Source organism: Somniosus microcephalus, unplaced genomic scaffold, assembly GCF_052327205.1.
Source record: "Somniosus microcephalus isolate GS21.2 unplaced genomic scaffold, FLI_Smic_1.0 unresolved_chr6, whole genome shotgun sequence".
NCBI lineage: Eukaryota > Metazoa > Chordata > Chondrichthyes > Squaliformes > Somniosidae > Somniosus > Somniosus microcephalus.
In genome coordinates, this window is record NW_028225184.1 from 26,735,430 (window position 1) to 26,807,518 (window position 72,089).

Consider the following 72,089-nt stretch of genomic DNA (forward strand, 5'->3'; position numbering starts at 1 on the left):
AGTCCATTGCAATGTCATATTGCATTGCTAATGACTATTATACTGCAAACTGATATTCCATTGCAGTGTGCTATTGCATTGCAAATGACGATTATATTGTAAAATGATGTTCCATTGCAATATTCTACTGCATTGCAAATGACGATCATATTCCAAAGTGATATTCCATTGCAATGTTCTATTGCATTGTTAATAACTATTATAATTCAAACCGATATTCCAGTGCAGTGTTCCATTGCATTGCAATGACTAGTATATTGCAAATTAATATTCCATTGCAATGTTCCATTGCATTGCAATGTCTATTATATTGCAATACTTCATTCCAAACTTCTATTGCATTGCAAATGACGAATATATTGCAGTGAGACTCCAGTGCAATGTTCTATTGCATTGCAAATATCAATTCTATTGCAAAGTGATATTCCATTGCAATGTGCCATTGCATTGCAAATTACTGTTACCTTGCAAATTGATATTCCACTGCAATGTTCTATTGCATTGCAAATGACGATCATATTGCAGTGATATTCCATTGCAATGTGCAATTGCATTGGAAATGACTGCTACAATGCAAAGTGAGGTTCATTTGCAAAGTCCTATTGCATTGCAAATGACGATCAGAATTCAAAGCGGTATTAAATTGTAATTTTCTCTTAAATTGCAAATGAGTATTATATTGCAAACTGATATTGCATTGCAATGACAATTACATTGCAAATTTATATTCCATTGCTATGTTTGATTGCATCGCAAATGACGTTTATATTGCAAAGTGATCTTCCATTGCAATGGTCTATTGCAGTGCAAATGACAATGATAGTGCCGTGATAATCCATTAAAATGTTCTGTTGCATTGCAAATGTCTACTATGTTGCAAAGTGATATTTCATTGCAACGTCCTATTGCATTGCCAATTAATATAATATTGCAAGTTAAAATTACATTGCAATGCTCTACTGCATTTCAAATGACAATTATATTGAATAGTGATATTCCATTGCAATGTGCTATTGCATTGCAGATAACTATTATTTTGCAAAGCGCTAATCCATTGTAATGTTCTACGGCATTGCAATTGACAATCATATTGCAAACTGATATTATATTATAATGTGATATTGTTTTGCAAATGACTATTATGTTGCAAGTTAATAATCCATTGCAATGTCATACTTCATTACAAATGACTATTATACTGCTAAGTGATATTCCATTGCAATATGCTATTGCATTGCAAATGACGATTATATTGCAAAGTGATATTCCACTGCAATGTTCTATTGCATTGCAAATGACGATTTATTAGAAAGCGATATTCCATTGCAATGTTCTATTGCATTGCAAATGACGATTATAATGCCAACTGATTTTCCAGTGCAATGTTCCATTGCATTGCAGTTACTAGTATATTACAAAGTAATATTCTGTTGCTATGTTCCATTGCTTTGCCATGACTATTATATTGCAAAGTGATATTTCATTCCAAAGTTCTTTTGAATTGCAAATTACGATTATATTGCAAAGTGATACTCCTTGCAATTTTCTATTGCATTGCAAATGTCAATTATATTGGAACGTGATATTCCATTGCATTGTTGCAAATGACGATCAATTTGCATTGCAAACGACTGTCATATTGCAAAGTGATATTCCATTGCAATGTTCTATTGTATTGCAAATTACTATTATTTTGCAAAGTGATATTCCATGTCAATGAGCATTTGCATTGCAAATGTCTGCTACAATGCAAAATGAGGTTCAATTGCCAAGTCCTATTGCACTGTAATGATGGTCAGGAGGCAAAGCGATATTCCATTTTATTTTTAAATTACATTGCAAATTGCTATTATATAGCAAAGTGATATTCCTTTGCAAAGTTCCACTGCATTGCAATGACTATTACATTGAAAAGTTATGTTCCATTGCAATGTTTGATTGCATTGCAAATGACTTTTATATTGCAAAGTGATATTCCATTGCCATGTTCTATTGCATTGCAAATGACGATCATACTACAAAGTGATATTCCCTTGCAAAGTCCTATTTCATTGCAAGTGACGGTTATATTGCAAAGTGATACTACATTGCAATGTGCTACTGGATTACAAATGTCAATTATACTGCAAATTGATATTCCATTGCAATGTGCTATTGCATTGCAGATTACGATTATGTTGCAGTGATATTCAATTCCAATGTGCAATTGAATTGCAAATGACAGCTACAATGTGAAGTGAGGTGCAATTGCAATGTCATATTGCATTGCAAATAATGATCAGAAGTGAAAGCGATAAACATAGAAACATAGAAGAAAGGAGCAGGAGTAGGCCATTCGGCCCCTCGAGCCTGCTCCGGCATTCAATGTGATCATGGTTGATCATCCAAATTCAGTACCCTGTCCCTGCTTTCTCCCCAATACCCTTGATCCCTTTAGCCTTAAGCAATATATCCAACTCCTTCTTGAATATATGTAAGAAGTCACACAACACCAGGTTATAGTCCAACAGTTTTATTTGAAATCACAAGCTTTCGGAGCGCTGATCCTTCATCAGGTGAAGTGGAGAGATGCATAAAGGCTCAGCTTATATAGTCAGAGAATAATGCTAGATGATTACAGGTAATCTTTCTAACTGCCATTTATCACACCTCGGCAGAGAGATAATCACAGCAATCAAAGGTGTGAATGGTGTCCAAACAGGTCAGTCAGGAAAACATTACATCAAAGAACAATGTGGTGGGGTCACAAGGGGTCAAATGTTGCAGATGCTGGGGTCTGTAAGGAAAACAAAAAACAGACAAATAAACATTGTTTTTTGCTAGAAATCACAGCAGGTCCAGCCGCACCTGTGTAGAGAGGACAAATCAATGGCGACTCGAGTCTGGATGACCCTATGTCAGGTGGAGTTACATGTAGCGTAAGATGAACCCAAGATCCCGGTTGAGGCCGTCCTCATGAGTGCAGAACTTGTCTATCAGTTTCTGCTCTAGGATTTTGCATTGTCATGTGTCTCGAAGGCCGCCTTGGAGAATGCTTACCCGAAGATCGGAGGCTGAATGTCCTTGACTGCTGAAGTGTTCCCCGACTGGTAGGAAACACTCCTGCCTGGTGATTGTTGCGTGGTGTCCATCCATCCGTTGTCGCAGTGTCTGCATGGTCTGGCCGATGTACCATGCACCGGGGCAACCTTTACTGCAACGTATGAGGTAGACAATGTTGGCCGAGTCACATGAGTATGTACCATGTACCTGGTGGGTGGTGTCCTCACGTGTGATGATGTTATCTGTGTTGATGCTCTGGCATGTCTTGCAGAGTTTGCTGTGGCAGTGTTGTGTGGTGTCTTGGTCGCTGTTCTCCTGAAAGCTGGGTAATTTGCTGCGAACGATGGTCTGTTTGAGTTTAGGTGGCTGTTTGAAGGTGAGTAGTGCAGGCGTGGGGATGGACTTAGCGAGGTGTTCATCGTCATCGATGACATGGTGAAGGCTGCAAAGTGCATGGCATAGTTTCTCCGCTCTGGGGAAGTACTGGACCACGAAGGGTACTCTGTTGGTTGTGTCCCATGTTTGTCTTCTGAGGAGTTCTGTGCTATTTTTTGCTGTGGCCTGTCGGAACTGTCAATCGACGAGTCGAGCGTCATATCCTGTTCTTACGAGGGCGTCTTTCAGCGTCTGTAGGTGTCCATCACGTTCCTCCTCGGCTGAGCAGATCCTGTGTATTTGCAGGGCTTGTCCATAGGTGATGGCTTCATTAATGTGGTTAGGGTTGAAGCTGGAGAACTGGAGCATCCTGAGGTTGTCCGTGGGCTTTCATTGTTTCTAAAGCGCTATGGGTCGTCCTGAGATGGAGAAAGGCGCTCAGGCAATGCAAGTCTGAGAAAAGCGTGCGAGCCTGAGGGGAAACAGTGCAAGAGGACAACAAATAAAATCGGGAGAACCGGTGCTAGCGAGTCAGTGAGAGCGGAGAAGGAGAGCCTGAGGGAAGAAAGAAAGAAACAACGGTAGAAAAAAGAAAGATAACCGTTTCAAACGAGAATATGTGAGAAATCAGCCAATTGTGGGAATAAAATTCAGAGCTTAGCCGACACATTTTGATCTTCCTTCTATCGCTCACTCATTTGAACTATTCCTGCCGCATTGAGCCTGACATTTACCATAATGATAAGAGGAGAGAACAATAGGGAAAGTTTTGCCCTCCTGATCACACGTTCTCAGACTAATGGAATGAAAATCACAAGTGACCCTCATCCTGAACACAGAGCCCAGCTCATCACCTGTATATACAGAATGGACCTTCTCTTATCCTTGCCTGAATGAAACTTTCACTGTCTGGATAGGTTGGAACGAAAAAAATATTCGTTTTATGTTATTCGGATTGGAGCACAGGAGCAGATGGGAGCTGCTGTTTCACCGCAAGTTTGGATGGGCGAACGGTGAAACGGCGGAGGGATGGTGGGTCGAAAATGGCAGCACAGGGGGTCACGGTCGATAGATTGTAAAAAATGTAAGAAACAAAAATGTAAAAGTGGTGGATATCTGAATAAGTGAGACGCAGCAGGTGTGGAGAAGAGTGAATGAACCGGCTGAATTCAGTTGGTTGGGTGACGGTGTTGGCAGCGCTCGGTGCTGGGTTCAGGACAATTATGGACCAGAGGAAATTCTGCAAATCTATCTTAATAACAACTGAAGGGAAAGGTTAATAGGGACCCATGAAGAAAATACAGAGCAAACCGCCTTGACTGCATGGTTTATTGTTGTTGATAAAGCGGCGAAATTGATGAAAGCCGCAATATTTGTCAACGTTGGGATTTAAACCGGCGGCTTTACAGAGGCTGGAAACATGAATCTAGCGGCTTAGACCGGACGGCCACGCTACCACATAACTATGCTGCGATTCTGAAACTAGTGAAAGATCCAGCTTGTTCCCAATGAATTCTGGGATACTTGAAGATGTTAACCCTCTCAAAGAACGGGATTGTAAGAAATAGCTTTTAGATTCAAGGATGGGTTTTAATTAATGCTGAGAACAGAGACTGACAACATGCTGCTGGGAACAGATAGCAGAAAGGCAAGCAAGGTCGAATTTCAAGCATCAAAGACAAATAGAAGTGATAAGAGAATCGTAAAATGCAAGGAAAACTGCACATTTGCAGACTGCGAGACGCCACTTCACGAATTAAACTTCGGAATGTGTGTTCACAGCCCTCAGTAGAACCATTGTCTAAGCACGGTCGGTCCTCGCAGGAAATAAGGGTACAAATTAACAACTAACATTGTACTAATCGCAGAATAGATGAATCACTGTGGGTTTGTATGCACCCTGCTTGTTCGACAGTTCAGGATAAGATATTTTTTCTCAAGCAATAAACTATGCCTGCAATGGGGAAGAGATAACAGCAGGAATAAGGTGAGTAGGATGAAACACTAACATCTGTGCCTTGCATGGGCACCCCTGATTTCAAGGGGTGGGCCCGAGAGTTGAGTGACCAACCACATAAACCAATTAAGAGTAATTGTTGTGATGCTGTTTGTACGTGTACGCCCCCATTCTGTTGTAGGTGGGCATTGCTTATAGTATTGTATAACTTGAATGAACCAATTAATTGGCCTTTGAGAGTGCACCACTCGCTTGAGGAAGCTGAGGCGCTCCCTTGTGCATAAGTCTTTTAATTGCTTTAATAAATGCTGAACTTGTCCTCAATTCTGTCTCCGTCTGTGGTTTCTCCAATTTCGAATCTAACAGTTGGTGTCAGAAGTGGGACACTGCAGGTAAGAACCATAAGAGTTAAAAGACACTGGAATTGACGGTTGAAGCGAGAACCGCGTCCTGTCCTAAGGAAAGACGTCAGAGTAAGGCTTCTAGGAGGAACACAGACTCGCTCGTCCGCCATCGGGGCTTAAAACCATGTTTGAGCCAGTCAGTATTAAATTACCCACATAGTAAATTATTCCTCCTTTGACCACGGACTGACGGATTTGATTAGACATAAATGTATAATTCTGATTTAGAGCATAAGGTGATACATTTGTGCCGATAAAGGATAAGATAGAATATAAGAATATAGGTAACAATTAATACGGGTCACATGGGTGAAGAGGGGAGACCTCTTTCACCGGGCGTTCTGGCTTTGGCCACCAGTGTCACTGTCATTCAACGGGTCCGAGAAGTTAATTTGAAATTTCAAAGTGAGATGATTGAAAAGGGGTGGAAAGGAACAAGCCCAGTAGTTGACCAAATAAAGTGGTGGGCGGAACAAAAGGATGTCAAACAATCTAATTATGACAAAGGGATCACCCGAAACGTTGACTGTATTTTCTCTCCACCGATGTTGCATGGCCTGCTGAGTTTTTCCAGCAGTTTCTGTTTTATTTCGGATATCCATCATCTGCAGTATTTTGCTATCAAGCTAATTATGGAGCGGTTTTGTGTGCTAATTGGATGGATCAGATGGGACCCATAATTGGGGACAAGGGGGGCAGACCGGCCTCATTACAAGGATTTTTTAGACATGGGCAGGAGGCTAAAGTCGAAGTCAGTACTCTCCTGAATATCAGGCCAGCAGAGACTGAGAATCTAGACGACTTAGGTAGCTGGGATGACATTGTCGAGGCTCTACAAAAAGAGACTCGAGATACGTCGAACTTAAATCTCGGCCCCGTTCGGGGACCATAGAGGTTCAACGAGTCGAGACCACCCAACCCACGTGCCCCCCCGAATACACTCGTATCTACGCCCCCCTTTACCGCTTCCGTCTGGTGCTGAAAAATCCAATCCCGTGGCCCCCGTCCGAGTTAACCAGGCAGTAGGGGCACAAAACCCAGAGATAGGTGGACAGGGTACGATGGGCGAGGCACAGGCTTTTACGCCCCAGGAGAGATCCAGCGTCATCCTTCTCATTCCCGAACTCAAATGACACAACCCTAACGTCGAAATATGGGCAAGAATACGAAGCGCTGCTCGGCACTTTAATTTGTCCATACAAGACATAAAATATAATATCGAGGTGAAATATCCCTCTTTGTTTTATCGGGCGTTGTGACAGCATGTCCTAAAATCCACAGCCATGGCGGTGGAGTTTAAGATCCAATTCGATGGTTTGAAAACTTGGGTTCAGACCGCACTGGGCAATGGCACCGCTACCTGGATGGGGCTCACCGCCCTGTGCCAGAGTCCTGCAGAAAACCCCGATGTACATTGTTCCATTAATTGAGCAGTATGTACACTGGGGCCAGACAAATGACATTCCTGCTAATCACGATGTGCCACGGATTATAGATAATCTATCCGGGGACTGGAAAGGCCCTACCAAACCGCCCTCCGAATGGAGGCCAACCCTCAGGTCACAGAAGCTGGAATCCGGGAGTGGGCTTGTCGAATTTTTGGGCTCCACCAGGCGGATCTTTATGCCACCCGTCAAGGTCCCACCCCAACTTCTCTGCCCTGGTCCACGAAAGCGACCATGGGCATTATAACAGAGCCTATAGCAGTCATACAAGAGGCTCAACTCTGCTACAGTTGTAACGCACCAGGCCACTTGGTTAAGGATTGCACCCAGCCGGGAGTGAAGTGCACCAATTGTGGGCGGACAGGGCATCAACAGGCCGACTGTAACCGGGGCTGATACCGACCGACCCGCTTCAGGCCCTCAAGGACCAACCAAGAGAGGCTTGTCAAACCAAGAGTTGGAGGCGCACCGAGCCCTCCTCGTCAGCTACCAGGACGAGCCGGTCTCCCTGGTCTTGGAGCCGGGGTCCACACGCCCGTGTCTAAATATACTGTTAGGAGGCCGGCAGCACTGTGTCCTTTTAGACACGGGAGCCTCGGTGTCGATAACCGACACAGGATTTCCCACCTTAGATCAAAGCATTCAGGTTAGTGGAGAAAGTGTGGTCCTCCATCGGAGTGTTCCACTTCCCCTGCAACTGTCGCCAGGAGATCATACCTGTTGGATTACCCTGTGGGTTGGTCCCAACAGTGAGGGACAGCTCTTAGGTATGGACACCCTCCATCAGATAGAGGCAAACTTTGTCCTAAGGGCTCATCTATTGGAAGTGGGGGGACCCAAGGGTGGAGATTTCCATTCCAGGAATATAAAGCCCGACAATGTAGAGTAAAAGCCCTCCGCCTGCTAAAGCACGTATCGGCGCAGGAAGGAACATGCGGGAGAGTTTGTGAGATTTGCTCTCTTACATGGGCGGAGGAAGGACCATGGGGGAGATTTTGTGAGACTTACCCTCTCACATGGGCGGAGGAAAGACCATGGGGGAGAGGTTGTGAGACTTACCCTCTCACATGGGCCGAGGAAGGACCATGGGTGAGTGTTTCTGAGACTTAACATCTCACATGGGCCACCCACAAATTAGACTGTGGTAGAGAGGATATGGACCCAATTAAGGTCCACGGTCCCTACCACGAGGACCACCAGCAATACCACCTCCGAGCAGAAGCCCAACAGGCCATCGAGTCCATAGTAGTAGACTTATTAGAAACCGGTTTGTGACAAAGACCTGTTCCCGTACCAACTCGCTGGTATGGCCAGTGCTGAAACGAGATGGATCCTGGAGAATGATCATTGATTATACGGCTCTGAATCGGGTCACTCTCAAGCTCCATGACTTAGGGGCGAATCCCGCCACTATTCTAAACTGCCTCCACCCAGCCCTGTCCATATTCACGGCACTGGACATCCAAAATGGATTTTGGACATGTCCTTTGAATCCCGGGTCCGAAGAGCGTTTCGCTTTCACTGTCGAGTCCACCCAGTGTATTTGGACCTGGTTGCCTCAGGGATTTCACAGTGCCCCTACTATTTTTCACGAGAGCCTGGAGAAGGCTCCCCATGCAGGCATTAGCACATACCCGAAAGCAAGATTCTGCCTGTATTCAATATATAGATGACATTCTCATTCGTAGCCCCTCGCCCTCAGCTCATCTGGACGCCCTGATGTGTCTCTGATATGGCTTTAGTTCTAGGGGGGTTCAAACTGAATCTGATCAAAGCTCAAATTGGGATTCCTCGGGTTCCTAACTTGGTCAGATCATCTCCCCTGAGGGTGGGACCGTGACCCCCGAAAGTTTTCCAGCAATCTTGCAGATGCCGCGACCCATCACCGTCTCTGTCCTGCGAAGCGTGATGGGATTGTTTAACTATTGACGTACCTACCTAGCCGACTTCACCTAATTGGCAAGCCCTGTAAACGACCTCCTAAAGGGAGGGCTCCAGGGAGAGGCAAGGCTGAATTGGACACCAGAGGCAATTGAAAGCTTTGAGATGGTCAAAATCAGTTTGGCCAACGCACCTGCCCTGGGTCTCCCGGACCCAGCTAAACCATTCCGTATAATGCGGTAGTGGGACAATCCCGGAACGAATGAATACGACCGATAGGATATTACTCCTGCCCGATACCATCCTCCATGATGGGACAGGCCTCATATCTGGCGGCCACTGATTGTGCAGCCTGGGCGGTAGAAGCAATAGAGTCTATGGTAGGTCCTGGGGAGGTAATCCTTCACAACCGCCAGAGCCTCATGACACTGCTTGCAGGTAGCCTGAATACTATTTCCAACCAGAAATGTGCGAGATGGGAGGCTAGTATATTAAGTAGGGAGGTTCGGATCGAGGTGCTAACCGAGCCTCGAGCGGACCCAGCATTTTTCCTAATCGACGAAGGGACCCCCCATGACTGCACCACTATCTTACATATCGATTGTCAGGGACCCATAGCCGAGACCTGCCTAGAGATATACGGGAATGGGTCCAGCTATTACCACGAAGGTCGACGGGTCACCGGATGTGCAGTAGTAGGTCCGTCAGGACAGACCCTCACCCAAGGGGCCCTGGGGATGGGAGGAGCCCAGCTGGCTGAAATCACCGCCCTCACTAGACCATTCAATTGGCAGAAGGAACAAACGCCAATATCTATAAAGGCAGCAAATATGCCTACTCGGTCATCCACGACTACCACCGCCTGTGGCAGCGGCGGAGATATTTGACTACTTTAGGCAACACTATTTAACATGCTTCCACGATCGTCGAACTCCTTCGGGCAGCGGACGGCCCCACGCTGGGGGCGGTAGTCAAGGTTCACGCCCAGCAGGCAGGGGAGACCCCAGAAATCCAGGGTAACCGAGCCACTGATTTGCGCGCCTGACGGGCCGTGTTGGCTCTCCCTGTGATGGCCCTTAGTCCCAAGGAAGTATTACGAACTAAAGAGGCTTCCCCGGCCGACGATTTAATGAATGATATGCTCCTAACCGGATACTTTTCCGAGTCCGCTGAGAATATACAGTGTTGGGTGCGTGAAGGAGCGGACAAAGACCCTAGTGTGTTTTGTCATCACACGACCGAGTACGTGGTTCCTACATCGATTCGACGTGCCCTGATACAATCTTACCACGAGCCTGCGCATTTGGGAGGGTATAAGTTATATTACATTATAGCTGCCACCTGGTGGTGGCCCAGCATGGCCAGAGAGATCGACGAGTATGGGCGACTATGTCTACCTTGCCTCCAAACAGGAATCGGGGGTAACATTCGAGTATATATGTGGCATGTCCGGCGGCTCAGGTGAAGCTGGACGCACTTACAAATGGATTTCGCAGGACCCCTACCCCCCAGCGGCGGGTATAACCATGTCTTAGTAATCATCGACCTTTTACCTTTTGGGTCGAGGCCTTCCCCACTAGGAAGAATACAGCCGAAGTAGCTGCAAAAATCCTAGCGATGGAAGTCATTCCCCGTTGTGGGGTGCCTTACCAGATAGATTCTGACCAGGGAACCCACTTCACCGGCAAGGCCATGAAACAGGATTTAGCACTCCTGGGGTTTCGACAACGGTTCCACATCCCTTACCATCCACAATTCTCAGGAATGGTGCAACGGATGAGCCGTACTGTAAAACAGTCTGTGACTAAGGCCATTTTGCAGACCGGAGAAGGGTGGCATGCAGTCCTCCCCACCATTCTTTGGGGCATACGAGCCACGCCAGCCACAGGCACTGGCTTAACCCCTTTCGAACTAATGCCTGGACGAGCTATGGTGTTACCCCAAGACGCACCCCCTCAGGGTACGGGTGACACATCCCAATTCCAGACAACTCTCCAGACATATCTATGCCTGATCAGTGAGGACAATCAGGCCAAACACTTTCAGGTTCAACACTTACAGGAGGCAGATGATGCCAAGAGACAAAGGGGAATTTGGGATGTGCCTCCTCGGGTAGGACAGTGACTGGTGGTTCAGCGACCGGTTCGAGGTACCTTTGAGCTACGGTGGGATGGGCCCTTCCAGATCCTCCTAAGTACAGGAACCTCGTTTGCCTACAGGAAAAATTGAATGAAATATGGAAACACTGGAGCCAGATCAAGCCAGTGATAGAGCCCGGGGAAGAGATTTCCCCATCTCTTGGGGACATTATGATTAAAAGGAAATAATAACGAGTATTGACTTGTCTTTTCTCCCCTATATTTGATCAGGACCGGATTTCGAAGGACTAATCGATTCTTCGGGTCGCTATTTTACCTATATCTTTCTTACAGATGTGCGGGTGTAACCTATTTACTGCCACCATTCCAGGGTACTCGACCTTTCGACGATCCAGTTTATCGACTTAACCGTGAACTCTCACTACTATACGACTCCAACCTTCCTCGGAACTCAACCCTTGACTCTAGAGTTCCGATTATCTCCCTTTTCTGGTAAGATTACTGGAGCCCTCGTTCTACATCCCAACAGAACTCAGAATCTTTTATTTACCCTACCACGCACAGAGGAGGTAGGCTGGTTGCGAGACACAGCTGCTCTTTGGGAACCGCTGGTTTCGGGATTGGAGGAGCTTCACGAGGGGATATCCAGTCCCTTTTATAGGCCCTCCTGCCTCTGAAGGAGGACAGTGCAAAATGACTTCAAACATTCCCGTCCGACAGCTGCTAACCATCACCGAATTTCGATAATCAGGTAAGTTACATTGAGCCACTGTCACAAGGCCACCACCTCCGCCTCAACCTCACGTATGATGTAGCTTTAACCCCGCTCCGACCCTTGTGCCCACGGCTAATAATAGGACAGACCGAAAGGGGGCTGGAGACAGACAGAGGGTCAGAGGGAGAGAGAGAGAGATCCTGCTAGTTAGCACAAGCTAGTGCCGAGATTGCTAAATGGACTGGACTCCTTATGCCTGGTGGTGGTATAGGATAACGATGGGGTGGCTTATCTTGGGAATGATAGGGTTACTGTTCAGCGAACAAACGACACCTACCATGGCGCTGTGGTTCTGCGCTGACTGGCTGGGAGCCCCCTTTTTCTGTGAGATGGCCACTGGTCCAGTGTAAACACACAAGGGGGTCTGTACCAGTAAAATCACAGGAAGGAAGGACAGGATAGGCTGCCAGAATAATGCGGGGCGTTCGGACCCCTTATGTATGCCGACCGTAGAGAGATGACAAACTTTCGGGATTACACCTGAACCAGAGGGGAACCAATATCCTTACGGGGAGGTTTGCTAGCACTGCTGGGGGGGGGGGTTTAAGCTAACTTGACAGGGGGATGGGGTACAGAGTGGAGCTATAGCAGGGGGTGATTTACAGCCAAATACAGAGGAAAAAGCAAGGCAGAGCAAATATGTGAAAGCAAAAGGGAATATGGCAGGGCTGGAAGGCAATTATTTTAATGCAAGGAGTCTTGCTAATAAGGTGGATGAACTGAAGTTGTTGTTGAACACATGGGAGTACGATATTGTTGCCATCACGGAGACATGGTTGAGGGAGGGTCAGGACTGGCAGCTCAATATTCCGGGGTATAGAATCTTCAGGCGAGACAGAGGGGGGTGTAAAAGGGGAGGGGGTGTTGCAATATTAATTAAGGAGTCAATTACTGCTGTAAGGAGGGATGATATATTAGCGGGTTCCTCTAATGAGGCCATATGGGTAGAACTTAAAAACAAAAAGGGGGCAAGCACTTTGCTGGGAGTGTACTATAGGCCCCCAAACAGTCAGGGAGAGATAGAGGAACAGATATGTAGGCAAATCTCAGAAAAGTGCGAAAATAATAGGGTAATAATAGTGGGGGATTTCAACTTCCCCAATATTAATTGGGATAGTCAGAGTGTAAAAGGCTTAGAGGGTGCAGAATTCTTAAAGTGCATCCAGGAGAGCTTTTTGAGCCAACATGTAGAAAGTCCTACAAGAGAGGGGGCGGTACTGGACCTAATTCTGGGGAAAGTAGCCAAACAAGTGGTGGAAGTGTCAGTAGGAGAGCATTTTGGCGACAGTGATCATAATTCGGTGAGATTTAAGGTGGTCATGGAAAAAGACAAAGACGGCCCGGAAATAAGTGTTCTAAATTGGGGGAAGGCCGATTTTAATATGATAAGGCAGGATCTGGCCCAAGTGGACTGGGAGCAGCTACTTATAGGAAAATCCACATCAAAACAGTGGGAGACTTTCAGAAGGGAAATAGAGAGAGTGCAACGCCAACATGTTACTGTAAAGGTCAAGGGTGGGACCAACAAGCAAAGGGATCCTTGGATGACAAGGGATATACACAAATGCATTAGAAATAAAAGGGGGGCTTTTGGCAGTTACAAAAGACTAAAGACAGAAGAAGCCCTAGAGGAGTATAAAAAGAGCAGGGTCATACTTAAAAAAGAAATTAGGAGGGCGAGGAGGGGCCATGAAATAACACTGGCAAGCAAAATAAAGGAAAATCCTAAGATGTTTTATAAGTATATTAAGGGCAAGAGGATAACCAGGGAAAGGGTAGGGACCATTAGGGACCAAAGTGGCAATCTGTGTGTAGAGCCAGAGGATGTAGGCGGGGTTTTAAATGAATTTTTTGCATCTGTGTTCACGATGGAGAGAGACAATGCAGACATAGAAATCGGGCAAGGGGACTGTGACATACTTGAACATATTAGCATCGAGAGGGAGGAGGTACTAGCGGTTTTAGCAGGCCAAAAAAGTGGATAAATCCCCAGGCCCGGACGAGATGTATCCCAGGCTGTTGTGTGAGGCAAAGGAGGAGATTGCAGGGGCTCTGACACTAATTTTCAGAACCTCTCTGGCCACAGGGGATGTACCAGAGGACTGGAGAACAGCTAACGTAGTACCATTATTCAAGAAGGGTAGCAGGCATAAACCAGGGAATTACAGGCCAGTGAGCCTTACATCTGTGGTAGGGAAATTATTGGAAAAAATTCTGAGGGACAAAATTAGTCACCACTTGGAGAGGCAAGGATTAATCGGGGATAGTCAGCATGGCTTTGTCAAGGGTAAATCATGTCTGACCAATCTGATTGAATTTTTCGAGGGGGTGACTCGATGTGTGGATGAGGGAAATGCTGTGGATGTGGTTTACATGGACTTCAGTAAAGCTTTTGACAAAGTCCCGCATAGGAGACTGGTCAAGAATGTAAGAGCCCATGGGATCCAGTGTGCCTTGGCGCGTTGGATCCTAAACTGGCTGAGTGGCAGGATGCAGAGGGTGATGGTCGAAGGTTGCTTTTGTGACTGGAAGCCTGTGTCCAGTGGGGTACCTCAGGGATCGGTGCTGGGTTCCTTGCTGTTTGTGATCTACATAAATGATTTGGATGAGAATGTAAAAGGTATGATCAGTAAGTTCGCAGATGACAAGAAAATTGGTGGGGTGGTAAATTGCGAGGAGGAACGCCTCAGGCTACAGGACGATATAAACGGGTTGGTCAGATGGACAGAAAAGTGGCAAATGGAATTTAACCCTGAAAAGTGCGAGGTGATGCATTTTGGGCGGACAAATAAGGCAAGGGAATACACAAAGTGTGTTAGGACACTAGGAAGTACACAGGGTCAGAGGGACCTTGGTGTACATGTACATAGATCCCTGAAGGCAGCGGAACAGGTAGATAAGGTGGTTAAAAAGGCATATGGGATACTTGCCTTCATTCACCGAGGCATAGAATATAAGAGCAGGGAGGTTATGATGGAGCTGTACAAAACGCTGGTGAGGCCACAGTTGGAGTATTGTGTGTAGTTCTGGTCGCCTCACTATAGGAAGGATGTGATGCTTTGGAGAGGGTGCAGAGAAGATTCACCAGGATGTTACCTGGGATGGAGCGCCTCAGCTATGAAGAAAGGCTAAACAGGCTGGGGTTGTTTTCCTTGGAGCAAAGAAGGCTGACGGGGGACCTGATTGATGTGTACAAAATGATGAGGGGCATAGATAGGGTAGATAAAGAGGAACTTTTCCCCTTAGTAGTGGGGTCAATAACAAGGGGGCATAGATTCAGGGTAAGGTGCAGGAGATTTAGAGGGGATTTGAGGAGGAACTTTTTCATCCAGAGGGTGGTTGGAATCTGGAAGTCACTGCCTGAAAGGGTGGTAGAGGCAGGAACCCTCACAACATTCAAGACGCATTTGGATGAGCACTTGAAATGCCATTACATACAAGGCTATGGACCAAATGCTGGAAAATGGGATTAGACTGGACAGGGATTGATGGACGGCGCAGACACGATGGGCCGAAGGGCCTCTTTCTGTGCTGTAAAACTCTATGACTCTAAGACTCTATTCACAGTCTGTCCCTCTCAGTGCACACAACACCCCAGATAACCTGCACAATTCATGAAACAATAGCAATCTACCTCCTGTCTATTCACAGTCTGTCCCTCTCTCAGTGCACACAACACCCCAGATAACCTGCACAATTCATGATACAATAGCAACCTACCTCCTGTCTATTCACAGTCTGTCCCTCTCTCAGCGCACAAAATACTCCAGATACCCTGCACAATTCATGAAACAATAGCAATCTACCTTTTGTCTATTCACAGTCTGTCCCTCTCTCAGTGAACACAATACCCCAGATAACCTGCACAACTCATGAAACAATAGCAATCTGCCTCCTGTCGATTCACCGTCTGTCCCTCTCAGTGAACACAATACCCCAGATAACCTGCACAATTCATGAAACAATAGCAATCTACCTGCTGTCTATTCACAGTCTGTCCCTCTCTCAGTGCACACAATACCCCAGATAACATGCACAATTCATGAAACCATAGCAATCTGCCTCCTGTCTATTCACAGTCTGTCCCTCTCTCAGTGCACACAATACTCCAGATAACCTGCACAATTGATGAAACAACAGCAATCTACCTCCTGTCTACTCACAGTCTGTCCCTCTCATTGCACACAATACCCCAGATAACCTGCACAATTCATGAAACAATAGCAATCTACCTTTTGTCTATTCACAGTCTGTCCCTCTCTCAGTGCGCACAATACCCCAGATAACCGGGACAATTCATGAAACAATAGCAATCTACCTCCTGTCTATTCACAGCCTGTCACTCTCTCAGTGCACACAATACCCCAGATAACCTGCACAATTCATGAAACAATAGCAATCTACCTCCTGACTATTCACAGTCTGTCCCTCTCAGTGCACACAATACCCCAGATAATCTGCACAATTCATGAAACAATAGCAATCTACCTCCTGTATATTCAGTCTGTCCCTCTCAGTGCACACAATACCCCATATAACCTGCACAATTCATGAAACAAGAGCCATCTACCTCCTGACTATTCACAGTCTGTCCCTCTCAGTGCACACAATACCCCAGATAACCTGCACAATTCATGAAACAATAGCAATCTGCCTCCTGTCTATTCACAGTCTGTCCCACTCAGTGCAAACAATACCCCAGATAACCTGCACAACTCATGAAACAATAGCAATCTGCCTCCTGTCGATTCACCGTCTGTCCCTCTCAGTGAACACAATACCCCAGATAACCTGCACAATTCATGAAACAATAGCAATCTACCTGCTGTCTATTCACAGTCTGTCCCTCTCTCAGTGCACACAATACCCCAGATAACATGCACAATTCATGAAACCATAGCAATCTGCCTCCTGTCTATTCACAGTCTGTCCCTCTCTCAGTGCACACAATACTCCAGATAACCTGCACAATTGATGAAACAACAGCAATCTACCTCCTGTCTACTCACAGTCTGTCCCTCTCATTGCACACAATACCCCAGATAACCTGCACAATTCATGAAACAATAGCAATCTACCTTTTGTCTATTCACAGTCTGTCCCTCTCTCAGTGCGCACAATACCCCAGATAACCGGGACAATTCATGAAACAATAGCAATCTACCTCCTGTCTATTCACAGCCTGTCACTCTCTCAGTGCACACAATACCCCAGATAACCTGCACAATTCATGAAACAATAGCAATCTACCTCCTGACTATTCACAGTCTGTCCCTCTCAGTGCACACAATACCCCAGATAATCTGCACAATTCATGAAACAATAGCAATCTACCTCCTGTATATTCAGTCTGTCCCTCTCAGTGCACACAATACCCCATATAACCTGCACAATTCATGAAACAAGAGCCATCTACCTCCTGACTATTCACAGTCTGTCCCTCTCAGTGCACACAATACCCCAGATAACCTGCACAATTCATGAAACAATAGCAATCTGCCTCCTATCTATTCACAGTCTGTCCCACTCAGTGCAAACAATACCCCAGATAACCTGCACAATTCATGAAACAATAGCAATCTACCTCCTCTCTATTCACATCCTGTCCCTCTTTCAGTGCACACAATACCCCGGTTAAACTGCACAATTCATGAAACAATAGCAATCTACCTCCTGTCTATTCACAGTCTGTCCCTCTCAGTGCACACAATACCCCAGTTAACCTGCAGAATTCATGAAACAAGAGCAACCTACCTCCTGTCTATTCACAGTCTGTCCCTCTCTCAGTGTGGACAATACCCTCGAAAACTGCACAATTCTTGAAACAATAGCAATCTACCTCCTGTCTATTCACAGTCTCTCCCTCTCTCAGTGCACGCAATACCCCAGATAACCTGCACAATTCATGAAACAATAGCAATCTGCCTCCTGTCTATTCACAGTCTGTCCAACTCAGTGCAAACAATACCCCAGATAACCTGCACAATTCATGAAACAATAGCAATCTACCTCCTGTCTATTCACAGCCTGTCCATCTCAGTGCACACAATACCCAAGATAACCTACACAATTCATGAAACAATAGCAATCTACCTCCTCTCTATTCACATCCTGTCCCTCTTTCAGTGCACACAATACCCCGGCTAACGTGCAGAATTCATGAAACAATAGCAATCTACCTCCTGTCTATTCACAGTCTGTCCCTCTCAATGCACACAATACCCCAGTTAACCTGCACAATTCATGAAACAATAGTAATCTACCCCCTGTCTATTCACAGTCTGTCCCTCTCAGTGCACACAATACCCCAGATAATCTGCACAATTCATGAAACAATAGCAATCTACCTCCTGTCTATTCACAGTCTGTCCCTCTCTCAGTGCACGCAATACCCCAGATAACCTGCACAATTCATGAAACAATAGCAATCTACCTCCGATCTATTCACAGTCTGACCCTCTCTCAGTGTGAACAATACCCCAGAAAACTGCACAATTCATGAAACAATAGCAATCTACCTCCAGTCTATTCACAGTCTGTCCCTCTCTCAGTCACACAATACCCCAGATAACCTGCCCAGACACTGAGACATTTGCAGTGAACCTTTTGTTAAGGGAGGGAAAGGATAAGGGTGCTGATTCCTGAGCTCAGTGTCCAGGCAGCTGAAGCACGGCCGCCAATGCTGCAACCGTGTAAACCTGGTATGTGAAAGGGGCATGAATTGGAGGAGCACCGTTATCTCGGCGGATTTTGTGGCTGGAGGAGGTTACAGAAACAACAAGGGGGCTAGGACCTTGAGGAATTCGCAAATAAGAATGAGAATGCTTAAGTCCAGATGTTGCCTGACCGGGAGCCAATGTAACCCATGGCTAATGGGTAAACATGATTGATGCGAATTTGGATATGGGCAGCAGAGTTTTAAATGAGCTTGCTTATGGAGGGTACAAGGTGGGAGGCCAGCCAGGAGACCATTGGAATAGTCGAGTCCGGATGTAACGAAGAGCACGAATGAGGGTTGCAGCAGCAGCTGAGCTGAGGCAAGGGTGGAGACTGAGAATATGGCAGAGGTGGAAGTAGGCAAACTTTGTGATTGGGAGGATATGGGGTCCGAAGCTCAGTTAATGGTTAAATGGAACGCCGAATTGAACATCTGTCCATTCACAGTCTGTCTCACTCCCAATTCACACACTGCCCCAGATAACCTGCCCAAGGTCTGATACAATAACCGTGGGACACTTGACCATTCACAATCTGTCCCACTCCCAATTCACACACTGCCCCAGATAACCTGCCGAAGGTCTGATAAACTAACTGTGGGACACTTGACGATTCACAGCCTGTCCCAATCCCAATTCACACAATGCCCCAGATAACCTGCCCAAAGTCTGATACAATAACAGTGGGATACTTGACCATTCACATTCTGTCCCACTCCCAATTCACACAATGCCCCAAATAACCTGCCCACGGTCTGATACAATAACCGCGGGACACTTGACCATTCACAGTCTGTCCCACTCCCAATTCACACAATGCCCCAGATAACCTGCCTAAGGTCTGATAAACTAACTGTGGGACACTTGACTATTCACAGCCTGTCCCACTCCCAATTCACACAATGCCCCAGATAACCTGCCCAAGGTCTGATACAATAACAGTGGGACACTTGACCATTCACAGTCTGTCCCACTCCCAATTCACACAATGCCACAAATAACCTGCCCACGGTCTGATGCAATAACCGCGGGACACTTGACCATTCTCAGACTGTCCCACTCCCAATTCACACAATGCCCCAGATAACCTGCCCAAGGTCTGATACAATAACAGTGGGACACTTGACCATTCACAGTCTGTCCCACTCCCAATTCACACAATGCCCCAGATAACCTGCCCAACGTCTGATACAATAACAGTGGGACACTTGACCATTCACAGTCTGTCCCTCTCCCAATTCACACACTGCCCCAGATAACATGCCCACGGTCTGATACAATAACAATGGGACACTTGACCATTCACAATCTGTCCCACTTCCAATACACACAATGCCCCAGATAACCTGCCCACGGTCTGATACAATAACAGTGGGACACTTGACCATTCACAATCTTTCCCTCTCCCAATTCACACACTGCCTCAGATAACCTGCCCAAGCTCTGATACAGTAACAGTGGGACACTTGACCATTCACAGTCTGTCCCACTCCCAATTCACAGAATGCCCCAGATAACCCGCCCAAGGTCTGGTACAGTAACAGTGGGACACTTGACCATTCACAGTCTGACCCACTCCCAATTCACACAATGCCCCAGATAGCCTGCCCAAGGTCTGGTACAGCAACAGTGGGACACTTGACCATTCACAGTCTGTCCCACTCCCAATTCACACAATGCCCCAGATAACCTGCCCCTGGTCTGATACAATAATAGTGGGACACTTGACCATTCACAATCTGTCACACTCCCAATTCACACACTGACCCAGATAACCTGCCCCTGGTCTGATACAGTAACAGTGGGACACTTGTCCATTCACAGACTGTCCCACTGCCAATTAACACACTGCCCCAGATAACCTGCCCCTGGTCTGATACAGTAACAGTGGGATACTTGACCATTCACAGTCTGTCCCACTCCCAATTCACACACTGCCCCAGATAACCTGCCCCTGGTCTGATACATCAACAGTGGGACACTTGACCATTCACAGTCTGTCCCACTCCCAATTCACACAATGCCCCAGATAACCTGCCCAAGGTCTAATAGAATAACTTTGGGACACTGGGCCATTCACAGTCTGTCCCACTCCCAATTCACACAATGCCCCAGATAGTCTGCCCCTGGTCTGATACAGTAACAGTGGGACACTTGACCATTCACAGTCTGTCCCACTCCCAATTCACACAATGCCCTAGATAACCTGCCCAAGGTCTGATAGAATAACTGTGGGACACTGGGCCATTCACAGTCTGTCCCACTCCCAATTCACACAATGCCCCAGATAACCTGCCCAAGGCCTGATACAATAACCGTGGGACACTTGACCATTCACAGTCTGTCCCACTCCCAATTCACACAATGCCCGAGATAACCTGCCCAAGGTCTGATACAATAACAGTGGGACACATGACCATTCACAGTCTGTCCCACTCCCAATTCACACAATGCCCCAGATAACCTGCCCAATTTCTGATACAGTAACAGTGGGACACTTGACCATTCACAGTCTGTCCAACTCCCAATTCACACAATGCCCCAGATAACCTGCCCAAGGTCTGATACAGTAACAGTGGGACACTTGACCATTCACAGTCTGTCCCACTCCCAATTCACACAATGCCCCAGATAACCTGCGCAAGGTCTGATACAGTAACAGTGGGACACTTGACCATTCACAGTCTGTCCCACTCCCAATTCACACAATGCCCCAGATAACCTGCCCAAGGTCTGATACAATAACAATGGGACACTTGACCATTCACAGTCTGTCCCACTCCCAATTCACACAATGCCCCAGATAACCTGCCCAAGGTCTGATACAACAACAGTGGGACACTTGACCATTCACAGTCTGTCCCTCTCCCAATTCACACAATGCCCCAGATAACCTGCTCCTGGTCTGATACAGTAACAGTCGGACACTTGACCATTCACAGTCTGTCCAACTCGCAATTCACACAATGCCCCAGATAACCTGCCCAACGTCTGACAGAATAAAACTGGGACACTTGACCATTCACAGTCTGTCCCAATCCCTATTCACACAATGCCCCAGATAACCTGCCCAAGGTCTGATACAGTAACAGCGGAACACTTGCCCATTCAAAGTCTGTCACACTCCCAATTCACACAATGCCCCAGATAACATGCTCAAGGTCTGATACAGTAACACTAGGACACTTGACCATTCACAGTCTTTCCCAATCCCAATTCACACAATGCCCCAGATAACCTGCCCAAGGTCTGATACAGTAACAGTGGGACACTTGACCATTCACAGTCTGTCCAACACCCAATTCACACAATGCCCCAGATAACCTGCCCAAGGTCTGATACAGTAACAGTGGGACACTTGACAATTCACAGTCTGTCCCACTCCCAATTCACACAATGCCCGAGATATCCTGCCCAAGGTCTGATACAGTAACATTGGGACACTTGACCATTCACAACCTGTCCCACTCCCAATTCACACACTGCCCCAGATAACCTGCCCAAGCTCTGATACAATAACCATGGGACACTTGACTATTCACAGCCTTTCCCACTCCCAATTCACACAATGCCCCAGATAACCTGCCCAAGGTCTGATACAATAACAGTGGGACACTTGAACATTCACATTCTGTCCCACTCTCAATTCACACACTGCCCCAGATAACCTGCCCACGGTCTGATACAATAACAGTGGGACACTTGACCATTCACAATCTTTCCCTCTCCCAATTCACACACTGCCTCAGATAACCTGCCCGAGGTCTCATACAGTAACAGTAGGACACTTGACCATTCACAGTCTGTCCCACTCCCAATTCACACAATGCCTCAGATAACCTGCCCAAGGTCTGATACAGCAACAGTGGGACACTTGATCATTCACAGTCTGTCCCACTCCCAATTCACACAATGCCCCAGATAACCTGCCCCTGGTCTGATACAATTATAGTGGGACACTTGACCATTCACAGTCTGTCCCACTCCCAATTCACACACTGCCCCAGATAACCTGCCCCTGGTCTGATACAGTAACAGTGGGTATTTGGCCATTCACAGTCTGTCCCACTCCCAATTAACACACTGCCCCAGATAACCTGCCCCTGGTCTGATACAGTAACAGTGGGACACTTGACCATTCACATTCTGACCCACTCCCAATTCACAAAATGCCCCAGATAACCTGCCCCTGGTCTGATACATTAACAGTGGGAAACTTGACCATTCACAGTCTGTCCCACTCCCAATTCACACAATGCCCCAGATAACCTGCCCAAGGTCTGATACAGTAACAGTGGGACACTTGACCATTCACAGTCTGTCCCACTCCCAATTCACACAATGCTCCAGATAACCTGCTCAAGGTCTGATACAGTAACAGTGGGACACTTGACCATTCACAGTCTGTCCACTCCCAATTCACACAATGCCTCAGATAACCTGCCCAAGGTCTGATACAGTAACAGTGGGACACTTGACCATTCACAGTCTGTCCCACTCCAATTTCACACAATGCCCCAGATAGCCTGCCCAAGGTCTGATACAGCAACAGTGGCACACTTGACCATTCACAGTCTGTCACACTCCCAATTCACACACTGTCCCAGATAACCTGCCCCTGGTCTGATACAGTAACAGTGGGACACTTGACCATTCACAGTCTGTCCCACTCCCAATTAACACACTGCCCCAGATAACTTGCCCCTGGTCTGATACAGTAACAGTGGGACACTTGACCATTCACAGTCTGACCCACTCCCAATTCACACAATGCCCCAGATAACCTGCCCCTGGTCTGATACAGTAACAGTGGGACACTTGACCATTCACAGTCTGTCACACTCCCAATTCACACACTGTCCCAGATAACCTGCCCCTGGTCTGATACAGTAACAGTGGGACACTTGACCATTCACAGTCTGTCCCACTCCCAATTAACACACTGCCCCAGATAACTTGCCCCTGGTCTGATACAGTAACAGTGGGACACTTGACCATTCACAGTCTGACCCACTCCCAATTCACACAATGCCCCAGATAACCTGCCCCTGGTCTGATACAGTAACAGTGGAACACTTGACCATTCAACGTCTGTCACACTCCCAATTCACACAATGCCTCAGATAACATGCTCAAGGTCTGATACAGTAACAATGGGACACTTGACCATTCACAGTCTATCCCAGTCCCAATTCACACAATGGCCCAGATAACCTGCCCAAGGTCTGATACTGTAACATTGGGACACTTGACCATTCACAGTCTGTCCAACTCCCAATTCACACAATACCCCAGATAACCTGCCCAATGTCCGATAGAGTAACAGTGGGACACTTGACAATTCACAGTCTGTCCCACTCCCAATTCACACAATGCCCCAGATATCCTGCCCAAGTTCTGATACAGTAACATTGGGACACTTGACCACTCACAATCTGTCCCACTCCCAATTCACACACTGCCCCAGATAACTTGCCCCTGGTCTGATACAGTAACAGTGGGACACTTGACCATTCACAGTCTGACCCACTCCCAATTCACACAATGCCCCAGATAACCTGCCCCTGGTCTGATACAGTAACAGTGGGACACTTGACCATTCACAGTCTGTCCCACTCCCAATTCACACAATGCCCCAGATAACCTGCCCAAGGTCTGATACAGTAACAGTGGGACACTTGACCATTCACAGTCTGTCCCACTCCCAATTCACACAATGCCCCAGAAAACCTGCCCAAGGTCTGATACTGTAACATTGGGACACTTGACCATTCACAGTCTGTCCAACTCCCAATTCACACAATACCCCAGATAACCTGCCCAAGGTCTGATAGAGTAACAGTGGGACACTTGACAATTCACAGTCTGTCCCACTCCCAATTCACACAATGCCCCAGATATCCTGCCCAAGTTCTGATACAGTAACATTGGGACACTTGACCACTCACAATCTGTCCCACTCCCAATTCACACACTGCCCCAGATAACCTGCCCAAGGTCTGATAGAATAACCGTGGGACACTTGACTATTCACAGCCTGTACAACTCCCAATTCACACAATGCCCCAGATAACCTGCCCAAGATCTGAAACAATAGCAGTGGGACACTTGACCATTCACAGCCTGTTCCACTCTCAATTCACACACTGCCCCAGATAACCTGCCCACGGTCTGATACAATAACAGTGGGACACTTGACCATTCACAATCTTTCCCTCTCCCAATTCACACACTGCCTCAGATAACCTGCCCAAGGTCTGATACAGTAACCGTGGTACACTTGACCATTCACAGTCTGTCCCACTCCCAATTAACACACTGCCCCAGATAACCTGCCCAAGGTCTGATAGAGCAACAGTGGGACACTTGACCATTCACAGTCTGTCCCACTCCCAATTCACACAATGCCCCAGATAACCTGCCCCTGGTCTGATACAATAATACTGGGACACTTGACCATTCGCAGTCTGTCACACTCCCAATTCACACACTGCCCCTGATAACCAGCCCCTGGTCTGATACAGTAACCGTGGTACACTTGACCATTCACAGTCTGTCCCACTCCCAATTAACAGACTGCCCCAGATAACCTGCCCCTGGTCTGATACAGTAACAGTGGGATACTTGAACATTCACAGTCTGTCACACTCCCAATTCACACACTGCCCCAGATAACCTGCCCAAGGTCTGATACAGTAACAGTGGGCCACTTGACCATTCACAGTCTGTCCCACTCCCAATTCACACAATGCTCCAGATAACCTGCTCAAGGTCTGATACAGTAACAGTGGAACACTTGAACATTCAACGTCTGTCACACTCCCAATTCACACAATGCCTCAGATAACATGCTCAAGGTCTGATACAGTAACAATGGGACACTTGACCATTCACAGTCTATCCCAGTCCCAATTCTCACAATGTCCCAGATAACCTGCCCAAGGTCTGATACTGTAACATTGGGACACTTGACCATTCACAGTCTGTCCAACTCCCAATTCACACAATGCCCCAGATAACCTGCCCAATGTCTGATAGAGTAACAGTGGGACACTTGACAATTGACAGTCTGTCCCACTCCTAATTCACACAATGCCCCAGATATCCTGCCCAAGTTCTGATACAGTAACATTGGGACACTTGACCACTCACAATCTGTCCCACTCCCAATTCACACACTGCCCCAGATAACCTGCCCAAGGTCTCATAGAATAACCGTGGGACACTTGACTATTCACAGCCTGTACAACTCCCAATTCACACAATGTCCCAGATAACCTGCCCAAGATCTGAAATAAGATCAGTGGGACACTTGACCATTCACAGCCTGTCCCACTCTCAATTCACACACTGCCCCAGATAACCTGCCCCTGGTCTGATACAATAATACTGGGACACTTGACCATTCACAGTCTGTCACACTCCCAATTCACACACTGCCCCTGATAACCTGCCCCTGGTCTGATACAGTAACCGTGGTACACTTGACCATTCACAGTCTGTCCCACTCCCAATTAACACACTGCCCCAGATAACCTGCCCCTGGTCTGATACAGTAACAGTGGGATACTTGACCATTCACAGTCTGTCCCACTCCCAATTCACACACTGCCCCAGATAACCTGCCCTTGGTCTGATACAGTAACAGTGGGACACTTGACCATTCACAGTCTGTCCCACTCCCAATTCACACAATGCCCCAGATAACCTGCCCAAGGTCTGATAGAATAACTGTGGGACACAGGGCCATTCACAGTCTGTCCCACTCCCAATTCACACAGTGCCCCAGATATCCTGCCCAATGTCTGATAGAATAACTGTGGGACACTGGGCCATTCACAGGCTGTCCCACTCCCAATTCACACAATGCCCCAGATAGCCTGCCCAAGGTCTGATACAATAAACGTGGGACAATTGACCATTCACAGTCTGTCCCACTCCCACTTCACACAATGCCCCAGATAACCTGCCCAAGTTCTGATACAATAACAGTGGGACACTTGACCATTCACAGTCTGTCCCACTCTCAATTCACACACTGCCCCAGATAACCTTCCCACGGTCTGAAACAATAACAGTGGGACACTTGACCATTCACAATCTGTCCCTCTCCCTATTCACACAATGCCCCAGATAACCTGCCCACGGTCTGATACGATAACAATGGGACACTTGACCTTTCCCAATCTGTCCCACATCCAATTCATACACTGCCCCAGATAACCTGCCCACGGTCTGATACAATAACAGTGGGACACTTGACCATTCACAATCTTTCCCTCTCCCAATTCATACACAGCCTCAGATAACCTGCCCGAGGTCTCATACAGTAACAGTGGGACACTTGACCATTCACAGTCTGTCCCACTCCCAATTCACACAATGCCCCAGATAACCTGCCCAAGGTCTGATACAGCAACAGTGGGACACTTGATCATTCACAGTCTGTCCCACTCCCAATTCACACAATGCCCCAGATAACCTGCCCCTGGTCTGATACAATTATAGTGGGACACTTGACCATTCACAGTCTGTCCCACTCCCAATTCACACAATGCCCCAGATAACCTGCCCCTGGTCTGATACAGTAACAGTGGGACACTTGACCATTCACAGTCTGTCCCACTCCCAATTAACACACTGCCCCAGATAACCTGCCCCTGGTCTGATACAGTAACAGTGGGACACTTGACCATTCACATTCTGACCCACTCCCAATTCACACAATGCCCCAGATAACCTGCCCCTGGTCTGATACATTAACAGTGGGATACTTGACCACTCACAGTCTGTCCCACTCCCAATTCACACAATGCCCCAGATAACCTGCCCAAGGTCTGATACAGTAACAGTGGGACACTTGACCATTCACAGTCTGTCCCACTCCCAATTCACACAATGCTCCAGATAACCTGCTCAAGGTCTGATACAGTAACAGTGGGACACTTGACCATTCACAGTCTGTCCCACTCCCAATTCACACAATGCCCCAGATAACCTGCCCAAGGTCTGATACAGTAACAGTGGGACACTTGACCATTCACAGTCTGTCCCACTCCAATTTCACACAATGCCCCAGATAGCCTGCCCAAGGTCTGATACAGCAACAGTGGCACACTTGACCATTCACAGTCTGTCACACTCCCAATTCACACACTGCCCCAGATAACCTGCCCCTGGTCTGATACAGTAACAGTGGGACACTTGACCATTCACAGTCTGTCCCACTCCCAATTAACACACAGCCCCAGATAACCTGCCCCTGGTCTGATAATGTAAAAGTGGGACACTTGACCATTCACAGTCTGACGCACCCCAATTCACACAATGCCCCAGATAACCTGCCCCTGGTCTGATACAGTAACAGTGGGACACTTGACCATTCACAGTCTGTCCCACTCCCAATTCACACAATGCCCCAGATAACCTGCCCAAGGTCTGATACAGTAACAGTGGGACACTTGACCATTCACAGTCTGTCCCACTCCCAATTCACACAATGCCCCAGATAACCTGCCCAAGGTCTGATACAGTAACAGTCGGACACTTGACCATTCACAGTCTGCCCCATTCCCAATTCACACAATGCCCCAGATAACCTGCCCCTGGTCTGATACAGTAACAGTGGAACACTTGACCATTCAACGTCTGTCACACTCCCAATTCACACAATGCCTCAGATAACATGCTCAAGGTCTGATACAGTAACAATGGGACACTTGACAATTCACAGTCTATCCCAGTCCCAATTCACACAATGGCCCAGATAACCTGCCCAAGTTCTGATACTGTAACATTGGGGCACTTGACCATTCACAGTCTGTCCAACTCCCAATTCACACAATGCCCCAGATAACCAGCCCAAGGTCTGATAGAGTAACAGTGGGATACTTGACAATTCTCAGTCTGTCCCACTCCCAATTCACACAATGCCCCAGATATCCTGCCCAAGTTCTGATACAGTAACATTGGGACACTTGACCACTCACAATCTGTCCCACTCCCAATTCACACACTGCCCCAGATAACCTGCCCAAGGTCTCATAGAATAACCGTGGGAAACTTGAATATTCACAGCGTGTACAACTCCCAATTCACACAATGCCCCAGATAACCTGCCCAAGATCTGAAATAATAGCAGTGGGACACTTGACCATTCACAGCCTGTCCCACTCTCAATTCACACACTGCCCCAGATAACCTGCCCACGGTCTGATACAATAACAGTGGGACACTTGACCATTCACAATCTTTCCCTCTCCCAATTCACACACTGCCTCAGATAACCTGCCCAAGGTCTGATACAGTAACCGTGGTACACTTGACCATTCACAGTCTGTCCCACTCCCAATTAACACACTGCCCCAGATAACCTGCCCAAGGTCTGATAGAGCAACAGTGGGACACTTGACCATTCACAGTCTGTCCCACTCCCTATTCACACAATGCCCCAGATAACCTGCCCCTGGTCTGATACAATAATACTGGGACACTTGACCATTCACAGTCTGTCACACTCCCAATTCACACACTGCCCCTGATAACCTGCCCCTGGTCTGATACAGTAACCGTGGTACACTTGACCATTCACAGTCTGTCCCACTCCCAATTAACACACTGCCCCAGATAACCTGCCCCTGGTCTGATACAGTAACAGTGGGATACTTGACCATTCACAGTCTGTCCCACTCCCAATTCACACACTGCCCCAGATAACCTGCCCTTGGTCTGATACAGTAACAGTGGGACACTTGACCATTCACAGTCTGTCCCACTCCCAATTCACACAATGCCCCAGATAACCTGCCCAAGGTCTGATAGAATAACTGTGGGACACAGGGCCATTCACAGTCTGTCCCACTCCCAATTCACACAGTGCCCCAGATATCCTGCCCAATGTCTGATAGAATAACTGTGGGATACTGGGCCATTCACAGGCTGTCCCACTCCCAATTCACACAATGCCCCAGATAGCCTGCCCAAGGTCTGATACAATAAACGTGGGACACTTGACCATTCACAGTCTGTCCCACTCCCAATTCACACAATGCCCCAGATAACCTGCCCAAGTTCGGATACAATAACAGTGGGACACATGACCATTCACAGTCTGTCCCACTCCCAATTCACACAATTCCCCAGATAACCTGCCCAAGTTTTGATACAGTAACTGTGGGACACTTGACCATTCACAGGCTGTCCCCCTCCCAATTCACACAATGCCCCAGATAACCTGCCCAAGGACTGATACAGTAAAAGTGGGACACTTGTCAATTCACAGTCTGTCCCACTCCCAATTCACACAATGCCCCAGATAACCTGCCCAAGGTCTGATACAGTAACAGTGGGACACATGACCACTCACAGTCTGTCCCATTACCAATTCACACAATGACCCAGATAACCTGCGCAAGGTCTCATACATTAACCGTGGGACACTTGACCATTCTCAGTATGTCCCACTCCCAATTCACACAATACCCCAGATAACCTGCCCCTGGTCTGATACAGTAACAGTGGGTCACTTGACAATTCACAGTCTGTCCCACTCACAATTCACACAATGCCCCAGATAACATGCTCAAGGTCTGATACAGTAACAGTGGGACACTTGACCATTCACAGTCTACCCCATTCCCAATTCACACAATACCCCAGATAACCTGCCCAAGGTCTGACACAGTAACAGTGGGACACTTGACCATTCACAGTCTGTCCAACTCCCAATTCACACAATGCCCCAGATAACCTGCTCAAGGTCTGATGCAGTAACAGTGGTACACTTGACCATTCGCAGTCTGTCCCACTCCCAATTCACACAATGCCCCAGATAACCTGCCCAAGGTCTGATACAGTAACAGTGGGACACTTGACAATTCACAGTCTGTCCCACTCCCAATTCACACAATGCCCCAGATATCCTGCCCAAAGTCTGATACAGTAACATTGGGGCACTTGATCATTCACAGTCTGTCCCACTCCCAATTCACACAATGTCCCAGATAACCTGCCCAAGGTCTGATACAATAACATTGGAACATCCGTCCATTCACAGTCTGTCCCACTCCCAATTCACACAATGCCCCAGATAACCTGCCCCTGGTCTGATACAGTAACTGTGGGATACTTGACCATTTACAGTCTGTCCCACTCACAATTCACACACTGCCCCAGATAACCTGCCCCTGGTCTGATACAGTAACAGTGGGACACTTGACCATTCACAGTCTATCCCACTCCCAATTCACATAATGCCCCAGAAAACCTGCCCAAGGTCTGATAGAATAACTGTGGCACACTGGGCCATTCACAGTCTGTCCCACTCCCAATTCACTCAATGCCCCAGATAGCCTGCCCAAGGTCTGATACAATAACATTGGGACACTTGACCATTCACAGTCTGTCCCACTCTCAATTCACACAATACCCCAGATAACCTGCCCAAGGTCTGATAGAATAACAGTGGAACACTTGACCATTCAAAGTCTGTCACACTCCCAATTCACACAATGCCCCTGATAACATGCTCAAGGTCTGATACAGTAACAGTGGAATATGCTTCCATTCACAGTCTGTCCCCCTCCCAATTCACACAATGCCCCAGATAACCTGCCCAAGGTCTGATACAGTAACATTGGGACACTTGACCATTCACAGTCTGTCCCACTCCCAATTCACACAATGCCGCAGATAACCTGCCCAATGTCTGATACAGTAACAGTGGGACACATGACCATTCACAGTCTGTCCCACTCCCAAGTCACACAATGCCGCAGATAACCTGCCCAAGGTCTGATACAGTAACAGTGGGACACTTGACCATTCACAGTCTGTCCCACTCTCAATTCACACAATGCCTCAGATAACCTGCCCAAGGTCGGATACAGTAACAGTGGAACATCCGTCCATTCACAGTCTGTCCCACTCCCAATTCACTCAGTGCCCCAGATAACCTGCCCAAGGTCTGGTACAATAACAGTGGGACACTTGACCATTCACAGCCTGTCCCACTCCCAATTCACACAATGACCCAGATAGCATGCCAAAGGTCTGATACAATAACAGTGGGACACTTGACCATTCACAGTCGGTCCCACTCCCTATTCACACAATGCCCCATATAACCTGCCCAAGGTCTGATACAATAACAGTGGAACATCCGTCCATTCACTGTCTGTCCCACTCCCAGTTCACACAATGCCCCTGATAATCTGCCCATGGTCTGATACAGTAACAGTGGGACACTTGACCATTCACAGACTGCCCCACACCCAATTCTCAATATGCCCCAGATAACCTGCCCACAGTCTGCTACAGTAACAGTGGGACACTTGTACATTCACAGTCTGTCCCACTCTCAATTCACACACTGCCCCAGATAACCTGCCCACGGTCTGATACAATAACAGTGGGAAACTTGACCATTCACAGTCTGTCCCACTCCCAATTCACACAATGCCCCAGATAACCTGCCCATGGTCTGATACAATAAAAGTGGAACACTTGACCATTCACGATCTGTCCCTCTCCCAATTCACACACTGCCCCAGATAACCTGCCCACGGTCTGATACAATAACAGTGGGACACTTGACCATTCACAATCCTTCCCTCTCCCAATTCACACACTGCCTCAGATAACCTGCCCAAGGTCTGATACAGTAACAGTGGGACACTTGACCATTCACAGTCTGTCCCACTCCCAATTCACACAATGCCCCAGATAACCTGCCCAAGGTCTGATACAGTAACAGTGGGACACTGGACCATTCACAGTCTGTCCCACTCCCAATTCACACAAAATGCCCCAGATAACCTGCCCAAGGTCTGATACAGTAACAGTGGGACACTTGACCATTCACAGTCTGTCCCACTCCCAATTCACACAATGCCCCAGATAGCCTGCCCAAGGTCTGATACAGCAACAGTGGGACACTTGACCATTCACAGTCTGTCCCACTCTCAATTCACACAATGCCCCAGATAACCTGCCCCTGGTCTGATACAATAATAGTGGGACACTTGACCATTCACAGTCTGTCACACTCCCAATTCACACACTGCCGCAGATAACCTGCCCCTGGTCTGATACAGTAACAGTGGGACAATTGACCATTCACAGTCTGTCCCACTCCCAATGAACACACTGCCCCAGATAACCTGCCCCTGGTCTGATACAGCAACAGTGGGACACTTGACCATTTACAGTCTGTCCCACTCCCAATTCACACAATGCCCCAGATAACCTGCCCCTGGTCTGATACAGTAACAGTGGGACACTTGATCATTCACAGTCTGTCCCACTCCCAATTCACACAATGCCCCAGATAACCTGCCCAAGGTCTGATACAGCAACAGTGGGACACTTGATCATTCACAGTCTGTCCCACTCCCAATTCACACAATGCCCCAGATAACCTGCCCCTGGTCTGATACAATTATAGTGGGACACTTGACCATTCACAGTCTGTCCCACTCCCAATTCACACAATGCCCCAGATAACCTGCCCCTGGTCTGATACAGTAACAGTGGGACACTTGACCATTCACAGTCTGTCCCACTCCCAATTAACACACTGCCCCAGATAACCTGCCCCTGGTCTGATACAGTAACAGTGGGACACTTGACCATTCACATTCTGACCCACTCCCAATTCACACAATGCCCCAGATAACCTGCCCCTGGTCTGATACATTAACAGTGGGATACTTGACCACTCACAGTCTGTCCCACTCCCAATTCACACAATGCCCCAGATAACCTGCCCAAGGTCTGATACAGTAACAGTGGGACACTTGACCATTCACAGTCTGTCCCACTCCCAATTCACACAATGCTCCAGATAACCTGCTCAAGGTCTGATACAGTAACAGTGGGACACTTGACCATTCACAGTCTGTCCCACTCCCAATTCACACAATGCCCCAGATAACCTGCCCAAGGTCTGATACAGTAACAGTGGGACACTTGACCATTCACAGTCTGTCCCACTCCAATTTCACACAATGCCCCAGATAGCCTGCCCAAGGTCTGATACAGCAACAGTGGCACACTTGACCATTCACAGTCTGTCACACTCCCAATTCACACACTGCCCCAGATAACCTGCCCCTGGTCTGATACAGTAACAGTGGGACACTTGACCATTCACAGTCTGTCCCACTCCCAATTAACACACAGCCCCAGATAACCTGCCCCTGGTCTGATAATGTAAAAGTGGGACACTTGACCATTCACAGTCTGACGCACCCCAATTCACACAATGCCCCAGATAACCTGCCCCTGGTCTGATACAGTAACAGTGGGACACTTGACCATTCACAGTCTGTCCCACTCCCAATTCACACAATGCCCCAGATAACCTGCCCAAGGTCTGATACAGTAACAGTGGGACACTTGACCATTCACAGTCTGTCCCACTCCCAATTCACACAATGCCCCAGATAACCTGCCCAAGGTCTGATACAGTAACAGTCGGACACTTGACCATTCACAGTCTGCCCCATTCCCAATTCACACAATGCCCCAGATAACCTGCCCCTGGTCTGATACAGTAACAGTGGAACACTTGACCATTCAACGTCTGTCACACTCCCAATTCACACAATGCCTCAGATAACATGCTCAAGGTCTGATACAGTAACAATGGGACACTTGACAATTCACAGTCTATCCCAGTCCCAATTCACACAATGGCCCAGATAACCTGCCCAAGTTCTGATACTGTAACATTGGGACACTTGACCATTCACAGTCTGTCCAACTCCCAATTCACACAATGCCCCAGATAACCAGCCCAAGGTCTGATAGAGTAACAGTGGGATACTTGACAATTCTCAGTCTGTCCCACTCCCAATTCACACAATGCCCCAGATATCCTGCCCAAGTTCTGATACAGTAACATTGGGACACTTGACCACTCACAATCTGTCCCACTCCCAATTCACACACTGCCCCAGATAACCTGCCCAAGGTCTCATAGAATAACCGTGGGAAACTTGAATATTCACAGCGTGTACAACTCCCAATTCACACAATGCCCCAGATAACCTGCCCAAGATCTGAAATAATAGCAGTGGGACACTTGACCATTCACAGCCTGTCCCACTCTCAATTCACACACTGCCCCAGATAACCTGCCCACGGTCTGATACAATAACAGTGGGACACTTGACCATTCACAATCTTTCCCTCTCCCAATTCACACACTGCCTCAGATAACCTGCCCAAGGTCTGATACAGTAACCGTGGTACACTTGACCATTCACAGTCTGTCCCACTCCCAATTAACACACTGCCCCAGATAACCTGCCCAAGGTCTGATAGAGCAACAGTGGGACACTTGACCATTCACAGTCTGTCCCACTCCCTATTCACACAATGCCCCAGATAACCTGCCCCTGGTCTGATACAATAATACTGGGACACTTGACCATTCACAGTCTGTCACACTCCCAATTCACACACTGCCCCTGATAACCTGCCCCTGGTCTGATACAGTAACCGTGGTACACTTGACCATTCACAGTCTGTCCCACTCCCAATTAACACACTGCCCCAGATAACCTGCCCCTGGTCTGATACAGTAACAGTGGGATACTTGACCATTCACAGTCTGTCCCACTCCCAATTCACACACTGCCCCAGATAACCTGCCCTTGGTCTGATACAGTAACAGTGGGACACTTGACCATTCACAGTCTGTCCCACTCCCAATTCACACAATGCCCCAGATAACCTGCCCAAGGTCTGATAGAATAACTGTGGGACACAGGGCCATTCACAGTCTGTCCCACTCCCAATTCACACAGTGCCCCAGATATCCTGCCCAATGTCTGATAGAATAACTGTGGGATACTGGGCCATTCACAGGCTGTCCCACTCCCAATTCACACAATGCCCCAGATAGCCTGCCCAAGGTCTGATACAATAAACGTGGGACACTTGACCATTCACAGTCTGTCCCACTCCCAATTCACACAATGCCCCAGATAACCTGCCCAAGTTCGGATACAATAACAGTGGGACACATGACCATTCACAGTCTGTCCCACTCCCAATTCACACAATTCCCCAGATAACCTGCCCAAGTTTTGATACAGTAACTGTGGGACACTTGACCATTCACAGGCTGTCCCCCTCCCAATTCACACAATGCCCCAGATAACCTGCCCAAGGACTGATACAGTAAAAGTGGGACACTTGTCAATTCACAGTCTGTCCCACTCCCAATTCACACAATGCCCCAGATAACCTGCCCAAGGTCTGATACAGTAACAGTGGGACACATGACCACTCACAGTCTGTCCCATTACCAATTCACACAATGACCCAGATAACCTGCGCAAGGTCTCATACATTAACCGTGGGACACTTGACCATTCTCAGTATGTCCCACTCCCAATTCACACAATACCCCAGATAACCTGCCCCTGGTCTGATACAGTAACAGTGGGTCACTTGACAATTCACAGTCTGTCCCACTCACAATTCACACAATGCCCCAGATAACATGCTCAAGGTCTGATACAGTAACAGTGGGACACTTGACCATTCACAGTCTACCCCATTCCCAATTCACACAATACCCCAGATAACCTGCCCAAGGTCTGACACAGTAACAGTGGGACACTTGACCATTCACAGTCTGTCCAACTCCCAATTCACACAATGCCCCAGATAACCTGCTCAAGGTCTGATGCAGTAACAGTGGTACACTTGACCATTCGCAGTCTGTCCCACTCCCAATTCACACAATGCCCCAGATAACCTGCCCAAGGTCTGATACAGTAACAGTGGGACACTTGACAATTCACAGTCTGTCCCACTCCCAATTCACACAATGCCCCAGATATCCTGCCCAAAGTCTGATACAGTAACATTGGGGCACTTGATCATTCACAGTCTGTCCCACTCCCAATTCACACAATGTCCCAGATAACCTGCCCAAGGTCTGATACAATAACATTGGAACATCCGTCCATTCACAGTCTGTCCCACTCCCAATTCACACAATGCCCCAGATAACCTGCCCCTGGTCTGATACAGTAACTGTGGGATACTTGACCATTTACAGTCTGTCCCACTCACAATTCACACACTGCCCCAGATAACCTGCCCCTGGTCTGATACAGTAACAGTGGGACACTTGACCATTCACAGTCTATCCCACTCCCAATTCACATAATGCCCCAGAAAACCTGCCCAAGGTCTGATAGAATAACTGTGGCACACTGGGCCATTCACAGTCTGTCCCACTCCCAATTCACTCAATGCCCCAGATAGCCTGCCCAAGGTCTGATACAATAACATTGGGACACTTGACCATTCACAGTCTGTCCCACTCTCAATTCACACAATACCCCAGATAACCTGCCCAAGGTCTGATAGAATAACAGTGGAACACTTGACCATTCAAAGTCTGTCACACTCCCAATTCACACAATGCCCCTGATAACATGCTCAAGGTCTGATACAGTAACAGTGGAATATGCTTCCATTCACAGTCTGTCCCCCTCCCAATTCACACAATGCCCCAGATAACCTGCCCAAGGTCTGATACAGTAACATTGGGACACTTGACCATTCACAGTCTGTCCCACTCCCAATTCACACAATGCCGCAGATAACCTGCCCAATGTCTGATACAGTAACAGTGGGACACATGACCATTCACAGTCTGTCCCACTCCCAAGTCACACAATGCCGCAGATAACCTGCCCAAGGTCTGATACAGTAACAGTGGGACACTTGACCATTCACAGTCTGTCCCACTCTCAATTCACACAATGCCTCAGATAACCTGCCCAAGGTCGGATACAGTAACAGTGGAACATCCGTCCATTCACAGTCTGTCCCACTCCCAATTCACTCAGTGCCCCAGATAACCTGCCCAAGGTCTGGTACAATAACAGTGGGACACTTGACCATTCACAGCCTGTCCCACTCCCAATTCACACAATGACCCAGATAGCATGCCAAAGGTCTGATACAATAACAGTGGGACACTTGACCATTCACAGTCGGTCCCACTCCCTATTCACACAATGCCCCATATAACCTGCCCAAGGTCTGATACAATAACAGTGGAACATCCGTCCATTCACTGTCTGTCCCACTCCCAGTTCACACAATGCCCCTGATAATCTGCCCATGGTCTGATACAGTAACAGTGGGACACTTGACCATTCACAGACTGCCCCACACCCAATTCTCAATATGCCCCAGATAACCTGCCCACAGTCTGCTACAGTAACAGTGGGACACTTGTACATTCACAGTCTGTCCCACTCTCAATTCACACACTGCCCCAGATAACCTGCCCACGGTCTGATACAATAACAGTGGGAAACTTGACCATTCACAGTCTGTCCCACTCCCAATTCACACAATGCCCCAGATAACCTGCCCATGGTCTGATACAATAAAAGTGGAACACTTGACCATTCACGATCTGTCCCTCTCCCAATTCACACACTGCCCCAGATAACCTGCCCACGGTCTGATACAATAACAGTGGGACACTTGACCATTCACAATCCTTCCCTCTCCCAATTCACACACTGCCTCAGATAACCTGCCCAAGGTCTGATACAGTAACAGTGGGACACTTGACCATTCACAGTCTGTCCCACTCCCAATTCACACAATGCCCCAGATAACCTGCCCAAGGTCTGATACAGTAACAGTGGGACACTGGACCATTCACAGTCTGTCCCACTCCCAATTCACACAAAATGCCCCAGATAACCTGCCCAAGGTCTGATACAGTAACAGTGGGACACTTGACCATTCACAGTCTGTCCCACTCCCAATTCACACAATGCCCCAGATAGCCTGCCCAAGGTCTGATACAGCAACAGTGGGACACTTGACCATTCACAGTCTGTCCCACTCTCAATTCACACAATGCCCCAGATAACCTGCCCCTGGTCTGATACAATAATAGTGGGACACTTGACCATTCACAGTCTGTCACACTCCCAATTCACACACTGCCGCAGATAACCTGCCCCTGGTCTGATACAGTAACAGTGGGACAATTGACCATTCACAGTCTGTCCCACTCCCAATGAACACACTGCCCCAGATAACCTGCCCCTGGTCTGATACAGCAACAGTGGGACACTTGACCATTTACAGTCTGTCCCACTCCCAATTCACACAATGCCCCAGATAACCTGCCCCTGGTCTGATACAGTAACAGTGGGACACTTGACCATTCACAGTCTGTCCCACTCCCAATTCACACAATGCCCCAGGTAACCTGCCCAAGGTCTGATACAGTAACAGTGGGACACTTGACCATTCACAGTCTGTCCCACTCCCAATTCACACAATGCCCCAAATATCCTGCCCAAGGTCTGATACAGTAACAGTCGGACACTGGACCATTCACAGTCTGTCCCACTCCCAATTCACACAATGCCCCAGATTACCTGCCCAAGGTCTGATAGAATAACAGTGGGACACTTGACCATTCACAGTCTGTCCCACTCCCAATTCACACAAGGCCCCAGATAACCTGCCCCTGGACTGATACAGTAACAGTGGAACACTTGACCATTCAAAGTCTGTCACACTCCCAATTCACACAATTCTCCAGATAACATGCTCAAGGTCTGATACAGTAACAGTGGGACACTTGACCATTCACAGTCTATCACAGTCCCAATTCACACAATGCCCCAGATAACCTGCCCAAGGTCTGATACAGTAACAGTGGGACACTTGACCATTCACAGTCTGTCAAACTCCCAATTCACACAATGCCCCAGATAACCTGCCCAAGTTCTGATACAGTAACAGTGGGACACTTGACAATTCACAGTCTGTCCCACTCGCAATTCACACAATGCCCCAGATATCCCGCCCAAGATCTGATACAGTAACATTGGGACACTTGACCATTCACTATCTGTCCCACTCCCAATTCACACACTGCCCCAGATAACCTGCCCAAGGTCTGATACAATAACCGTGGGACACTTGACTATTCACAGCCTGTCCCACTCCCAATTCACACAATGCCCCAGATAACCTGCCCAAGGTCTGATAGAGTAACAGTAGGACACTTGACCAGTCACAGTCTGTCCAACTCCCAATTCACACAATGCCCCAGATAACCTGCCGAAGGACTGATACAGTAAGAGTGGGACACTTGACCATTCACAGTCTGTCCCACTCCCAATTCACACAATGCCCCAGATATCCTGCCCAAGGTCTGATACAGTAACATTGGGACACTTGACCATTCACAGTCTGTCCCAGCCCAATTCACTCAATGCCCCAGATAACCTGCCCCTGGTCTGATACAGTAACAGTGGAACACTTGACCATTCAAGTCTGTCACACCCCCAATTCACACAATGCCCCAGATAACATGCTCAATGTCTGATACAGTAACAGTGGGACACTTGACCATTCACAGGCTATCCCAGTCCCAATTCACACAATGCCCCAGATAACCTGCCCAAGATCTGATACAGTAACAGTGGGAGACTTGACCATTCACAGTCTGTCCCACTCCCAATTCACACAATGCCCCAGATATCCTGCCCAAGGTCTGATAGAGTCATAGTCATAGAGTCATAGAGTAATACAGCACAGATAGAGGCCCTTCGGCCCATCGTGTCCATGCCGGCCATCAAGCCCTGTCTAATCTAATCCCATATTCCAGCATTTGGCCCGTAGCCTTGTATGCTATGGCATTTCAAATGCTCATCCAAATGCTTCTTAAATGTTGTGAGGGTTTCTGCCTCCACAACCCTTTCAGGCAGTGAGTTCCAGACTCCAACCACCCTCTGGGTGAAAAAGTTCTTTCTCAAATCCCCTCTAAACCTCCCTCCCTTTACCTTGAATCTATGCCCCCTAGTTATTGACCCCTCTACTAAGGGGAAAAGCTCCTCAGCATCAGTACAGTAACATTGGGACACTTGACCATTCACAGTCTGTCCAACTCCCAATTCACACAATGCACCAGATAGCCTGCCCAATGTCTGATACAGAAACAGTGGGACACTTGACCATTCACAGTCTGTCCCACTCCCAATTCACACAATGCCCCAGATAACCTGCCCAAGGTCTGATACAGTAACAGTGGAACATCCGTCCATTCACAGTCTATCCCACTCCCAATTCACACAATGCCCCAGATAACCTGCCCAAGGTCTGATTCAATAACAGTGGGACACTTGACCATTCACAATCTGTCCCACTCCCTCTTCACACAATGCCCCAGATAACCTGCCCAAGGTCTGATACAATAACAGTGGGACACTGGGCCATTCACAGTCTACCCCACTCCCAATTCTCACACTGGCACAGATAACCTGCCCAAGGTCTGATACAATAACAGTGGGACACTTGATCATTCACAGTCTGTCCCACTCCCAATTCACACAATGCCCCAGATAACCTGCCCAAGGTCTGATACAGTAACAGTGGATCATCCGTCCATTCACTGTCTGTCCCACTCCCAAATCACACAATGCCCCTGATACCCTGCCCATGGTCTGATACAGTAACAGTGGGACACTTGACCATTCACAGTCTGTCCCACTCCCAATTCACAATATGCCCCAGATAACCTGCCCACAGTCTGCTACAGTCACAGTGGGACACTTGACCATACACAGTCTGTGCCACTCCCAATTCACACAATGCCCCAAATAACCTGCCCAAAATCTGATACAAGACTGTCAGACATTTGATCATTCACACTCTGTCCATATCCCACTAATATCCTGTGCTCTATTTCCCAGTAATTATTAGAATCACGTGATGATTTGAAACAGTTCTCAGCTACTAACTGAGTTTGAATTTCTACACACACCTCTATCGAAATTGCCAATTAAATCTTGCATTATTTTGCTGAATAGTGAAATGGCATTGAGAAGTTGTTTTTATGTCAATACAAATAATACTGAGAACCACTTTCTCTCTGTTCTTATTGAAGATGTTCAGCAGAAACACAAGGAAACACTCCGGGTACAAACTGATATACTGAGAGTGAACACTATCCTAATAAAGGAGAAGGTTAAGATTTTCCAGCTGTTTGATCGATATGCTGAGCTAACGCTCATTTCTACTGTTCGAGATCGGACTCTTGTAGAACATGAACTGCTGGTAAGAGGCCGAGACCATGAAGAGTGGAGAGAAAAACACCTCCGGAGAGAACTGGACAAAATTCGAACTGATCAGTTGTTCCAGAGCTGTTTTTCCCAGAGAGGCGGTTTGTTCCAGAAAATCGAGGATATCTTCTGGCGATCCAAGTCTGTGAGTTCAGCAGCAGTGAGCGGAGTCTCGGGGATTGGAAAATCAACAATGGTACAAAAGATTGTTCATGACTGGGCCACTGGGAAAATATACCCAAACTTTCAATTTGTTTTCAGTTTTAAATTTTGGGATTTGAACGCTATTAACTGTAGAATAAACCTGAGGAATCTGATACTGGATCTGTATCCTTACTTTGGGAATATTCTTAGGGAGCTCTGGAAGAACCCAGAGGTATTGCTGTTTATATTCGATGGTTTGGATGAATTCAAGGACAGTATCGATTTTGCTGACAATCGGAGAAATACTGAACCTCAGCACATGTGCACAGATCCTGAAGACTGGTGTGAAGTGTCTGACATTGTGTACTGTTTAATACAGCACAAGCTGCTCCCAGGATGTTCAGTGCTAGTGACCAGCCATCCCACTGCATTACATTTATTGGAAAAGGCTTCGATCAGTGTCTGGGCTGAAATCCTGGGATTTGTTGGTGAAGAGCGGAAGGAATATTTCAACAAGTTTTTTGACGATCAGACGGTGGCAGCAGCTGTTTTCAAACACGTGGAAGAGAACGAGATCCTGTACACCTTGTGCTACAACCCTTCCTACTGCTTGATCCTCGGTCTGTCACTAGGCCCCTTCTTTAAACAAAGAGACAGGAATCAGCAGCGATTTCCCAAGACCATCACCCAACTATATTCCTACTATATTTACAACATTTTGAAAAACCATGGCCGAGAGATTGAAAGCCCCCGTGATGTGTTACTGAATCTTGGTGAGATGGCCTTCACAGGAGTCTCCGAGAAGAAGATTGTGTTTAGAAATGGAGATTTGATCAAGTACAATCTACAACCTTCCCAGTTCCTATCTGGGTTCATGATATAACTTTTGGAGAGAGATGAATCTGCCCAGAGCGTGGTGTACACATTCCCGCACCTCACCATCCAAGAGTTTGTAGCCGCACTCTCACAATTCCTGACTCCAGATCCTGGGGACATCCTGAAACTCCTCAGAGAAGCCCACAGCAAGGAAGATGGGCGATTTGAGATATTTCTCCGTTTGGTTGCTGGTCTCTCCTCCCCACAGGCAGCTCGGCCCCTGGAGGAGTTTCTGGGTCCATTTCTTCATCAAACCACCTGCCGAGTGATTGACTGGGTGAAGGAGAAGATTGAAGGACAGATTGGAAACATAGGGAGTAATATTGGTAAAAGGAACCTCCTGAACACATTCCACTACCTGTTTGAGTCTCAGAATAAAGGACTGACTCGGACCACAGTGGGATCTGTGGAAACACTTACATTTAATGGATTGACATTGACCCCGATTGACTGTGCGGTCCTGTCTCACGTCATTGGACTCTGTGATACAATAAAAACACTCGATCTACAGAACTGCAACATTCAGTGTGAAGGACTCCAGCAGCTGGTACCCGCACTGCACAAATGCCGGGAGCTAAGTTAACTGATTATTTGTCTCTAACTGTTGGGTGAATTGTAGAACAGTCATGGATTGTGCTGTTGCTCCATAATGTAGGGAAACAAACAGTTCAGTTAAACCAGAGAGAAGCGGATTCAACACAAATATGACCAATAATAAGAGGATCGGTCAGTAGTTCCCTAAGGACTGGAGAATCTAAAATGGATCCTTGTGAACAAGTAGGGATTTTACAGCATTTATCGGATCAGCAGATACAGGTGACTGAGAGTCTGATAATTTAATTACAATAAGTCATCTTTAATAAAGCTGGACAGCAGAATGTAAACACAGAATATAATCCGGCAGTAAAGATTAAATTAATTTAAAATGTTTTCCACATCCACCATTTCAACTGGAAACAGGAGAGAAACCCAAGTTTAAATCACTAACAGTTCGATATTTACTCCAATACCGTACAGGCTGTGTCCTGTCGAGGGGGTTGTATCCTGGATTGGGAATATTGGGGAATCGGGAATTCTTTCAGCTGTAAATGTTTACAATTATTCACAGTCCTGAACGTTGAGTAAAGATTAATATTCAGGATCTTAAACCTGCCGGTGAAAATGTTCCAATCTAACCAGAGTGCAGACACACACCGGCCAGCGGTGGGGCCACTCACACAGCGGGCAGCTCTTGGGTAAACCGGGGGAAGTGAACCCGGGAATTCCCCATAATCCACCCCCTGTGTGAGGCCACACTAGGGGAGGGAACTTCCGAAAATTCCCCCAAAAAAACTGTCGGGCCAGTTACACCTGAAATAAATGTAGAGCCAGTTAATGGGAATAAAGTGAGAGACTCCCCTCCCCTATAAACTAGGTGTCCAAGGAGATTTAAAACTTGTAACGGGGCAGGATATACTCTATTGCTGCTATTGACAAACATTCACTCTAAGCCCTCTGACTCCCACAACTACCTGGAATACACTTCCTCCCAACTCGCTTCCTGTAAGGATGCTGGTCCATTCTCCCAGGTTTTCTGTCCCTGTCGCATCTGCTCCGATGATGCCACCTTCCACACCAGTGCTTCCGACATGTCTTCCTTTTTCCTCAACTGAGTACTCCCCTCTACCGTGGTTGACATGGCTCTTGACCATGTCCTTTCTATTTCCTGCACTTCTGCTCTCACCCCTTCCCAGCCCACCCAGAACTATGATAGGGTTCACCTTGTCCTCACCTTTCACCCACCAGCCTCTGCATTCAACGGATCATCCTCCGCCATTTCCATCATGTCCAGCGTGATCCCACCACCAAACACATCTTCCCCTCACCTCCCCTTTCAGCATTCCGAAGGGACCGCTCCCTCCACGACAACCTGGTCCACTCCTCAATCACCCCAACACACATTCCCCTTCCCAGAGCACATTCCTGTGCAAGCACAGGAGATGCAACACCTGCCCTTTTACCTCTTCCCTTCTCATTGTCCAATGCCCAAAACTCTCCTTCCAGGTAAAACAGCGATTTACTTGTACCTCTTGCAATTTAATATACTGTATTCACTGCTCACGATGCAGTCTCCTCTACATTGGGCAGAAATATGCAGATTGGGTGATTGCTTTGTGGAACACCTTCGCTCAGTCTGTAAGTGTGACCCCGAGCTTCTGGTCACCTATCGCTTTAATTCTCTGCTCAACTCCCACTCTGATCTCTCCATTCTCGGCCTCTTACACTCTTCCAACAAAGTACAACATAAGATCGAGGATCAGCACCTCATCTTTCAATTAGGCACTTTACAACCTTCTGGACTCAACATCGAGTTCAACAATTTCAGACTATAAACTCAGCCCCTAGTTTATTTGTTTCATTATTGTTTTTCCTTTTCCTTGTTTTTCTCTCGTATGACAGCTGTTGATGATTCTGTCATTGACATTTACACCTCAACTAGATTCATCTTTTGTTACTTAACTTGTCCCATTACCATCTCCTTTTGCTTGCACCATCATCCCTTTTGTCTTTCAATCTCTCCTGTCTTCCACCCTGTCACCGACCTTCCCTTTTGTTCTTTCCTCCGCTCCCCCCACCTTTCCCGGCCCCTACACTTGCTTAAATATCCGTTACATCTGTAACTTGTTCCAGTTCTGACGAAGGGTCCTTGACCTGAAACATTAACTCTGTTTCTCTCTCTATAGATGCTGCCTGACCTGCTGGGTATTTCCAGCATTTCCTGTTTTAATTCAGAATAAATTCTCCTTGTTATATAAAATCCTGGGGGACAGATTTTACAGCAGCAGTTAGCGTTTCACAATATAACTCACCCCGGGATATTATACAGATTAATATATTGCTCAGAGTATAAAGTACAGGGAATCACCGCTTTATCATTTAATTCTGGGAAAATCACTTTATTCCCATAAAGCCCGGGATCTAAGGTGCAGCAGAAATGAGATAAGTTTCTCCAAACATGACGAGGCGGGTCACTGAGCTCCAGGAAGGTAATTCCGATCATCAGGGATTGAGACAGACTGAGGGACATTTAAAGGCTTCACACAGACAGCACTTTATTTAATAAATACATTAATGGACAGTCCCTGAATATATGGGCTGTTGGACAGAGTGAGATACATTTCCAGTGAGGGGGGAATTTCACAGGGGTCAGCGGGCACCATCAGTGGTGGGTCGAGTGGGTCCCCGACCTTACCCGACCCCGGTCCCACCCGACCTCTCCCAGCCCCATCCGGCCCTCAGCCGACCACGACCTCACCCGACCCCACCCGACACGACCATACCCCTCCCCGCCCCCCCGACCCACCACCGACCCCGGCCCCTCCCTCCACCCGACCTCGACCCCCCGACCCACCACCGACCCCGGCCCCTCCCTCCACCCGACCTCGATCCCCGACCCACCACCGACCCCGGCACTTCCCTCCACCCGACCTCGACCCCCCGACCCACCACCGACCCCGGCACCTCCCTCCACCCGACCTCGACCCCCCGACCCACCACCGACCCCGGCACCTCCCTCCACCCGACCACGACCCCCCGACCCACCAACGACCCCGGCCCCTCCCTCCACCCGACCCGCCACCCACCACCAACCCCGGCCCCTCCCTCCACCCGACCCCGACCCGCCACCGACCCCAGTCCCACCCGAACCCACCCCTACCCGCCCATGTGGGAAATCGCGGGGGGAAACCGGGTGATTAATGTCCTGAATACTTTCAGTGATTGCTGCAATATCCCAGAGAGAAAATTACATCAGCTCCGTGTATTGATTTCTTTGTGGGTTCAATGACGAGACATTTATGAAAGAGAATGACTTTTAATCTAAAGTCTGTTCCACTCTTTATATACCATTTCCAGGAGACATTATGCTTGTGATGCATTTAGAACGAAACTGAAACTAAACTCCACTGCCTTGCTTGTCTCGATCACATGACCTCTGCTGGTCAGGCGCAAGCAATCAATACCTGCAAACATGCTATTAAGGCATCATAATCGAACAGGCAAATACCATCTCTATTTGCTGATATCATTACACTCCGGGCTTCAATTCAGTTTGTTTCTCTCTCTCTGTTTGTGTTTAGACTGAGTGACAGTAAACTGGGAGATTCAGGAGTGAAACTACTGTCTGTGGCTCTGGGGAACGCGGACTGTAAAATACAGACACTGGGGTAAGTACCAGACTGTGTGAGGTTGTGTTTATAATAATTGGATGTCTGACACTCTACATTGTTATTAGTATCAGTAATAGTGTTATTAATAAACTCTGGGGATTTACTCTGATTCCTGTTATTTCTCTCTATGATCCCCAGTCTGTTTGGTATCGGTCTCACAGATTCTTGTGCCGAGGATCTCGCCTCCGCTCTCTGTACAAACTGCTCACTGACGGATCTGAACCTGGGTTATAATAAACTGGGAGATTCAGGAGTGAAACTACTGTCTGTGGCTCTGAGGAACCCGGACTGTAAAATACAGAACCTGCGGTGAGTACCAGATTGTGTGAGGTTGTGTTTATAATAACTGGATGTCTGACACTGAACATTATTTGCATCAGTAATAGTGTTATTATTAAACTCTGGGGATTTACTCTGATTCCTGTTATTTCTCTCTCTGATCCCCAGGCTGGATGGTGTCGGTCTCACAGATTCTTGTGCCGAGGATCTCGCCTCCGCTCTCAGTACAAACCACTCACTGACGGACCTGATCCTGAGTAATAATAAACTGGGAGATTCAGGAGTGAAACAACTGTCTGTGGCTCTGAGGAACCCAGACTGTAAAATACAGAGACTGCGGTAAGTACCAGTCTGTGTGAGATTGTGTTTATAATAACTGGATGTCTGACACTGGACATTATTATCAGTGTCAGTAACAGTGTTATTAATAAACTCTGGTGATTTACTCTGATTCCTGTTTTCTCTCTCTCTGATCCCAAGGCTGTATCGTGTCGGTCTCACAGATTCTTGTGCCGAGGATCTCGCCTCCGCTCTCAGTACAAACCGCTCACTGATGATTCTGAACCTGGGATCAAACTCCTTCACAGACCGATCTGTGCCCGCTATCCGCCGCCTCACACTGACCTGCCGGAGTCTGGAGTACATCTGTTGAGTGGTTGTGTTAATGTTTAATATAATCAATTAAATATCAATGGGATTCAGTCACTTTTCTGGGTAATATTTGTCTGTAATTAATATTGAAATATTAACCCCAGTCTCGCGGTTATTTACACTGATGTTCAATCTATTAATTCCTGTTTAATCTTTAATCTGTTTCAGGCTGGGGGAGAATCAGTTCCGTTTAAACGGAAGGAAACAGCTGGAGTTACTGCAGGGAACAAGACCCAGACTGAGTGTGACAGTGTGACCATTCCAAGTGATGCTGTCACTGCTCCCATTGTGTGACCATTCCAAGTGATGACATCACTGCTCCCATTGTGTGACCATTCCAAGTGATGACATCACTGCTCCCATTGTGTGACCATTCCAAGTGATGAAGTCACTGCTCCCATTGTGTGACCATTCCAAGTGATGCTGTCACTGCTCCCATTGTGTGACCATTCCAAGTGATGACGTCACTGCTCCCATTGTGTGACCATTCCAAGTGATGATGTCACTGCTCCCATTGTGTGACCATTCCAAGTGGTGACGTCACTGCTCCCATTGTGGGACCATTCCAAGTGATGACATCACTGCTCCCATTGTGTGGACATTCCAAGTGATGACATCACTGCTCCCATTGTGTGACCATTCCAAGTGATGATGTCACTGATCCCATTGTGTGACCATTCCAAGTGATGACATCACTGCTCCCATTGTGTGGCCATTCCAAGTGATGACATCACTGCTCCCATTGTGTGACCATTCCAAGTGATGATGTCACTGCTCCCATTGTGTGACCATTCCAAGTGATGCTGTCACTGCTCCCATTGTGGGACAATTCCAAGTGATGACATCACTGCTCCCATTGTGTGAACATTCCAAGTGATGACATCACTTCTCCCATTGTGTGACAATTCCAAGTGATGATGTCACTGCTCCCATTGTGTGACCATTCCAAGTGATGACATCACTGCTCCCATTGTGTGGCCATTCCAAGTGATGACATCACTGCTCCCATTGTGTGACCATTCCAAGTGATGATGTCACTGCTCCCATTGTGTGACAATTCCAAGTGATGCTGTCACTGCTCCCATTGTGTGACCATTCCAAGTGATGACGTCACTGCTCCCATTGTGTGACCATTCCAAGTGATGATGTCACTGCTCCCATTGTGTGACCATTCCAAGTGGTGACGTCATTGCTCCCATTGTGTGACCATTCCAAGTGATGAGGTCACTGCTCCCATTGTGTGAACATCCCAAGTGATGACATCACTGCTCCCATTGTGTGAACATTCCAAGTGATGACATCACTGCTCCCATTGTGTGAACATTCCAAGTGATGACGTCACTGCTCCCATTGTGTGAACATTCCAAGTGATGACATCACTGCTCCCATTGTGTGAACATTCCAAGTGATGACATCACTGCTCCCATTGTGTCACCATTCCAAGTGATGATGTCACTGCTCCCATTGTGTGACCATTCCAAGTGATGACATCACTGCTCCCATTGTGTGACCATTCCAAGTGATGACGTCACTGCTCCCATTGTGTGACCATTCCAAGTGATGACATCACTGCTCCCATTGCGTGATCATTCCAAGTGATGGCGTCACTGCTCCCATTGTGTGACCATTCCAAGTGATGACGTCACTGCTCCCATTGTGTGACCACTCCAAGTGATGACGTCACTGCTCCCATTGTGTGACCATTCCAAGTGATGATGTCACTGCCCTCATTGTGTCACCATTTCCAGCCGATGATTTGATTTTAATTTAATTTAAGGGTTTCCAGCTCGAGCTGATTGTGTCATCTCCCATTGTGAGGTCAGAGGCCCAGACACAGGGTCACGAGACTCAGCCACTCCCAGGCTGCACCATTTCCAAAATGGATGTGAGTTTCTGCAAATTGCAGAGTTTGTCTGAGTGTGTCTCTATGTGAGTGAGTGTTTGGGTTACGGCACCAATGCTTTTCTCGATCTCCCGAGCTGCAATGCTCCATCTCACCCTGATGTAAGCTCCCCACTGGAGTGGAGCGAATTTAGAGAACAAACGGGAAACTGTTCAATCTCTGTCACCTCCAGTCCAGGTCCAAGGTCATCTCATTCACTGTCGTCGAATTACAGTATACAATCAACGCTTGTGTCTGCACACACTCTAAGGTCGAACTCCAAACCATCGTCAACACCTTCACCAAAGCATACGATAGCATGGGCCTTACACTAAACATCAGTAAGACGGAGGTCCTCTACCAACCTGCCCCCGCCACACAGTACTGCCCCCGATTATCAAAATCCATGACAAGGCCTTGGACAATGTGGACCACTTTCCATACCTCAGGAGCCTACTGTCAACAAGGGCAGACGTCGACGACGAAGTCCAACACCGCCTTCAGTGTGCCAGTGCAGCCTGTGGTCAACTGAGGAAGAGAGTGTTTCAAGATCAGGACCTCAAACCCAGCACTAAGCTCATGGCCTACAGAGCAGCAGCGATACCCGCACTGCTGTATGCCTCAGAGACATGTACCATGTACAGCAGGCACCTCAAAGCACTGGAGAGGTACCACCAATGCTGCCTCCGCAAGATCCTGCAAATCCATTGGAAGGATAGGTGAACCAACATCAGTGGTCTTGCTCAGGCCAACATCCCTGTCATCGAAGCTTTGACCACACTCGATCAGCTCCGATGGATGGGCCACATTGTCCGCATGCCCGATACGAGACTCCCAGAACAAGCGCTCTACTTGGAGCACCGGCATTGCAAGAGAGCCCCAGGTGGGCAGAGGAAACGCTTCAAGGACACCCTCAAAACCTCCTTGAAAAAATGTAACATCACCACCGAAACCTGGGAATCCCTGGCCCAAGACCGCACAAGGTGGAGGAGATGCATCCGGGAAGATGCCGAACACCTCGAGTCTCTTCACCGGGAGCAAGTGGAAGCCAAGCACAGGCAGTGCAAGGAGCGCACATCAACCCAAGAACCCCACCCACCCGCCCCTTCAACCACCATCTGCCCCACCCACCCGCCCCTTCTGTTGTGTATGTACGCTTAAGGGGAGAACTGCTTTTACAGCTCCTGTATACTGTAGTACCGGCAGTGACCACACCTGTTAATAAACCCTGAGTAGGGATCTGTACTGTCGTTTTCGAGCAACCCTCATCCAGTAAACACCTGTTGATTGTTCCTCTGCAGTCTCTGTCTATTTACTAACGGACACCATACCTCAGGATTCACAGATTTAACACCTTCAATCCAAGTAGTCCTCACCCACCCGCCCCTTCAACACAAGCACCCCACCCACACGCCCCTTCAACCACCGCCTGCCCCACCTGCGACAGAGACTGTAGGTCCCACATTGGACTAATCAGTCACCTGAGAACTCATTTTTAATGTGGAAGCAAGCCATCCTCGGTTCTGAGGGACTGCCTATGAAGAAGTCTTCAAATTGCAGAGTCTGTGTGAGTGTGTGTTGTCATGTTACTGTAAATTTTAGTTCAATGTGGGTGGGAGGGAGACTGTGAGTGAGAGAGAGACAGACAGAAAGTCAGTGAGAGTGAGTGAGACATGCAATCAACAGGCAAATTGCTGAATAGAAAGCCTGTTTCTGTAGGCCACAAAGTGAAATGATAAGATACTGAAAAGTGTCTTTTTCGTTTTAATCTTCCAACACAGCAGTCATCTCTCTGGAGGCTGGCCAGGCTGTGAGTGTGTGTGTGTGTGTGTGAGAGACAGAGGGCTAAAGCTGGTGTTTGTGTGAGATGTGGTCTGCTGTCTTATTACCTGCTGTTGTTGTATTAAACCTTATTGATTTCATTATGGCCTGGTCCACATGTAATGCTGCTGTGTATCACTTTATTGCATTTTATTTCATTTCACTTCACTTCAAGACAGGTAGTCAGTTAGTGAGATACTGAAAAATGTCTTTGTGGACTCTCTGTCAGTAAAAGCTGCTCTGCGATCTTTTCATTCTAATTATTCCACTCCACTCAAATCAAGACAAGGCAGGGAGGCAGTGAGAGATCTTATGTTCATTAATAAATAGACATTCTTATTCTGAACACATCTAGCTTTTGCTAGTTACTTTATTGAGCACATGTGGACTAGGTACAGTATCTGTAGAGGCTTCCATCTTGACTGTTGCCTTGTGGGTAGCCTAGTGCCTCATGGGTAATGTAGTCTTAATATACATACAGCTGGGTAGTGTAGTCTTATACATACAGCTATACACAGCTCTACTGCTCCACCTAGTGTCCAATATAGAATGACATTTTATTGATCATTACAAGAGACACATGGGACTAGAAATTCAGTTGCGTCCGCCAGCCGTTAGCGCCATAAGAGGGGTAGATTTCCAGCGCTAGGCAAATAGCGCCCGGGCGCAGGCCGAGCTGCGCCTACGCCCAACTTCAGTTGACATTTAGCGCCGGCGCAAAGTGTTTGCGCCCGCTGAGCTGCGCACGCAGCTTATGACGTAATTTCGTCATGCAACGCTGTTTGTGCGCCCCAAACCGGAAATTCAGTGGCGCCCGCCCAATGTGGGCGTGGTGCTGTTAAGAACTGTGAAGTGGAACGCAGCAGAGGCCCTGCGGGCCTCGGGGAGCGCTAATTAAAGGGCACTTAGACTGAACTATAAAGGCCAGCCATTTTGCTGCAATGACTTTAGTGCTTTGGATTTCTGGACAGAGACCAAGGAACAGACATTCCTGATTTGGGGCAACATAGGAGAGGTATTTTTGGCTTCTGGCCAGAGATTGGAAATTTCACTCATTTTGATTTCACTGTTTGCAAGTTTATTATGGGGGCTGCATGGGGTTCCAACCCTCAGTTCCAGCATTATGTGCGAAGGGCTCGCAGGCGCTGTGTGAGAGGGCCAGCCATGCCTAGACACAGAGCGGCCATCAGGCGTCGGCAACGTAGGCCTTACCCACTCAGGGAATACCGGCAGCAGGTGTCCTATCTCACCATGACTGCCGCGCATTGTGTTAAGAGGCTGCGCTTCAGAAGGGAGGTGGTTGCAGAGATCTGCCAGCTGCTTCACAGAGATCTGCGTCCACAGCTGATGTGCAGGACGTCTCTGTCGGTGGAAGTGAAGGTCACGGTGGCTCTGAACTTTTATGCAAGTGGCTCATTCCAAGCCACTGCTGGGGACATAGCGAACATTTCCCAGTTCGCCGTGCATCGCTGCATCCGGCAGGTCACCGATGCCCTTTTCGCAAGGAGACACCAATTCATCTCCTTCCCCATGACCCTAGAGAGGCAGGAGCAGCGTGCAGTCGGATTTGCCAGGATCGCCGACTTCCCCATGGTGCAGGGCGCCATTGACTGCACGCATGTGGCTATGCGGGCACCTATCAACAATGCCGAGGATTACCGCAACCGGAAGGGCTACCATTCCCTCAATGTACAGCTGGTGTGTGACCACAGGCAGTGCATCCTAGCTGTGAATGCCCGCTTTCCAGGAAGCTTCCACGATGCATTTATCCTGCGCCAGACTACTGTGGCTGACATGTTCGAGGCACAGCCTCCACCAAGGGGATGGCTTATTGGGGACAAGGGCTACCCTTTGTGTACACGGCTCATGACCCCGCTCCGTGCACCCAGGACCCCTGCGGAGGAGGCATACAACGAAAGCCATCAAGCCACAAGGAACATCATAGAGCAAGCGATTGGCATCCTCAAGCAACGGTTCCGCTGCCTGGATCGATCCGGCGGATCTCTACAGTATTCGCCGGATAGAGTCTCCCAGTTCGTCTTCGTTTGCTGCATGCTGCACAACCTGGCTATCCGCAGGACTCAGGCACTGCCACCTCACGTTGGACCACCACCTCAGGAGGACGAGCAGGAGGACCATGAGGAGGAGGAGGAGTACCAGCCCAGGAGGGAGCCACAAGGTCCAAGGGCCGTCCGCCGGCGGCTTATTGAAAGACACTTCTAGGCCCCCTGTCAGGGAATGGCTTGTGGCAATGAACGCACCTGAACGCAGCCGCTCCGCAAGCCCTCAGCCGGTTAACGCAACAACCACTTGAAATATGACACCTGGACAAGCTGAATAAATAAAAAGCTTTATTTAACAAACTCAGCGCCCTTCCCACATGAAACAGAAAAACAGACAACACCCCCAAAAAACAGTCAAAAACATATCTCACTCCCACACCCTGGGGAGGAATAACAAAACTTGTCCATCCAATTGGCCTTCATCCTCGGCCTAACCAAGACAAACCCCCCCATACAGAACACAAACACCCCCATATAAAAAAACAGTAGCCTTCATCTTTGGCGTTAGCAAAATAAGCCCCCCCCCATACAGAACACAAACACCCCCATATAAATAAACAGTTGGCAACACACTCTACCTGGTGTGCCGACAGGGGGAGTCCTTGTGCAGGCTTCTTCGGCCCCTGCCCGACCTGTTGCTCCACCTCAACCTGAGCCCTGTGGGTGTTGCAAGGCTGGGGGAAGGCCCCTGAGGGGCACAATGCGTGACGGCAGATGCCCTTGGGGGTCGGCCTAGACGAGGTCCGGCCCTGGAGGGGCCGGCTGCTGACTGCTGCAGCTGTGGCTGGGCAGCATCAGTCTCTCCAGCAGCTCGTCGCAGCTTGGCTGGGGGAGTGGCAGTGGCGGCTGCATCAATGGGGGCAAGCTGGCTGATGCCAGGGGCTCGCTGGTCGCTAGAGACACTGGCACTCTGCCGGGCTGGCACTGCAGCAAGTGCAGCAATCTGGTGAAGGCCAGACCGCTGTGCTGCAGCAGGGCGGCGGGTGCCCTGGTGATGCTTCCGTGACACTGTGAGTGTGGCAGAAGTGAGTGCCCGAGCTGCCCTGGTCTGTGCCCGCATCAGATCAGCAAGTGTCTGCACGGCACCACTCATGAACTCTCGACTCGCGTCCTGTGCTGCCGCGAGTTGTTCAACACCCCTGGCCTGTGAGTCCCCGAAATCGGCCACACTATGAGCCAGGGACTCAATGGCCTGAGGCAACTGTCCCGCAACCCCCATGAACTCGTTGTGGCGCCGCTCCGAGGCCGCGGACATTTCATCAAGGAGGCGCACCTCCTGGGCGAGGACCGTCTCCGGACTGGAGGCCGGACTCTCCCTCTGGGGAGAAGGCCGCCGAGCTGCCCGACCCTTCCCGCGTGTCTGGACGCCACTGGGCCCAGCAACTGCCCTCCCCTGCAACACTTCCCCCCTCTGGGGAGAAGGCCGCCGTGCTGCCCGACCCTTCCCGCGTGCCTGGACGCCACTGCGCCCAGCAACTACACCCCCCTGCAACACTTCCCCCCTCTGGGGAGAAGGCAGCCATGCTGCCCGACCCTTCCCGCGTGCCTGGACGCCACTGGGCCCAGGAGCTACAACCCCCTGCAACACTTCCCCCTGTCTCTCCTCCAGGCAAGACGTGTCCCCTCCATTGCCATCCCCTGGCGCGGATGAGGGTTCCCCCAATGTGCCGCCTTCCTCTTGGTCCTCGTCATCCTCCTCTTCCGAGGGACTGGCACTCTCAGCTTCAGGGACCTCCTCCTCACCAGCTGAAAGCAGGAAGGCACAAGACTAGCTTTAGAGTGAGGACAGGGCATCAGCGAGGGAGGCATGATTGGTGGCATTATGCGCATTGGTCGGACAGTGGCAAAGGATGTAGATCTAAAGCGCAAGGGGAACGAGAGAGGTGCAAACGTTCATGTCCTTACCATTTGGGCCCAGCACAGGGTCGGCATCTCCAACAGCAACGGGACCAACCACCCGGGCAGGCATGAGTCGAGCCACACGCTCCTCCAGGTCACTGAGCTCCTGGAACTGGGCACGGCCTCCCCCGGTGACAGTCCGGCTCCTCAGATTCTGTGCCAGCTTGGCCTGCAAGAGAAAGGATGGCCTCTAAGTACAGTATGGTGCCCTGTTGTTGTGTGCACTGCCTCCCATGGTCGAATAGCTTGGCCAGTGTGGTGCCCTGTTGTTGTGTGCACTGCCTCCCATGGTCGAATAGCTTGGCCTGTGTGTGAAGTGCAGAAAGTGCTATTGATGATCATGCCAGTGCCATAGCTGCTGGAGGAGGGCTGGCCATTAGGCCTTTGAGGTCCCTTTGCCCATAATGTGAGGTGCACATGCAAGGATGAGGAGGACACTGGAAAGGGTACTCACCCTGACCAACCGAGTGAGGTCGTTGTACTTCTTGCGGCATTGGTCACCAGTCCTGGGGACATCGCTGTTGGCTGACACCCTCAGGGTGATTTCCCTCCAGGCTCTCCTGTACTGCCACTGTCCGGGCACAAGATCTCTCTTTTCTTTTCCAACCCCCTAAGCAGCACCCTCAAAGCAGGCTCTGAGAAGCGCTGCGCTCGTTCACGGGCCTTCTGCATGGCTTCAGGCGCTATTTGGGTCCACCAGCAGTGTTCAGGCCCAGCTGCAGGGCTCCACTATCCAGGGCGTGGCAGCAGACAAAGTCGACCCTTCCCCCTTTAAGAGCTGGCCGGCGTCAGGGTGTCTGCTGTCAATCAAAACATGACCGCACCTGCGCTGCGCCTGGCCTCGGCGTTATCAGTCTGCACCGCCGGCTTAGCGCCTAAAGATAGGGGTGCAACGCCAGTTTCAGCGCTCGCCCAAACTCCTTGGCCAAAGCTACTGAATTTCGGCGAAGTGGCCTACACTTTCCGGCGGGCGCTAACTTTACCGCCCACCCGACTTTACCGCCCCAAAAGTGGCTAGACTGAATTTCTAGGCCAAACAAGCAGAATACAAATCCAACAGAAAATGCTGGAAACACTCAGCAGGTCAGGCAGCGTCTGTGGGGAGAGGGAGAAACATGGTTAACGTTTCAGTTCGATGACCTGTCGTCACAACCTTGCCAGAATCTGACAAAAGGTCATCGAGCTGAATAAACTCTGTTTCGCTCTCTCTCTCCACAGAAGCTGCCTGACCTGTTGAGTGTTTGCAGCATTTCCTGTTTTAATTTCAGATTTCCAACATCCACAGTGTTTGGCTTTCGATGCAGAATATAAAGCCTAATTCTGTAGGCCGCACCATGAAAGATAAGAAACTGAAAAGTGTTTTTTTACTTTTAAACTGCCAAACAAAGCAGAGCAATGAGGGAAATCAACTTTATTTCATTGCTGACAGTGTTGTGTGGAAATTTTAAGACTGGCCTGTGTGTGTGTGTGAGAGAGAGAGAGAGACGGAGAGCAAGAGCTGGTGTGTATGCAGGGATTGTCTGTGGTCAAGTTACCTGCCGTGTGCATTGGTACTGCATCTCATGTCTGTTAAAGCAGAAAGTGTACGCCATTAGATCACACTGATTTAATTCCAGACCGCACTGCTGTGGGATCTTACTCTGCCTTTCTTTCAAGACTTGTAAAAATCAAAGCAACATATATACAACAGGCCAAATGATGTTTTGCTGGACTGGACTTTATCGGGGAATGTTTGTGGGAAGTGTCACAGCATATCCTGCTTTGGGACGTTGCTCTCCCTTTAATTCCCAACCCAGACAAGACAAAACTTTTGTAAAAACAAAGTATATATATATTATATTTATTTTATTGCTTTTTCAGAATAATCCATTTGATGTTTTTCTTGAACTGGGCTCTATTGGGGAATGTTTCTGGAGTGTTTTCAGAGCAAATGCTACTGTGGGATCTTTCCATTCATTATATTCCACTTCACTAAAATCACAGAATACATTTCATTTACAGAAGTAAAGTCCATATGTTATTATTATTATCTATTCTTGATAGTATTTGCTACTCCACATCTCAGCTCATAACATCACAGAACTGAGAGTTAACGTCTCCATACAGAACGAAGCGCTCGATGCTGTAACCCAGTTCGGCCACCTGCTTCCCCCAGTGTCTCTATACCTCAAATCAATCTTAGAAAGAACTAGCACCTCGGAAGCTCACTTAGTTCAAAGGACACAGTGGAATAAGGAGATGGAATCAGAAATCCAAAAGATGGGGGAACGGAAGTGGTATGAATCAGTCTACAATGTTAGCCAAACTCCTTGGTTAAGGCTGCTAACCCTTGCTCTCAGTAGTAGCGAAAGGATCCACAATGACATTCCTGGTAGGCTAACTACGGCACCTAATCAAATGGATGGGGAGACGGGCTAATAAATTAGAATAAGCTAGAATAGTTAAGAGCAAGTTGTGAGAAGTCAATAAGGATATTTCCTTCTCAAAGAAGGGAATTGTAATAAACAGCTATTAGATTCATGGATGAAGTTTGACTCTTAGAACAGAAATTAAAACTACAGTCAGGAACAGATGGGGGAAGAGTCAGCAAGGCAAATTAACACACACCAAAATGATAAGACGGTCGTAAAATGCAAGGAAACAGGGAGGATAGCGCCTTGACTAGATTCAGGCTCATGTGGATCAATGCTGGCTCAGGCCCAGCACCTAGACTAGATTCAGCCTCTGAGGTGGATCAATGCTGGCTCAGGCCCAACACTTTGACTAGATTCATCTCTGATGTTGATCAATGCTGGCTCAGGTCTAACACCTTGACTATATTCAGCCTTTGAAGTGGATCAATGCTGCCTCAGGTCTAACACCTTGTCTAGATTCAGCCTCTGAGGTGGATCAATGCTGGCTCAGGCCTAACACCTTGACTAGATTCAGCCTCTGAGGTGGATCAATGCTGGCTCAGGCCCAACATCTTGATTAGATTCAGCCTCTGAGGTGGATCAATGCTGGCTCAGGCCCAACATCTTGATTAGATTCAGCCTCTGAGGTGGATCAATGCAGGCTCAGAACTAACTCCTTGACTAGATTAGGCCTCTGAGGTGGATCAATGCTGGCTCAGGCCTAACACCTTGATTAGATTCAGCCTCTGAGGTGGATCAATGCAGGCTCAGACCTAACTCCTTGACTAGATTCAGCCTCTGACGTGGATCAATGCTGGCTCAGGCCTAACACCTTGAATAGATTCAGCCTCTGAGGTGGATCAATTCTGGCTCAGGCCTAACACCTTGACTGGATTCAGCCTCTGAAGTGGATCAATGCTGGCTCAGGCCCAACATCTTGAATAGATTCAGCCTCTGAGGTGGATCAATGCTGGCTCAGGCCTAACACCTTGATTTGATTCAGCCTCTGAAGTGGATCAATGCTGGCTCAGGCACAACACCTTGACTAGATTCAGCCTCTAAGGTGGATCAATGCTGGCTCAGGCACAACACCTTGACTAGATTGAGCCTCAGAGGTGGATCAATGCTGGCTCAGGCCTAACTCCTTGACTAGATTCAGCCTCAGAGGGAATCAATGCTGGATCAGTCACAAAACATTGACCAGGTTCAGCCTCTGAGGTGGATCAATGCTGGCTCAGGCCCAACTCCTTGACCAGTTTCAGCCTCTGAGGTGGATCAATGCTGGATCAGGCCCAACACCTTGACGAGATACAGCCTCTGAGGTGGATCAATGCTGGCTCAGGCCTAACACCTTGACTAGATTCAGCCTCTGAGGTGGGTCAATGCTGGGTCAGGCCTAACACCTTGATAAGATTCAGACTCTGAGGTGGATCAATGCTGGCTCAGGCCTAACAGCTTGACTAAATTCAGCCTCTGTGATGGATCAATGCTCGCTCAGGCCCAAAACATTGACTCGATTCGGCCTCTGAGGAGGATCAATGCCGGCTCAGTTCTAACACCTTGACTAGACTCAGCCTCTGAGGTGAATCAATGCTGGCTCAGGCCCAACACCGTGACTAAATTCAGACTCTGAGGTGGATCAATGCTGGCTCAGGTCTAACACCTTGTCTGGATTCAGCCTCTGATGTGGATCAATGCTGGCTCAGGCCCAACACCTTGACTAGATTCAGCCTCTGAGGTGGATCAATGCTGGCTCAGACCTAACATCTTGACTAGATACAGCCTCTGAGGTGGGTCAATGCTGGCTCAGGCCCAACACCTTGTCTAGATTCAGCCTCTGAGGTGGATCAATGCTGGCTCAGGCCCAACACCTTGACTAGATTCAGCCTCTGAGGTGGATCAATGCTGGCTCAGGCCCAACATCTTGATTAGATTCAGCCTCTGAGGTGGATCAATGCCGGCTCAGGCCCAACACCTTGACCAGATTCAGCCTCTGAGGTGGATCAATGCTGGCTCAGGCCTAACTCCTTGATTAGATTCAGCCTCTGAGGATGATCAATGCAGGCTCAGGCCTAACAAATTGACTAGATTCAGCCTCTGAAGTGGATCAATGCTGGCTCAGGCCTAACTCCTTGACTAGATTCAGCCTCTGAGGTGGATCAATTCTGGCTCAGGCCTAACTCCTTGACTAGATTCAACCTCTGAGGTGGATCAATGCTGGCTCGGGCCTAACACCTTGAATATGTTCAGCCTCTGACGTGAATCAATGCTAGCACAGGCCCAACAACTTGACTAGATTCAGCATCTGAGATGGATCAATGATGGCTCAGGCCTAACCCCATGAATATGTTCAGCCTCTGACGTGAATCAATGCTAGCACAGGCCCAACAACTTGACTAGATTCAGCCACTGAGGAGGATCAATGCTGGCTCAGACCCAACACCTTGACTAGATTCAGCCTCTGAGGTGGATCAATGCTGGCTCAGGCCTTCCACCTTGACTAGATTCAGCCTCTGAGGTGGATCAATGCTGGATCAGGCCGAACACCTTGACTACATTCAGCCTCTGAGGTGGATCAATGCTGTCTCAGGCGTAACACCTTGACTTGATTCAGCCTCTGAGGTGGATCAATGCTGGCTCAGGCCCAACTCCTTGACTAGATTGAGCCTCTGAGGTGGAGCAATGCTGGCTCAGTTCTAACACCTTGACTAGATTCAGCCTCTGAGGTGGATCAATGCCTGCTGAGGCCTAAAACCTTGACTAGATTCAGCCTCTGAGGTGGATCAATGCTGGCCCAGGCCTAACACCTTGACTAGATTCAGCCTCTGAGGTGGATCAATGCTGGCTCAGGCCTTACACCTTGACGAGATTCAGCCTCTGAGGTGGATCAATGCCTGCTGAGGCCTAAAACCTTGACTAGATTCAGCCTCTGAGTGGGATCAATGCTGGCTCAGGCCCAAAACCTTGACGAGATTCAGCCTCTGAGGTGGATCAATGCTGGCTCAGGCCCAACACCTTGACTAGATTCAGCCTCTGAGGTGGATCAATGCTGGCTCAGGCCTACCACCTTGACTAGATTCAGCCTCTGAGGTGGATCAATGCTGGATCAGGCCGAAGACCTTGAGTACATTCAGCCTCTGAGGTGGATCAATGCTGTCTCAGGCGTAACACCTTGACTTGATTCAGCCTCTGAGGTGGATCAATGCTGGCTCAGGCCCAACTCCTTGACTAGATGTGGCCTCTGAGGTGGAGCAATGCTGGCTCAGTTCTAACACCTTGACTAGATTCAGCCTCTGAGGTGGATCAATGCCTGCTGAGGCCTAAAACCTTGACTAGATTCAGCCTCTGAGTGGGATCAATGCTGGCTCAGGCCCAACACCTTGACGAGATTCAGCCTCTGTGGTGGATCAATGCTGGCTCAGGCCCAACACCTTGACTAGTTTCATCCACTGAGGTGGATCAATGCTGGCTCATTCCTAACACCTTGACTAGATTCAGCCTCTGAGGTGGATCAATGCTGGCTCAGGCCGCACACCTTGACGAGATTCAGCCTCTGACGTGGACCAATGCTGGCTCTGATCTAACACCTAGACTAGATTCAGCCTCTGAGTTGGATCATTGCTGGCTCAGGCCTAACACATTGACTAGATTCAGCCTCTGAGGTGGATCAATGCTGGCTCAGTCCTAACACCTTGACCAGATTCAGCCTCTGACGTGGATGAATGCCGGGTCAGTCCCAACACCTTGACGAAATTCAGCCTCTGAGGTGCTTCAATGCCGACTCAGGCCTAACACCTTGACTATTGTAATGAAATCTGTTTGTCTTGATCCTGTATTCATTTTGCACTGATGTATATTACTCTCCCCCACTGTGTATAGTTTCTCTTCATCTTTCCCGACTAACCTGGGAGGTTCCAGGTCTTGGCTCTTGGCTCCGCTCCTGACTTCTCTTACATAAAGATCCCAGGATCTGTATGACTCATTCCCGTGAACCAGTCGGCGTGTTGAGATGTTAGCTCTGATCTTAGTGATTAAAAGCCAACTTGTTTAAGTCTATAACTTCTAGTTTTCTGGTTATTGAAGGCCCATCAATTTTAATCACTAACGAATACTAGGATGGATCGACTCCTAAAACCAGAGCGTCTGGACTTGGATCAACACTCTGCTGAAGCATCAAATCAATTTGGACACTGGCTCAAATGCTTCGAACTCTTCGCGGGGGCCTCATCCACTAGCGAGGTAGATAAATTGAGTCTACTGATTACTCGCGTATGTCATCGAATATATTCATTCATCCGGGACGCCACCTCTTACACGGAGGCCATCACTATCCTGAAGGCCCAAAACCAGAGGCCGGTAAACGAAGTGTACGCCAGACATCTGCTGGCTACACGCAAGCAGCGACCTGAGGAATCAATGGACGATTTCTTACAGGGTCTAAAGGACCTGGTCCGGGACTGTAACTGCAAGGCCGTGATGGCCAACGCGTACTCTGATGAATTGTTCCATGATTCCTTCATCACGGGTCTCAAATCGAATTATGTCCGGCAGAGACTGCTGGAGAAGGAGGTCCTGGACTTAAAAAAGTCAGTGGCCACTGCGCGATCGCTGGACGTGGCCCAAAAAAACTCTGACTCTTATTCTTGTGGCCATGCGGCCCTCACCACCTCGTGCGCGCCGAGGGGGCCGCCATCTTGGAATCAGCCACCTTCCCCATCCAGGTCTCAGACCAGCTCTACGCCGCTGGAGTCCCCACACAGAGGTTCACCCAGGAGTCCTACTACAGCGGCAATGTCTCGAGGCCGAAATGCTACTTCTGCGGCCAGGCCAAGCATTCCAGACAATGATGCCCAGCGAAGTACGCTACGTGCTTCAAATGTTAGAAAAAGTGGCATTTTAGCAAAGTCTGCAGGGGGAATCCGATTTCCAACTCCGTCACCGCCTCGTACGTGCCGTGCGGGCCGCCATTTTGGGATCCGCCATCTTTTCCTGACTCAACGGCCGCCCAGGGCCCAACAGTGGCTTCGATCACAGTGGATCAATCCAGGCCACACCCATTGACAAAATCCATGATGGACATACAGGTAAACGGGAATTTAACGAAATGTTTAATTGACTGTGGGAGTACCGAGAGTTTTATCCACCCTAGCCTGGTACGGCAGCACTCATTAACGGTAACCCCTACACAGAGCAGAATTGCTATGGCTGCTAATCCCCACACTTCGGGCATTTTGGGCTACCGTGTGGTAACACTGACTGTAAAAGGCACGGACTACAAGAATTTTAAACTCCTCGTGATGCCAAAACTCTGTGTTAATGTAATCTTGGTGCTGGGCTTCCAGTGCCACCACGAAAGTGTCACGCTAGCATATTGCGGGTCCCAGCCGCCACTCACAGTCTGTGGCATATCAACCTTAAAATCAGCCCGCCCTCTTTATTCGCTAATCTTGCTCCGAACTGTAGGCCCATAGCGACCAAAAGTAGACCGTACAGTCTGGAAGACAGACACTTTATCAAGGCAGAAGTGGACAGACTCCTGCGGGAAGGCATTATTGAATGCAGTACCAGCCCGTGGCGTGCCCAAGTAGTCATAGTTAAAAATAGCGAAAAGAAACGGATGGTAATTGACTACAGCCAGGCTGTTAATATTTATACCCAGCTAGATGCCTACCCTTTACCCCGCATATCAGAAATGGTCAACCAGATTGCGCAATACCGAGTCTTCTCGACTATCGACCTCAAATCCGCGTATCACCAGCTCCCCCTTAGAGCGGAGGACCGCCCATACACCGCCTTCGAGGCGAACGGGCGCCTCTACCATTTTCTCTGAGTGCCCTTCGGGGTAACAAATGTGGTCTCGGTCTTCCAACGTGAGATGGACCGCATGGTTGACGAGAATAAACTACAAGCTACCTACCCCTATCTGGACAATGTCACTATCTGCGGGCACAACCAGCAAGACCACGATCTAAATCTTGCGAGATTTTTAAAAACTGCCCTAAAGCTGAGTCTAACCAACAACGAAGACAAATGTTTCTTTAACACAACCCGTCTCTGTATCCTCGGCTGTGCGGTGGAAGATGGGGCAATTGGACCGGACCCTGACCGATTACACCCCCTAAAGGAACTGCCCCTGCCACACAATCCCAAAGCTTTAAAAAGGTGCCTGGGACTTTTTTCGTATTATGCCCAATGGGTGCCTAATTACTCTAATAAGGCCCGATCCCTCATTAAATCGACGTCCTTCCCACTATCAGCTGAAGCTCGGGAGGCTTTCACCAGTATTAAACAGGACGTTGAAAGGGCTGCAGTGTGTGCAGTGGACGAATGCATTCCCTTTCAAGTCGAAAGCGAAGCGTCAGACTTTGCCTTAGCTGCGACCCTCAATCCGGCTGAGAGACCTGTGGCCTTCTTCTCCCGAAACCTTCAGGGACCTGAAATCAGGCACTCTTCTGTCGAGAAGGAGGCACAGGCTATAGTGGAGGCAGTGCGGCACTGGAGACACTACCTAGCCGGCATACATTTCACGCTGCTCACCGACCAGCGGTCGGTGGCTTTCATGTTTAATAACAAACAAAGGGGGAAAATCAAGAATGACAAAATACTCAGGTAGAGGATCGAACTATCCACGTTCGACTATGATATTATGTACAGGCCGGGAGTCCTTAATGAACCCCCAGACGCCCTATCGCGGGGAATGTGTGCCAGCATTCATACGGACAAATTATATGGTCTCCACAATGACCTCTGTCACCCAGGGGTCACCCGACTATACCATTTTATAAAGTCCAGCAATCTGCCCCACTCCATCGAGGAGGTCAGGTCAATGACCTGAGCCTGCCGCATCTGTGTGGAATGCAAGCCTCATTCCTACAGGCCTGACCGTGCACACCTTATCAAAGCCACACGGCCATTCGAGCGCCTAACTCTGGACTTCAAGGGACCCCTTCCCTCTGCCGACAGTAACGTATACTTCCTCAATATCATTGATGAATATTCCCGCTTCCCCTTCACCATTCCCTGCCCAGACATGACCAGTGCCACGGTCATCAACTGTCTCTGTAATCTATTCTTCATGTTTGGCATGCCAAACTACATATACAGCGATAGGGGGGCGTCATTCATGAGTGACGAGCTGCGCCAGTTCTTGCTCTCGAAGAGGATAGCCATTAGCAGAACCATTAGCTACAACCCCGGGGTACGGGGCAAGTGGAAAGGGAGAATGCTACTGTTTGGAAGGGTGTCACATTAGCCTTAAAGTCAAAAGGCCTTCCGACCTCCCGCTGGCAGGAAGTCCTCCCAGACGTGCTCCACTCCATAAGTTCTCTGTTATGTACTGCCACTAACTCTACCCCTCACGAAAAGATGTTCGTTTTCCCCCGGAAATCCACCTCGGGCATATCTGTACCCGCGTGGCTGACGTCTCTGGGGACAGTACTATTGTAGAAGCACGTGAGAGGCCATAAAATGGACCCCCTTTTGGAAAAGGTACAGCTCCTCCATGCAAACCATCAGTACGCCAATATCGAATACTCTGACGGGCGAGAGGACACTGTTTCCATAAAAGACCTCTCTCCCTTGGGGAGCGGAGAGAATGATGGGAGACTACCCGATGAAGACCTACACTACAAAGAGACAGGACGCCCAGAGGCATCAATACCCAACTTTAACCTGGGGGACACTGCAGATAACCTGGAAGACACTGCGGAGGCCCGGACAGCGGAGGAACCAGAATCCACTCCCCTAGATGCACCCCAACCGGCTTTGCGCCGATCACTGAGAACTGCAAAACCTCCTGACAGACTCACTTATACCAACTTTTAAGAAACATCACCCCGATGGACTAAATCTATAGAAGGGGTAAATGTACTGAAATCTGTTTGTCTTGATCCTGTATTCGTTTTGCACTCATGTATATTACCCTCCCCCACTGTGTATAGTTTCACTTCCTCTTTCCAACCTGGCAGTTTCCAGGTCTTGGCTCTTGTCTCCGCACCTGACTTCTCTTACATAAAGATCCCAGGATCTGTATGACTCATTCCTGTGAACCAGTCGGCATGTTGAGATGTTAGCTCTGATCTTAGTGATTAACAGCCAACTTGTTTAAGTCTATAACTTCTAGTTTTGTGGTTATTTAAGGCCCATCAACTATGTTAAGCCTCTGAGGTGGATCAATGCTGACTCAGGCCCAAAACCTTGTCTAGATTCAGCCTCTGAAGTGTATCAATGCTTTCTCAGGCCCAACACCTTGACTAGATTCAGCCTCTGAGGTGGATCAATGCTGGCTCAGGCCTAACACCGAGACCAGATTCAGCCTCTGAGGTGGATCAATGCTTGCTCAGGCCTAACACCTTGACCAGATTCAGCCTCTGAGGTGGATCAATGCTGGCTCAGGCCCAACACCTTGACTAGCTTCAGCCTCTGAGGTGTATCAATGCTTTCTCAGGCCCAACACCTTGACTAGATTCAGCCTCTGAGGTGGATCAATGCTGGCTCAGGCCTAAATCCTTGACTAGATTCAGCCTCTGAGGTGGATCAAAGCTGGCTCAGGCCCAACTTCTTGACTAGATTCAGCCTCTGAGGTGGATCAATGCTGGATAAGGAATAACACCTTGCCTAGATTCAGCCTCTGAGGTGGATCAAAGCTGGCTCAGGCCTAACACCTTGACTAGATTCAGCCTCTGAGGTGGATCAATGCTGGCTGAGGCCGAACACCTTGACGAGATTCAGCCTCTGAGGTGGATCAATGCTGGCTCAGGCCTAACACCTCGACGATGTTAAGCCTCTGAGGTATGTCAATGCTGGCTCAGGCCCAACACCTTGACTCTATTCAGCCTCTGATGTGCATCAATGCTGGCTCAGGCCCAACACCTTGACTAGATTCAGCCTCAAAGGTGGATCAATGCTGGCTCAGGCACAACACCTTGACTAGATTCAGTCTCTGAGGTGGATCAGTGCTGGCTCAGGCCCAACACCTTGACTAGATTCAGCCTCTGAGATGGATCAATGCTGGCTCAGGCCTAACACCTTGACTAGATTCAGCCTCTGAGGTGGATCAATGCTGGCTCTGATCAATACTTTGACTAGATTCAGCCTCTGAGGTGGATCAATGCAGGGTCAGGCCCAACACCTTGACGAGATTCAGCCTCTGAGGTGGATCAATGCCGACTCAGACCTAACACCTTGACTATGTTAAGCCTCTGAGATGGATTAATGCTGGCTCAGGCCCTACACCTTGACTAGATTTAGCCTCTGAGGAGGATCACTGCTGGCTCAGGCCTAATACCTTGACAAGATTCAGCATCGGAGATGGATCAATGCTGGCTCAGGTCTAACACATTGACACTATTCAGCATCTGAGGTGGATCAATGCTGGCTCAGGCCCAACACCTTGGCTAGATTCAGCCTCTGAGTTGGATCAATGCTGGCTCAGGCCCAACACCTTGCCTAGATTCAGCCTCTGAGGTTGTTCAATGCTGGCTCAGGCCCAACACCTTGACTAGATTCAGCCTCTGAGGTGGATCAATGCTGGCTCAGGCCCAACACCTTGACTAGATTCACCCTCTGAGGTGGATCAATGCTGGCTCAGGCCTACCACCTTGACTAGATTAGGCCTCTTAGGTGGATCAATGCGGGTTCAGGCCCAACACCTTGACTAGATTCAGCCTCTGAGGTGGATCAATGCGGGTTCAGGCCCAACACCTTGACTAGATTCAGCCTCTGAGGTGGATCAATGCGGGTTCAGGCCCAACACCTTGCCTAGATTCAGCCTCTGAGGTGGGTCAATGCTGGCTCATGCCTAACACCTTGACCAGATTCAGCCTCTGAGGTGGTTGAATGCTGGCTCGGGCCCAACACCTTCACTAGATTCAGCCTCTGAGGTGGATCAATGCTGGCTCAGGCACAACACCTTGACTAGATTCATCCTCTGATGTGCATCAATGCTGGTTCAGGCCTTACACCTTGACTAGATTCAGCCTCTGAGGTGGATCAATGCTGGCTCAGGCCCAACACCTTGACTAGATTCAGCCTCTGAGGTGGATCAATGCTGGCTCGGGCCTAACACATTTACTAGATTCATCCTCTGAGGTGGATCAATGCTGGTTCAGGCCTTACACCTTGGCTAGATTCAGCCTCTGAGGTGGATCAATGCTGGCTCAGGCCTTACACCTTGGCTGGATTCAGCCTCTGAGGTGGATCAATGCTGGCTCAGGCCTAACACCTTGACTAGATTCAGCCTCTGAGGTGGATCAATGCTGGCTCAGGCCTTACACTTTGACTAGATTCAGACTCTGAAGCGGATCAATGCTGGCTCAGGCCTAACACCTTGAATAGATTCAGCCCCTGAGGGGGATCAATGCTGGATGAGGCCTAACACCTTGCCTGGATTCAGCCTCTGTGTTGGATCAATGCTGAATCAGGCCTAACACCTTGACTAGATTCAGCCTCTGAGGTGGATCAATGCTGGATCAGGCCCAACTTCTTGAATAGATTCAGCCTCTGAGGGGGATCAATGTTGGATCAGTACTAACACCTTGACTAGATTCAGACTCTGAGGTGGATCAATGCTGGCTCAGGCCTAACTCCTTGACTAGATTCAGCCTATGAGCTAGATCAATGCTGTCTCAAGCATAACACCTTGACTAGATTCAGCCTCTGAGGTGGATCAATGCTGGCTCAGGCCTAACACCTTGACTAGATTCAGCCTCTGATGTGGATCAATGCTGGCTCAGGTCGAACACATTGATACTATTCAGCCTCTGAGGTGGATCAATGCTGGATCAGGCCTAACACCTTGTCTCGATTCTGCATCTGAGTTGGAACAATGCTAGTTCAGACATAACAGCTTTACTAGTTTCAGCCTCGGAGGTGGACCAATGCTGTCTCAGGCCCAACAACTTGAAACGATTCAGCCTCTGAGGAGGATCAGTGCTGGCTCAGGCCCAACACCTTGAAAAAATTCAGTCTCTGATGGGGATCAATGCTGGCTCAGGCCTAACAACTTGACTAGATTCAGCCTCTGAAGTGGATCAATGCTGGCTCTGACCTAACTCCTTGACTAGATTCAGACACTGAGGTGGATTAATGCTGGATCAGGCCCAACACCTTGCCTAGTTTCAGCCTCTGAGGTGGATCAATGCTGGCTCAGGCCTAACGCCTTGACTAGTTTCAGCCTCTGAGGTTGATCAATGCTGGATCAGGCTCATCACCTTGACTAGATTCAGCCTCTGAGGTGGATCAATGCTGGCTCAGGCCTAACACCTTGACTAGATTCAGCCTCTGAGGTGGATCAAAGTTGGCTCAGGGCCAACACATTGACAACATTCACCCTCTGAGAGGCATCAATGCTTTATCAGGCCAAACATCTTGACTAGATTCAGCCTCTGAGGTGGATCAGTGCTGGCTCAGGCCTAACACCATGACTAGATTCAGCCTCTGAGGTGGATCAATTCTGGCTCAGGCCCAACACCTTGACTAGATTCAGCCTCTGAGGTAGATCAATGCTGGCTCAGGCCTAACACCTTGCCTAGATTCAGCCTCTGATGTGGATCAATGCTGGCTCAGGCCCAACACCTTGACTAGATTCAGCCTCTGAGTTGGATCAATGCTGGCTCAGGCCCAACACCTTGTCCATTTTCATCCAGGAATGTGGATCAATGCAGGCTCAGGCCTAACAACTTGACTAGATTCAGCCTCTGAGGTGGATAAATGCTGGCTCATGACTAACACCTTGACTAGATACAGCCTCTGAGGTGGATCAGTGCTGGTTCAGGCCTAACACCTTGACTAGATTCAGCCTCTGACGTGGATCAAGGCTGTCTCGGGCCCAGCACCTTGACTAGATTCAGCCTCTGAGGTGGATCAATGCTTGCGCTGGCCTAACACCTAGCCTAGATTCTGCCTCTGTGGTGGATCAATGCTGGCTCAGGCCTAACACCTTGACTAGATTCAGCCTCTGAGGTGGATCAATGCTGGCTCGTGCCCAATACCATGACTATGTTCAGCATCTGAGGTGGATCAAAACTGGCTCAGGCCTAAAAACTTGACTAGATTCAGCCTCTGAAGTGGATAAATGCTGTCTCATGTCTAACACCTTGACTAGATTCAGCCTCTGAGGTGGATAATGCTGGATCAGGCCTAACACCGTGACTAGATTCAGCATCTGAGGTGGATCAATGCTGGCTCAGGCCTAACAGCTTGACTGGATTCAGCCTCTGAGGTCGATCAATGCTGGCTCGGGCCCAACACCTTGACTTGATTCAGCCTCTGATGTGTATCAATGCTTGCTCAGGCCTTAGACTTTGACTAGATTCAGCTTCTGAGGTGGATCAATGATGGCTCAGGCCTAACACCTTGAAAAGATTCAGCCTCTGATGTGTATCAATGTTGGCTCATGCCTATCACCTGGACTAGCATCAGCCTCTGAGGTGGATCAATGCTCGCTCAGGCCCAATACCTTGACTAGATTCAGCCTCTGAGGTGTATCAATGCTGGCTCAGGCCTAACACCTTGACTAGGTTCAGCCTCTGAGTTGTCTCAATGCTGGCTCAGGCCTAACAGCTTGATTAAGATTAGCCTCTGTGATGGATCAATGCTCACTCAGGCCCAACACCTTGAATAGATTCAGCATCTGAGGTGGATCAATGTTGGATCAGCCCTAACAGCTTGATTGATTCAGCCTCTGCGCTGGATAAATGATGGATGGGGCCCAAAACTTTGACTATGTTCAGCCTCTGAGGTGGATCAAAACTGGCTCAGGCCCAACTCCTTGACTAGATTCAGCCTCTGAGGTGGATCAATGCTGGCTCAGATCTACCACCATCACCAGATTCATCCTTGAATGTGAATCAATGCAGGCTCAGGCCTAACAACTTGACTAGATTCAGCCTCTGAGGTGAATCAATGCTGGATCTGGTCTAACACCTTGACTAGATTCATCTCTGAGGTGGATCAATGTTGGCTCAGGCCTAACACCTTGACTAGATTCAGTCTCTGAGGATGATCAATGCAGGCTCAGGCCTAACAAATTGACTAGATTCATCTCTGAGGTGGATCAATGTTGGCTCAGGCCTAATACCTTGACTAGATTCAGCCTCTGAGGTGGATCAATGCAGGCTCAGGCCTAACACCTTGACTAGAATCAGCCTCTGAGGTGGATCAATGTTGGCTCAGGCCCAACACCTTGACTAGATTCAGCCTCTGAGGTGGATCAATGTTGGCTCAGGCCCAACACCTTGACTAGATTCAGCCTCTGAGGTGGATCAATGCTGGCTCAGGCCCAACACCTTGACTAGATTCAGCCTCTGAGGTGGATCAATGCTGGCTCAGGCCCAACACCTTGACTAGATTCAGCCTCTGAGGTGGATCAATGTTGGCTCAGGCCCAACACCTTGACTAGATTCAGCCTCTGAGGTGGATCAATGTTGGCTCAGGCCCAACACCTTGACTAGATTCAGCCTCTGAGGTGGATCAATGCTGGCTCAGGCCTAACACCTTGACTAGATTCAGCCTCTGATGAGGATCACTGCTGGTTCAGGCCTAATACCTTGACTGGATTCAGCCTCTGACGTGGATCAATGCTGGCTCAGGCCCAACACCTTGACTAGATTCAGCCTCTGAGGAGGATCAATGCTGTCTCAGGCCAAACACCTTGACTAGATTCAACCACTGAAGTTTTTCAATGCTCGTTCAGGCCTAACACCTTGATTAGATTCAGAATCTGAGGTGGATCAATGCTGGCTCAGACCCAACTCCTTGACTAGATTCAGCCTCGGAGGTGGATAAATGCTGGATCAGGCCTAACACCTTGACTAGATTCAGCCTCTGAGTTGGATCAATGCTGGCTCAGGCCCAACACCTTGACTATGTTCAGCCTCTGAGGTGGATCAATGCTAGCTCAGGCCTAACACCTTGACTAGATTCAGCCTCGGAGGTGGATAAATGCTGGATCAGGCCTAACACCTTGACTGGATTCAGCCTCTGAGTTGGATCAATGCTGGCTCAGGCCCAACACCTTGACTATGTTCAGCCTCGGAAGAGGATCAAT

The 72,089-nt window shown here is 48.5% G+C and overlaps 2 pseudogenes; one reads left to right on the forward strand and one right to left on the reverse strand.

Moving 5' to 3' along the window:
• Positions 1–3,035: 3,035 nt before the first annotated feature.
• LOC147087140 (uncharacterized) lies at positions 3,036–3,786 on the reverse strand (annotated as a pseudogene).
• A 4,592-nt stretch (positions 3,787–8,378) lies between these two features.
• Positions 8,379–48,240, forward strand: LOC147087141 (NACHT, LRR and PYD domains-containing protein 3-like; annotated as a pseudogene).
• Positions 48,241–72,089: the final 23,849 nt, after the last annotated feature.